Source organism: Sciurus carolinensis, chromosome 12 (genome assembly GCF_902686445.1).
Source record: "Sciurus carolinensis chromosome 12, mSciCar1.2, whole genome shotgun sequence".
Taxonomy (NCBI): domain Eukaryota; kingdom Metazoa; phylum Chordata; class Mammalia; order Rodentia; family Sciuridae; genus Sciurus; species Sciurus carolinensis.
In genome coordinates, this window is record NC_062224.1 from 94,979,191 (window position 1) to 95,051,279 (window position 72,089).

At 33.9% G+C, this 72,089-nt stretch overlaps 1 protein-coding gene across 2 annotated transcripts; it reads right to left on the reverse strand.

Annotated features, from left to right (window-relative positions):
* Nucleotides 1–23,881: 23,881 nt before the first annotated feature.
* Rgs18 (regulator of G protein signaling 18) lies at nt 23,882–57,522 on the reverse strand. Of its 2 annotated transcripts, XM_047521746.1 has the most exons (6): nt 57,190–57,522; nt 56,659–56,760; nt 55,549–55,610; nt 30,842–31,008; nt 28,776–29,060; nt 23,882–25,189 (listed from the first exon to the last, which is right to left on the reverse strand). In XM_047521746.1, exons 1-5 carry the CDS (start codon nt 57,309–57,311, stop codon nt 28,803–28,805), a joined length of 711 nt encoding a protein of 236 aa, XP_047377702.1. In that variant the 5' UTR covers nt 57,312–57,522; the 3' UTR covers nt 23,882–25,189; nt 28,776–28,802. The 2 variants fall into 2 exon arrangements, with proteins under 2 accessions (XP_047377702.1, XP_047377700.1); XM_047521744.1 differs by lacking the exon at nt 23,882–25,189 and having other exon boundaries at nt 28,652–29,060.
* Between the last annotated feature and the right edge of the window lie 14,567 nt (nt 57,523–72,089).

Below are 72,089 nucleotides of genomic sequence, written 5' to 3' on the forward strand. Positions count from 1 at the left end.
GTGTGTGTGTAAAGTTTTTCACTTTCTTGTTAAGTTTGTCCATGCCTCCAGGTAGATATATTTTATACTCTTTTCTAAATATTTCAGATAAAGCTTTCTGTGTTTTGCAGCCCACTATCATTGTTTAATGTCCTTATTTTGATTTCTAAGAATAATTTAAAAATTCTTAGAAGAAGCAAATGAGAAAGCTGTTCAAAAATGTTAACATAAGATTGGTGTCAGATTTCTCTTTTGCACCATTAAAATCTAGCAACAAGCAACATTACCACAGAATTAAATTTAAGATTAAATAATTGTAGGTATGATTATATAATTTTAGGAGATAAAACTTAAAAAAATTCTTGAAACAATAAATATAAATATAAAATATTTTATTTTATTACTTAAAATATAGTAAGATATTAAATGATTTCTACTATACAGATTAGTTTTTCATAGAAAGGTAGAATATTTTAATTTTATGGAAGGACTATGTTACAGATGAAACAAACATGAAAAAAAAGAACTGAAAATGTAACTAATACAAAACTTAGTCAAGATTAAAAGCATGATTTACATACATAATGATGATTATGTCATCATAAGGATGATTCACTATTATAAGGCAAAAATTCTCAAGATTGATTTGAATAGAAAAACATCTTTGCACTTATGCTTATTAAAACATACTCAAAACAAAGTTCAAAGGAATTTTAATAATTAAAGATAGATAAAATATACATACATTAGATGTAATAATTTGTCATTAGATATGATAATAATGAGTACATTAAAATTATCAATATTTAAAACTCCAAAAGATTTTTGAAGGTCAACAGTATATATTTTTAACTTGAGAGTATATTCAATTTTAGACCTATTACTTTGCTGACTACTTTGCATTAAGTAAAAAAGAATCCACTCCAGGGTTTTCTAGTAATATAACCCTAGAAACATTTCATGCTTTGAGGGGGACTTGACCTTCTGAAATTCAGGAAAAAGGGGAGGTAGGTAAATATTGCTAATGTAACCTAATTAATTCTTTTCCTAAATTCCTGATTATTCTACTGTTCTCTAGCTTTGGTTCCTTTGACTGTAAAATGTATACTTCTTTCAGGGTTCTTGAGAGATCAGGTTCTTGAGATATACCTAAGTTACCTGGTTTAAATCCTGGTATATAATGGATGCTAGTTATAGTTTGGAGCTGGAACATCTTCCAAAAGCTCATGTGCTAAAGCTTAGTACCCAGTGGGGTGCTGTTGGGGAGTGATAGAAACTTTAACAGCTTGGGCCTAGTAGGAGATCTTTTGGTAATTGGGGTCAATTGAAGCAGATAGTGGGATCACATCCTCCTCTTCCTCTTTTCTCCCTTTGTTATGTCCCTGTCATGAGCTATGCCACATGCTTCTGGCATGATGTGCTGCCTCCGCATAGTCCCCAGGATAATGAGACCACGGACTGTGGTCTGAAACCTCTGAAACTGTCATCAGGATGAAGCTTTTCTCTTTATCAGCCGATCATCTCAAGCATTTATCTATGGAAAGCTAACAGTGCTCAAATGAGGGTATTACTGTTTTCATTGTCACTATTAATTTATAGTTCTTATTTGGCAATTAATTTATGTTTGCAAATTGTAGGAAATCACTCCTATTCAATACTTACGATTAACCATTTTTTTTGAAAATAGAGTTACTTTATAATTTTATTTACTTTCATTCACTTAATGAGAGATACTCATTTTTAAAATATTTTTTCATTCTTTTCTAAGATACCCTGTTACATAGTGATTATCCATGTTTATTAGGGAAGAGTTATCAATGTTTCTAATACCAAATGCATTGTCTCAGAGGTAAAATAAACCTTGCTGATTTAAATCCAAAGTTAGAAAACATTTTTCACCATTTATCATAAATTTTTATTTTTTAAATTGGCAGAGATCTTAATGTGATAGAATTCTATCATATTAAATAATTTGCATGCTATCTCACCTAAATAAGTGGTAATAATCAAGGTTTTTATATCATTTCAGATAACTAAAAAGTTTGATATATATGTTAGTTTTATAGAAAAAAAGAATAGTATTAAAATGCTTATGAACACTAAATATTGGCTATTGCCTTGATAGTACATGTTGGTGTGTTAACTTGTGATATGAGTATTATACACCCAATAGAATAGAAATTCAAGTTTGCAAAACACTTTCTAACTACAAGAAAAATTTCACTAATATATTAATTTATTTATAATTGTATTTATAAGGAATGATAGAAAATGCTATTGACAAGTGTACAGAACTTAAATGGATGAGAAAGACATACAACCAAGTTTCCATTTCAACTATACTCTGCTTATTTAATGAGTGCTTAATAGTTAACATGTAGATTTATGGATTCCTTTTATTCCATCCTTATAACACCTAATCTCCTCAATTTGATGAAATTATGTCAGTATCTACCAAACAACTAAAATGAAATCTGTAATTTTTTTTTGTGCTTCTCATAGTGCGTTCTCACAAGTCTCACTGTGTCTGTGTCTAATTCTAAGTTCTTCTCCAATTCATTTGTTTGCTCCACCTTCACTTCAGTATGTTAGGATAGTTCACTATCACTTTTTCCTAGATCACCATTCAGCATTCCAATGAGTTTTTTTTTTTTGCTTCCGGTCTCATTTTTGCCCAAGCTATGCTCCTGAATGCATTACCTATTGACCTTTCTGGGAAAAAAAAAAAAAAAAAAAAATCTAATGAACTCATCCTCCTAGTTCACCAAACTTAAATGTTTTCTTTGAATGTTAGAATATAACCCAAGCTTTTGGACATGGTTCATTATTCTAGAAATGCCTGACAATTGCTTGCATTTCTAGTATGTATCACTTAGCATTCTTTTCCATATACTCTTATTTTAACTACCCTGGATTTTTTTGTTCTCAAGGGATTCATGTTTGAAATTTTTCCCAGTATCCTGGACTTTTTAATAGCTTCAATAGCTTTATTGAGATGCAATTCATATATCATATAATTTCCTCAAAGTATATAATCAAGTGACTTTTACTGCATTTATAGAATTGTACAATCTTCAACACAATCAATATAAGAACATTTTATTTATCACCTCAAGAAATCCTATACCCATTAATAGTTTTTTCTCATCTCCCTCTTGTCTTTCTTGCCCCCACAATCCTAGTCAACCACTAATTTGCTTCCTGTGTATATAATTTTCCTATTGTGGACATGTCATATAATGGATTCTTATAGTATGTGATCTTCTTTTACTTAAAATTATCAAGATTCATCCATGTTGTAGCATGCATTAAAACTCCACTCCTTTTTATTGTCTAATAATATTTCTACATACGCATACTACCACTTTTTATTTATCAATTCATACGTTGATGGATTTGGGGGTTGATTCCACCTTTTAACTATCATCAATAGTGCTACTATGAGCGTTTGTGCACTTGTTTTTGTGTAGACATATGTTTTCAATATTTTTGGTACTGGTAGGTCATATGGTAACTCTATATTTTACCTTCTAAGGATCTGCCAGACTATTTTTTCAAAGTGGCTGCACCATTTTACATTTCCATCTGCAGGGTATGGGAGTTCCAATCTCTCCATATCCTCGCCAATACTTATTTTTTCCCCCTTTGCGATAGTTTCTTTTCTTCCTGGAATGCAGTCTCTTTTTATGGTAGCCTGCTCTCTCTTTTTCTGGAGGACTATGATTCATCCTTCAAACATCTCTGTTTCAGTGTTACTTCCTTGGGAATTTGTCCCTGAAATCCTCAAAGGTCTTTATATTACTGGTTGTCATGGTACCATGTATTTATCATAATTTATTGTAACTCTTAGTCTAAAACTTGGTCATCCGAGTCACCGTACAACCTCTCTGAAGCCCTGCAGCCCTCTTGTCTTCACTACTGAACCTGAGTTTCTGGAATAATACCAACTTTTTAATAGGTGCCCAAAATATTTGCTAAGTGACTCAAGGAAAGAAAATCTGAATCAGAAAATTCTTTCCCTTTCTAAAATTCAGCGATGATTAAGTTCCCTTTATCATCTGTCCCCAAGTCTCTTGCTAGCCTTCTGTCCCAACACAGTATCCCACTTACAAATTCCCATCTCTGTCTTCTGTTTTATGTGCCTTTATGCTACAGGATATTAGCCATTCTCAGAACATGACAAGCACTTTCATATGGTGATTTTGTCTTTTTTTCATGTGCCCGAAATGCTCACTTGCTATCTCTTCTGCTTGAGATAATTCTACTCCCTCTAAAAGATCCATCTCCATGTGGTCTTGTTTTTGAAAGAGTCTTGAAAGTAAGTGCCATGTACCTCTAGGATTCGAGTAATGATGACACTGATGTATGTCTGCCTTATAATATCTAGGGGATGTGGAAGACAAGCGTCAAATATTCCTTTGTGTAAGCATCTCTGAGAGGATTTTTCATGTTATTGTGATAGTGGTTTAGTTGTGATTACCTCGGTAAAAACATTCAAAGGGCAGGTGTTATAATCTGGAATAAAGAAGAGACACCTTAACAACAATCTACATCTTTCCATGAGAGCTTGCATCGTTGTTTTTTATAGTCATTTCCAAGCCTTATATCCACAATGACTGTCTAAAAACTGAAGGCACTATCTTGTTTTCATCAGTTTCCCTTGGTGCTTCTGTTATGCAACCTTATTATCTTCTTGGTAGATTTAACTATAATAGGATTTCATCTTCACTTTGGGTTTGAAATATTAAAACATTTACATCAGAAATATAATTTAATTGGTTATGGAAGTACATAGTAAGCACTGAAAACAAAGAATTACACAAAATGGTCCACAGATAAAAGAGAAGGCAAAAACAAAACATGATCTCCTCAATTCTGATGCAGCAACTGCTCCAACCCTTGTTACACAGGAGACTCAGCACACTGAGAGAGCTGACTGAATTTTAGCAATGACAACAAACTCAAGTGCACAGTTCTTATGTTTTATTCATTCTTTGTTTAGTCATTCTTATCATATTTTATGGCTAAAACAACTTGCTCTTAGATTAAAAATAAATCTTTCTTCTTTGATTGAAAGAGAATTAAGTCTTTATTTTTTTTCAGCAATTTGTGCCTATTAGCATATTTGAAATGAAAGAGAGCTGTGCGTTGCTTCCTTTGATATTGTGTAAGGTAATTAGATTATTTGCTAAGAAATTACTTTTCAGAATTAACTCTCTTTGTGGTTATTATTTTTCCCTTCGGCAGGACTTAACTGATTTAATGTGCTTCCAGTACCTTTGGCAACTGGGTAAAAATGTCATGGTGGGATGAGTCAATGTTTGCATAAGTAGAATTTTAGAAATTTTAAGAACAGATATGCGAATTTCTGGAAATTGAAATTCTAGGGAAAACCCTCATTTTAAATTAACATCACTATTTATATTGTTCTGTAATTCTCCTGCAATAAGAAAGCAAGTGGATTTCTGTTAGTTTTCTGAACTGGGAGTAGGATGTTGGGCATTGCTAGAACAATATTGATCGTGTCTGTAGAAAAGTTGAATTAGAGCAGCTACTGTGTGCTTGACCATCTTGTTCTTCCTTCACCTTCACTTTTACCCCTAGGACACTGAGGCTATAAAGTGTATGCCTTTTAAAACTTCAAATTAATGTAGACTTAGAAAAAATTGTTAGAATAAACTGCCACCACTATATCTTCTATACCAAGCCTTCTTGACCTGACTAGATTTGTATACAAAGTCCTTTTAAGAGAAACCAGTGTCACAACTGTGAAAGAAAAAAAAAAAATTAAATCACTTTATGTTCCCAAAAATATATCCTATTTTTTTTGGATGGGGTAGCCACACTGAAACCGGAGCCTGCACAATCCATGCCAACCCTACTCTTGAGATGTCTGTGGAAGCTGCTTGGGTTGTCCCTGAGCAACTGATGTTGCAGAAGTATCCAGATGTTTATATGAATGAGTTACAACTCTGCCTTTAGTAGTAAAAGCATGAAAAAGCTGATGGTAAAGGCTGGGGAGATAGCTCAGTTGGTTGAGTGCCTGACTCGCAAGCACAAGACCCTGGGTTCAATCCCCAGCACCGCAAAACAAAACAAAACAAAAAAACTGTAAAAAACTGATGCCGAGGACACTTGTCTCATAAAGTTATCAATGCAGTCTTAGAATTTAGAGCACTTTCACATGTCAGTTGTTAAAGTGTAGAAAGGGGAAGATTCCTGTACCACATTGTCTCTTCCTCAGTACTCTCATGACCTAAAATTATGGTCTTATCATTGTCATTTGGTATTGTCAACTTGACTTAGTATAGATATTTACCTGTGCCCATTTTGCTCTCTAACTCTTCAGCATATTGCAAAATATATTATGCAAGTTCATAAGTTATTTTCTGGGTTTGGGTGGGAGTAAGAAACAACGCTTAGTATTATTTACCTTCTGACTTTGACACTTTTTTTTAACTGCCAAGCAAAGGTGTGGGTGACATTTGAAGTGTAGTTAACTGATTTAGAAGAAGTTTTTTTTTTTTTACATAATTCTCAAGGCTTTTAAAAGTATGAGTGGGCTTTGCATAGCAGGTGGTGAATGACAGCTGTTTGGGCAGAATATGAATGAGCATATCAGACACCTCCACATTATAAAAGTTTCAAAAACAAAATATGTCGGGTCCGATCTATGACAATACATATGAAATTATCAATTACTTCATTTTCTTTCTTTTTTAAAGTTCTAGTTCTGTTTTTTGTAGTTTTAATCTAATATAAAATGGAAAATTATTTATACTTAATAGTTCAAATTTAAAGCCCTAAATTATGTCTTTCCATCAATGATATAATTTTAGCTTTAAATATTTTAATGCAGTGTATTTTTAAGACAGAAGAGAGGATTTTGAATCTTCTCACCACAAAAAAGAATGTTTAAGGTGACAAATATGCTAATTATCATAACTTGATCATTATACAGCATATACATGCATTGAAACTTCATATTGTGCTCTATAAACATGTACAATTTTAGGTTTCCATCACAATAAAAACAAAGTAACTGCAAAAAGTAACTTAAAATAGAAAAATCTTAAAACATGAAATTCGGTACTTTTTTACTTGTCATTTTGAATGAAAGTAATGGGAAACAGGCATTGTACTTGAAAACCTCTAAATCTGAAATTTGGATCTGACTTCTGATCTCCTTTCAACCACTGTCACTTTTAAGTAGTTAATACAGAGTTCAATATCTTTAAAAAATTTTTAACATAAGTTCTTGAAAGATGGGTATCTGCTTTTCAGCTCAAAACTTCATTCATTCTCTCATTGAACATTTTTTTTTTTTTTTTTTAGTTTTCCATGTGAATTAGATACTCTGATGAATGCAAAGATCAAATAAACCATGTTAAAATCTGCAACGGGTCTTTTACCTGGGGAAGCAATAGGCTGCAATGTAAATAGCTATGAACACATGCCGAGGACACTTGTCTCATAAAGTTATCAATGCAGTCTTAGAATTTAGAGCACTTTCACATGTCAGTTGTTAAAGTGTAGAAAGGGGAAGATTCCTGTACCACAGTTTGAGGAATGACTAATATTTTACAAAAGAAAAATTCTCAAAGCATGATATCCACAGAAATTTGGACAATGAAAAGCACTGAGTATCTGTAGAATAGTGAAAGATACTCAGTTCAGAATCAAGGAGTTTCAACAGAGAATAGCATTGACAGAGGACTTGGAAAGAATATGGGAGTTCCACCTGTACAGAACAAAGAAAAAAAAAACCCAAATTAAAAAAAAAAATTATATATATAAAACTTCTTTTTGTAAGTACTTTTAAAGCTTTGATCATAGTGAATATTGAATAAACATTAATTGGATATATATGTTGTGAATTATCTTATTCCCCAATCAGATGCAGTAGGAATAACTGTTTTTGTTTTACAGATGAGAAAACTATAAAGAGAAGGACAGTGGAATGAATCTGACCTAACTTTCCTAGGTGCGTATATGAATATACCACAGTGACCCTCACCTGTATGCATACCTACACTAATTTAACACAACCTAGTTGAGAGTAGTGGTGCATGCCTGTAATCACAGAAGGTTGGGCGCCTGAGGCAGGAGGGTCCCAAATTCTAAGCCAGCCTAAGCAACTTAGCAAGGCCCTAAGCAATTTAGCAAGGCTCTGTCTTAAAATAAAACATAAAAAGGGCTGGGGTGTGACTCAGTCCTGGAGCGCCCCTGGGATCAATCCCTGGTACAAAGAAAACAAACAAACAACAACAACTTAAAAACCCTATAAGTAAAGAGCAGAAAGATCAGTAGAGTAGAGGGTAGGGAACAGGGGAAGAAGGAGGGGAGGGGAAGAAGAACAAAGGGCAATTAGCAACCTGAGCAAATCCATGTAACTACTATAGCTTCTAAGTTTTGGAAGTGAGATTTGAAATCAGCTTCATTTGAGTTTCTATGCTTGTAACCACTATACATTGTACCGGCTCCAAGAAGGGAAGTCAAATATACTCTACTGCTTATAGGCTAAAAGCTGCACATGTTATTAAAGAACTAGAATCCAGAGAAGAGAAACCATTTGAGAGAAATGATGTACCAAAGTCAGTATCAGACCTGACACAAGAAGGACTTGATGTGGAGGCGAAAATTCACCCACCTGAGGTTGTCATTCTACCTGTTAGTTATAGCCAAATTCTGGAGATGGGACAATAATCTAGACTGGCAATCAGAACAATCATCATCTCTACACAAATATTCCAGACTGTATCCACTAAAGAGTTAATATACATAGATATAAATCTTGAGTCACTATTCCTGTTCCTAATGGGTTCTTCTTCTCCAGCCTGTTCAATCTACCTTTAATCTGTTAGAATCCATCTAGTCTACATATAAATTCATTCATTTGTTGTTCAGCAAAACTTGAGCTGAACAGAATCCACATTTGATTCAAAAACTAGATACTGCTTCATTAATAAATACCTATAAGCTAATATGTATACTCATGTAATTATTATTATTTTTTTTCTTTTTTTTATTGTAAACAAATGGGATACATGTTGTTTCTCTGTTTGTACATGGAGTCAAGGCATACCATTTGTGTAATCATAAATTTACATAGGGTAATGTTGGTTGATTCGTTCTGTTATTTTTTCCCTTCCCCCCACCCCTCCCACCCCTCTTTTCCCTCCATACAGTCCTTCCTTCCCCCAATCTTGTCCCCCTCCCTAACCCTAACTCCAACCCTAAAACTAACCCCTCCCACTCCCCATTATGTGTCATCATCCACTTATCAGTGAGATCATTCTTCCTTTGGTTTTTTGAGATTGGCTTATCTCACTTAGCATGATATTCTCCAATTTCATCCATTTGCCTGCAAATGCCATAAATTTATCATTTTTTATGGCTGAGTAATATTCCATTGTATATATATGCCACAGTTTCTTTATCCATTCATCAACTGAAGGGCATCTAGGTTGGTTCCACAATCTGGCTATGGTGAATTGAGCAGCAATGAACATTGATGTGGCTGTATCTCTATAGTATGCTGATTGTAAGTCCTTTGGGTATAGGCCAAGGAGTGGGATAGCTGGGTCAAATGGTGGTTCCATTCCAAGTTTTCTAAGGAATCTCCACACTGCTTTCCAGAGTGGCTGCACTAATTTGCAACCCCCATACATATATATGCAAGTATCTCAATATGTACCTCTTAAGACACCACCCTCACCATCCAGATGTGCTCAATTTTCTCTGTTACCAGTAATGTACAACATGTACAGAGCTCTATTGACTGGCTCAAACATATATGTTCAATAGAAATGTGTGTTTTGTTTTAGATAGGCTATTCAATGAATTATATGATCAGGAAATTCTTTTTAGTTCTACATGGCACAAATGGACAATATTTCAACAGATGTTTCTAAGAATAATCTTTGTTTTCATTCATACAACCAATATTCTAGTGTGAGTCAGGCGTTATAGTAAGCTTTTCATAACACAATCAAGAGCCTTGTAACAACGGTTTGCTTAAGAATGAACTGCACAGAAGATGATGAACCGATAAGATTATATGGCCCATTGACATGTTAACCATCCTAGATTAAGTGTACTCTGTGATCTCATGACAAACCTAACAACGCAGTTATTAGAATGTATTCCCATAGTTACAAGTTGCATAGCTTTATGTTAAGTTATTTAATTATCATTTATTTTTAAAATGTAAAATTGAAATTTCAGTACCAAACTAAGCTACCAGAGTCCACATAACAGCTCTGGTCAACGTGGTGGTTAGTCAGAAGTCCCGTGGGAAGAGGAGGTCTATCCAAAACGGAGGGCAGTGTGCTTCATTAGGACCCTTTGCAACGTTTGCAATCACACTTTCCTTCTCTCCGTTGCACAAGCCCATAGTTACTGCAGCATATTGTGATCATGAGGACAAATGATGGACAAGAGGAAAAATAAAACAAAAGAATAAAAGGAACCTAGACCCCAGACATCAGATTGAGCTACCAGACCTGCCCAGGCCTGTTTATTCTTTAAGAAAAATGATGCTGGAATTTTCTTAATCCAATGTTTTTTTTATGATTATTTTTATTTTTACAGACTGCATTTTGATTCATTGTACACAAATGGGGTACATCTTTTTGTTTCTAGGGTTGTGCATGATGTAAATTCATACCTTTCATGTAATCATACATGTACACAGGGTAATGTCTGTCTTATTACACCATCTTTCATACCTCCACCCTCTCCTCCCTCTCATTTCCCTCTGCATCATCTAAAGTTCCTCCATTCTTCTCTCATCACCCAACCCCCACCCCCATTATATATCATTCTCCACTTATCAGGTAAAACATTCGGCCTTTGGTTTATTGGGAAGGCTTATTTCACTTAGCATGATATTCTCCAACTCCATCCATTTATCTGCAAATGCCATAATATTATTATTCTTTATGGCCGAATATTATTCCATTGTGTATATATACCAGAGTTTCTTTATCCATTCATCTGTTGAAGGGCATCTAGGTGGGTTTCACAATCTAGCTATTGTGAATTGAGCTGCTATAAACATTGATGTGGCTGCATCACTGTAGTATGCTAATTACATAGGAAGTGCTGGGGTAAAACAGGGCTGTGGGTGACTACAAAGCCAGGATGTTTTCAGTTTTGCCAAGCTGTGTACATGTTCTTAAGGAACACAAAAATTTCACGGAAAGACAGAAAAGTAACGGCTGGAGTAATAAAGCTAGGATAGTATTACTGTGTTTATTATTAGTGCGGTTTCATAGGCATGGTTTTAAAAATATATTGTTTAGTTGTAGATGGATACAATAACTTTATTTTATTTATTTTTTTATGTAGTGCTGAGGATCTAACCCAGTGCCTCAGACATGCTAGGCAAGTGCTCTGCCAGTGAGCCACAACTCCTGTCCCACACATGTTTTTTCTATGTGATTCTTTTCACAACTTTCTGGATTTCAGAGCGTCAGCTTGGAAGAATTCATTTGCCCTTCTATTGCCTTTCAGTTTTTCTTCACTCATCCTTCTATAATGTGTGGCCTAGTAGGTGGGAGAAAATTTAGGTCACAGGATGAAGAAGAAAAGCATACAACAATTTGGAGAGAATGGACTTTTACATGGAAGATAATTGCTCCCTAAATCAGTATCTGTTTATATTTGTTCTCAGAAGTCAAAGAATTATATAACATACTTTTAATATACATTAAAGAATTGCTTAAAAGTTCAAATACTTAATTTCATGCATGCTGCTTATATAATAGCTTTTAGTATGCATCAATCTACGAATCACAGTGGCAGGAGATGTTTCTAGAAATGTCAAATGCTTTCTGGTTTAGATTCACTCTGTAACACCAATAGCTGCTTCTAATTGACATTTTACCATTTTGCTTCAAGCTAAAGACAGATGGCTGTATATATATATGTGTGATATGAGAGCAAGTGTTTTGCCAATGTCCTTTTTGAAATCGAATCATAGTAAGGTTACACTGGACTTTTTGAAAAGGTGTATGTCTGTTCTTCAGTCGTAGCATTTTCTTTTTCCTGTGACAATTGCAACTCAAGGATCTTAATTTTTAGAGTCTTAAAGTATAGTAAAAAGCAATTAGAAATAAGAATGCTAGTATAACAATCATCTCTTTGGAGAGTTTGTGGGAATTGGTGGTAGAGCAATAATAAAGTGATGTAGTTAGACCATATTCTAGTCTGGCCTCTGTCTCTGGAAACTCTAAATCTGAATATTTTAGCTGGGATCAAATATAAGCTTGTATTTCAATTTGTAATACCACTTCAAATTATGAGACCATAATCATCTGTGAGCCTAACAATTGTCCAAATTAAGGTCAAAATAATACTTATAAAATATGCCATCTTTTTCATTTTTAAGCACTATTTGTCTAGTATGTTTGAAAAGATGGAGACATTTGGACTGATGAAGTAACTAAATATAATTTTAATAAATAGGACACTACGGCAATATATTAAGAAGAAGGAGATTCTGTCAGGAAGATCATTAAAATGCCTCTGTTAATACCAGTCCTCTTTTACATTTTCAAAGTGAACCTCCTTCAAGAGGCTTAATATCTTTGTACTGATTCATAGTAACTCTATGAAAACTGAAACAAATCCCTCCTCTAAAAATGTCAGTGCAAAAGGAATTTTCTCTATGGGAATAAATGCCCTAATGTTGAATAAATAACCAAAAAAGAAAATCCATTGCTACCTTTCTCTATCTCAGAGTCAGATCAATGGTCTCATTGAACTTTGCACTAGTCCGAAATTATTTGAGGTGTTTGATCAATTGTGGGTATAACATTTTATAAGAGAGTTGTCAATGGTTGGGCATGGTGGTGCATGCCTGCAATCCTATCTAGGCAGAAGGCTGAGACAGGAAGATCACAAGTTTGAGGCCAAGCCTGGGAAATGTAGCAAGACCCTGTCTCAAGATTTAAAAAAAAAAAAAGAGCTTCCCAAGTACTTTCTTAGAAGTGAAAGACCCTGAGTCTGATCTCCAGCACTGGGGGGAAAAAAAAAGTTTCTATCATCTCTAACTTATTGGTTCATTTATTCTCAGTCCTTCTTATGTATACATGATCATATAATACTTGTTGAATAATCTTAAATACTTAAATTACTGTCAGATGATAACTATACAAAGGTCTTAAAAGAGGTACACATAGGGTGTTGGAATTTTAAAGAAATTCTTTTTGGTTGTTGCTGTTTTACAATAAATTACCACAAGTTTAGTCGGGTCTTTGGATTCTGGGCAAGGTTTAAATGGGTTTTCTGATCAGGATCTCACCAGACTGGAATGATGGTATTGGCTGGGGTTGTGTAACTCTGGAAGTGACAAGGCCACCTCAGTTGGCTACATGATAACCTAACCAAGGGAGAAACTACCCATGATGTGCATAGGTTATACCCATGTTCAAAGGTAAATGGTTAAACAAGTCCTGAGTACCAGGGGGAAAGAATCTTGAGACACTGGAGGCCCTCTTAGAATTCTGTATAGCATGAGAAATAGGGACACGCACAGAAAGGCAGCATTGAGCAACTCCTTCGAATATTGCTACTGTTTCTTTCTGTTATCTCCTATTAGGAAGAGGGATGAGGAGAAGGATTAAAAAATTACATTTGACCTACATGTAGTTCAGCTACTTGGAAATTGACCTGTTTCATGGAATAGTAGTTAACACGTATTGAGTGACTATTGCAGGTATCCTTAATTTATTTTTAGGTGTTGTAATTAGAGTTTGCAAGACAAGTAATATTTTTCTAGACTGTCTTCATAGTTGAAAAAAGTGAGCTACAAAAATATGAAGTTGCTTATCAGGGTCAAAATGAGTGGAGATGGTAGGACAAAAGACAACATGTTACACACTCAATAAATGTTATTAATTTGATTATTGTTTAGAATTATTAGAAAAGGAAATAGTATAGAAAATCCTAGAGGACATGAGTACATACATATACTCAGGTAGTACTGTTGTTTTATGTTAGAACTTAACTAGGTTTATATCTATCCCAGAGGAACAGTGTGGAGAATCCACAGAAAACTTGAAATGGACCCACCTTTTGACCCAGTTATCCCACTCCTCGGTTTATACCCAAAGGACTTAAAATTAGCATACTACAGTGACACAGCCACATCAATGTTCATAGCAGCTCAATTCACAATATCTAGATTGTGGAACCAACCTAGATGCCCTTCAACAGTTGAATGGATAAAGAAACAGTGGCATATACACACAATGGAATATTATTCAGTCATAAAAAAAGAATAATATTATGGCATTTGCAGATAAATGGATGGAATTGGAGAATATCATGCTAAGTGAAATAAGCCATTCCCCAAAACCCAAAGACCCAATGGATAATAATACATATTGGGGGTGGGTAGTTGGGGTGAGAGGATGGAGAAACTTTAGATGACACAGAGGGAAATTAGAGGGAGAGGATTTTGAAAGATGGTGGAATGAGACAGACATCATTACCCTATGTACATGTATGATTACACAAATGGTATGAATCTACATTGTGCACACCATAGAAAAAAAATGATGTACCAATTTGTGTTCAATGAATCAAAATGCAGTCTATAAAAATTTTTTAAAAAATTTTAAAAATTTAAAAAATCTAAAAAGAAAAATCGAGAAAGAACTAATGCAAAGTAACTTCTGTTTAGCAATGCAGTCTCCTTCTGCCCAACTTCTCAGTACACTGAGTAGGGAAACACAGAAGACAAAAAATAGACAAAATATTGTAATGATCCTGAAAACTAAATCAGAATAGTCATTCAACACTCCTGGAATCTCCATTATCTTTTAAAAAGATTTCAGATGAAAAACATTCAACTTTGGTTTCATTTAGTGGCAAAACCAAACTTTGACCTAATGGAGAAGACACTTAACAAAATCATACAAATAGATTCTGTTGGTCTCAAAACCTGATTTCAAATTTTCATCAGGAATGTGGGCTGTGTCCTCTCCTTTCTTTAAGGGTCCATGGTGAGGTAGTCACAGTATCTTTTTCCTGATTCCCATCACCCTGTTCTCTGCCTCCAAGAATTGTCATCTAAATACTCTTTTATCACCTGGCAGAAACTACAAAGTCTAACAAAGAGCTAGGTAAGAATCAGACTCCAAGTCAGGGTTACTGTAGGGGGTGGAAGTGGTTATGCAAAGAGGGGAGCTGCAGCAGGCAGAGAGGTTGCAAAAAATGTAACAAGCAAGATGCAAATCCTACCAGAAAAAACATGGGAGCAGAGCAGAGCTTACCACATGCTTTTTTGGGGTTGGGAGGTGGGCGGGGTACTAGGGATTAAATCCGGGCACTCAGCCACTGAGCCATATCCCCAGCCCTATTTTATTTAGAGGCAGGGTCTCACTGAGTTGCTTAGTGCCTCCCTTTTTGCTGAGGCTGGCTTTGAACTCACAGTCCTCCGGCCTCAGCCTCCTGAGCCTCTGGGATTATAGGCATGCACCACCGCACCGGACTCCCACGTGCTTTTTCTTCTGTTACAAAAATTCGGACAAATGTAGAAACAGGATCATGCCCCTGAATTCATATCCTGTAGAACCCATCATTAAATTTTAAGAAATTTTGTATGTTCCATAGGATTTGAGAAAATATGATTTCTTGATCAAGAAATAGAATTCTTGGTTATTTTGATTTGAAAGGAACAGGATAGGTACCAGTGGAGCAATCCTGACGATGATTCTAATTCTATGACACTTTGATTAAAATAAATTGATTTTAAGTTAAAGAAGCAATACATCAACCGATATCATCTACAGTATTCTGAATAAGAATACAAGTTCAATATGGTTCAAATAAGTACATGTTTGACATTGGGATGGAGCCAACAAAAAATTCTGTTGGCTACCAGAGTTAAAAAACACTAGGATAAGGTTGATGAGATGCAGAGATAATCAGCATATATACATATACCTGATTAGTAAAACTGTATACAGAGCTATATTAAGTAGTAGATAAACTTGGCACTGGTAAACGATTGTGAAACCAATGACTATATTAATGAGGCAATACAAAGTATTGCTAATTATTAGAATTTGTTAATATCCTACAGAACTCCTTCTTCATGTCTCTCAGGAGAGTATATTAGTTGACATCATCAAAGAAAAACTTTGTTGTAATTGTTGAGACATTTCCTATAATAATTGCTTTTTTTTTAAGCAATGAGGTTGAATATAAAAGCTTAAATTATGAATATTTCATGTTATATTATTTTAATATTCCATGTGCATACCTTATGGAAATTAACTTTCTTATAGCCTCATACTGACCTTTACTTAATTGAAGGAAATTAAATTGTACAATGAATCTGCTTAGGCTTTTTCAGAATGTATTTTCCCCTGTACATTGTTGAGGCTTAAGAGAAGGCTTTAGTATTTTAAGTTATCAATTTTACTATACAATGAAATAAAGATCTAGATCATTGGTAAAAATGTTAACATACTAAATATTTTGTTTACTTAGGATGGAAATGAAATGCTAATATTTAGAATATTACACTATGGCAGAAATTTAAGTGTCTTTGTTACAATTAACTCTTGATATCTTCAGGATATAAGGGTTATTTTTCATACCATACCTTGACATAGTTCATATTTTTCTCAGGCTGCTTAACATTGGTAAAACGAATATTATGACACTGATAGTTTGATTCTGTAAATATCTGAAAATCCTAAATTTTTACTTCCAATATATATTCACACATTCAGAAATAAAAATGCCTTATGTACCTAAAAATGAAATAAATGCATTTTTTTGCATGTAGTTACAAAAAGTGAACAGTATTTTGAGGATGCTTTTAGTTTTTAAGTCTTTGATGATCTCTGAGGGAATTAAGACTGCAGGTTGTGTATTTTCTGATCAGAATCCTGCTGAAATTCCCAAATATGACCTATGATGATCAGAAGCACGAGTCTCATATACTAAAGAGTAAGGAAAATAACTTTGGTTTTCTGATGCATCATTTATTTTAAATTCACATTGCGTCTTATTTTCAAAACTCTGCAATCATATTACATGGACTGTACTTCTTTTATCTAAACATCCTGATTCAATTTTCATATTAAAATGTTTTTGAATGTAGCATCATGCATGGAATCAAAAATAGAAGTTTGATGCTTAGTTTTGTACCCAGGAATAGTTTTGTTTGTAAGATAGGCTTAAAAGGAAACCCATTTATATTAAGAGAGTTTAGGAAGAAAGATTTAAGAATAATGTCAATAAACTATACTTAGTTTTGAAAGATAAAGTCTGAGATAAATAAACCAAGTCCATGGAATCACATGAATATGAACAGAGACTTCTTCATTGAATCCAAAATAAAAAAGACCCAAATAATTCTTTCAGAAGTTTTAGTTTTAAAATATCTAAGACAAGGAATAATAACACATGAAGTACCAAGCTCTTTGGATTGAGGTATTGTAAAACAAAAAGATCTAGTTGTTGTTCAATAACATCTACAATATCATTTATATACAACATATTAAGATATGCAGAAATTTATTTTTATTTGAATAACATTTTATTGGAATAAATTTTCTACTTCCCCTGAATCCTCTATATTCCAGTACTTTTTGTCATTCTGCATTTCCTTTAGTATGAATCATTGTTATGATTTTTTGATAATCCTTTAATTTTATGTAGTATAATTAGAGTTTTAATAAGGAGGACTTTCAGTAAAAGCTTGGAAATGTATGACCATGATTTTATCTTTTATCTGACAATTTTTGTTGTTGATCTCATCTGGTCAAAATCTTCTAAATCATCACTTGTCATCTGGAGAGATTTCACCAAACAACCCATTTTGGGTCTCAGCCATATAATATTTAAAGAAAAATTAACCTCTTTGATCAAACATTATTTACATTTTCATTAGTATTGGTCATTCCAGTATTCATCTGATGGCTGAATTAGAATATTGCAAATGAGAAAATACTAGGTACTTTTTAATATATGGAGATATGTAGCATATATAAAACATTAACAAGAAGTGATGAGACATTTTATTAAACAAAAGAATAAGCAGATCAATAAGTTTTATAAAAATCATTTAACCAAATATATAAAAATTAAGGTATCTTATATTCAAAAATGAATTTAAGAGGATAATTTATTGTAATATATTGAATATATCTTTGGCATATAAGCCAAAGAGAGAGCACCTTAAGATTTTAAAATTGAATATTTATTAAAGTGAATATTTATTAAATTAAATATGTGATTTTAATATGGAACCATAGTATTGAGTAAGTTCTTTCAAAAATCTGGAAGTCTGGATTCTGTGTACATAATTCCAGATTTCCAGATTTTTTGAGGAACTTAGATAATTTTTGTAGTCATATATACACACACACACACACACACACACACACACACACATGCACACACACATATATGTGTGTGTGTGTTTATGACTAAAATTTTAATACTGTTATATATTACACATTATTATTCACTTTCAAAAATGATGCTAATAAATATAATTAACTTCCCCTTTTTCAGAAAGTAAAATTCTCTGATTTCTCATTGTTCTACAAAGATTACCATTCAGTTAAATAATGATTTATTGTTTTCTAAATAAAACTATTCAACACAATTAACTTTAATATAGTTTGCATGTCTTTTAACAACTGTATATATTTGTTGACTTGCATAAACATCCTTTTTAAGGAGAAACAGGCTGGCTGACTATTTGGTAGAGTCACCTAACTCAGATTTTTAAGAAGGAAGTCTTGGTACTTCTTAAGTGTTGATGAAAAGAATACAGAAATGATATTGACAGATATCTGAGTCACATTTCACTCAAAATTCTTTCTTTACTGATGTTCTAAATTATTCTGGAGCTACCTTCCTTATTTAGACCTACAAAGTGTGAAGTGTTGATAAAAAATCTTCTAGTACTTGGTTAAAGAGAGGAATAATATTAAAGAAATCTGGAGATTTTCTAACACATGTTTCTAGCAATAAAGAAAATTTCCTGTATTAGAAGAGTGCCATGCTTTGAATATGAAATTTCAAATCTTGTAAGACTTTTCTTACTCAAGTATATGCGAAAATATACTTTGTTTAAAAAAAAAAAGAAAAAGAAAAATCTTTTTAGTTTGAATCTATCCCATTTATTGATTCCTGCTTTTATTTCTTGTGCTTTCGGAGTATTGTTAAGGAAGCCTGGTCCTAAGCCAACATGATGAAGATTTGGCCTTACTTTTTCTTCTATTTGATGCAGGGTCTCTGGTCGAATTCCTAGGTTCCTGATCCATTTTGAGTTGAGTTTTGTACAGGGTGAGAGATAGGGATTTTATTTCATTTTGTAGCATATGGATTTCCAGTTTTCCCAGCACCATTGGTTGAAGAGGATGTCTTTCCTCCATTGTATATTTTTGGCACCTTTGTCTAGTATGAGATAACTGTATTTATGTGGGTTTGTCACTGTGTCCTCTATTCTGTACCATTGGTCTGTCTATTTTGGTGCCAATACCATGCCATTTTTGTTACTATTGCTCTGTAGTATAGTTGAAGATCTGGTATTGTGATACCTCCTGCTTAGCTCTTCCTGCTAAGGATTGCTTTCACTATTCTGGGTCTCTTATTCTTCCAAATGAATTTCATGATTGCTTTCTCTATTTCTATGAGGTATGTCATTGGGATTTTAATTGGAATTGCATTGAATGTGTATAGCACTTTTGGTAGTATGGCCATTTTGACACTATTAATTCTGCCTATCCAAGAACATGGGAGATCTTTCCATCTTCTAAGCTTTTTATTAATTTCTTTCTTTAGTGTTCTGTAATTTTCATTGTAGAGGTCCTTCACCTCTTTTGTTAGATTGATTCCCAAGTATTTTATTTTTTGAGGCTATTATGAATGGGATAGTTTTTATATTTCTCTTTCAGAGAATTTATCACTTATGGATAGAAATGCATTTGATTTATGAGGGTCGATTTTATATCCTGCTATTTTGCTGAATTCATTTATGAGTTCTAGAAATTTTCTGGTGGAATCTTTTGGATCTTCTAAATATGGAATCATGTCATGGAAAATAGTGATAATTTGAATTCTTTTCCTATTTGAATCCCTTTAATTTCTTTGTATCCTTTTAATTTAATTTCTAATTGCTCTGGCTAGAGTTTCAAGGATGATGTTGAATAGAAGTAGTGAAAGTGGGCATCCCTGTTTTGTTTGTTTTTAGATGGAATGCTTTTAATTTTTCTCCATTTAGAATGATGTTGGTCATGAACATAGCATAGATAGCCTTTACAATGTTGAGTTGTGTTCCTACTATCCCTATTTTTTCTAGTGTTTTGAGCATGAAGGGGTGCTATATTTTGTCAAACACTTTTTCTGCATCTATTGAAATAATCATATGATTCTTAACTATAAGTCTGTTGATGTGTTGAATTACATTTATTGAGTTCCAGATGTTGAACCAATCTTGCATCCCTGGGATGAAACACACTTGATCTTGGTGCACTATCTTTTTAATATGTTTTTGCATGCAATTTGCCAGAATTTTGTTAATAATTTTTGTATGTCCATCAGGGATATTGGTCTGAAGTTTTCTTTCCTTGATATGTCTTTTTCTGCTATTGGTATCAGGGTGGTACTAACTTCATAGAATGAGTTTGGAAGGTTTTCTCCTTTACTATTTCATGGAATATTTTGAGGAGTGTTGGTAGGAATTCTTCTTTGAAGGTCTTGTAAAACTTGGCTGAGAATTCATCTGGTCCCAGGTTTTCTTGGTTGTAGGCTTTTATAGCTTCTTCTATTTCATTGCTTGAAATTGATCTGTTTAAATTGTGTATGTCCCCGAGATTCATTTTTGGTGGATCATATGTCTCTAGAAATCTGCCGATGTCTTCGATATTTTCTATTTTGTTGGAGTATAAATTTTCAAAATAACAAACTAAAAATCTTTTGCTCAGCAAAGGAAACAATCAACAATGTAAAGAGAGATCCTCAGAGCGGGAGAAAATCTTTGCCACTTACAATTCAGATAGAGCACTAATCTCTAGAATTTATAAAGAACTCAAAAAACTTTACACCAAGAATACAAGTAACCCAATCAAAAAGAGCTAAGAAAATGAGCAAACACTTCACAGAAGAAGATCTACAAGCAATCAACAGATACATGAAAATTGTTCAACAACTCTAGTAATAAGAGAAATGCAAATAACAACTACCCTAATATTCCATCTCACCCCAATTAGAATGGCTATTATCAAAAATACAAGCAACAATAGGTGTTGGCAAGGATATGGGGAAAAAGGTACACTCATACATTGCTGGTGGGGTTGCAGATTGGTGCAGCCACTCTGGAAAGCAGTATGGAGATTACTTTAAAAACTTGGAATGGAACCAACGTTTGACCCAGCTATCCTACTCCTTGGTCTACACCCAAAGGACTTAAAATCAGCATACTACAGTGACACAGCCACATAAATGTTTATAGCTGCTCAATTCACAATAGCTAGATTGTGAAACCAACCTAGATGCTCTTCAGTAGATAAATGGGTAAAGAAATTGTGATGTATATACACAATGGAATATTATTCAGCTATAAAGAAGCATAAAATTGTGGCATTTGCAGGTAAATGGATGGAGTTGGAGAATATCATGCTAAGTGAGCTAAGCCAATCCCAAAAAAACCAAAGGCCAAATGTTGTCTCTGATATGTGAATGATGATACATAATGGGCGGGTGGTCAGGGAGAGGGTAAGGGAAGAATGAAGGAAAGATGGATTGTGTAGAGGGATGAAGGATAGGGAAGGTTTGGGGGAAGGAAAGGTGATAGAATGTGACAAACATCATTATCCCATGTATATGTATGATTACACAAATGGCATGACTATACTTTGTGTACAACCAGAGAAATGAAAGTTGTACCCCATTTGTGTACAATGAATAAAAAATAATAATAATAATGATAAAAAAGAGCAAAACAATGTCATTCAGAAACTATTCCTATATCTGTCCCATCCTTTTGCTTTTGGCCTTCCTTAATTCTTCCTTATTTTCACACCTGTTGTAAACCAATATTTATGTTTTCTGTATACTTTGTCTAGGATTAACCTCAAAGTTACTATCATTTGTCACTTTTGAAATTTGACTATATTTTATTTGTGACTCCATGAATAGTTTACAGTGATGCCATATATTTTAGAAATTAATGTGATTTATTTTTTCTAATATACAATTTTTAAAATTTATTTTTTATAATTAATAGAATTGTCCGACAATATTCATAATTATAATTCATTATTTGAATGATGAAAATTTTAAGCAGGTTTTTAAAAGAGAATATAAGCATGTGTTTAAAATGTTTATTTCTGGGGGTTGGAGTTGTAGTGGTAGAGTGCTTGCCAAGTATGTGTGAGGCACTGGGTTCCATCCTCAACACCACATAAAAATAAATAAAATAAAATAAAAGGTATTGTGTCCTTCTACAACTAAAACAAAAATTTTAAAAATATTTATTTCTGGTATGAAAGAGTGAAGTCTTTTTGTTTTGTTTTGTTTTTGAATTTGTGCTCATCACAAGATGTTTTTTCTTGTCCTTAAGTGATATGTAGAATTAAACATGGTTTTCTTCAATGTATCATCTTTATAGTATTTTGTAAAAATCCATATTGTAATATTAACATAGAGACTGTGGTTCAGGTTACCATAAGTTTCATTTTTCTGCATTATATGCTTTTTACTTAGAATCTATACATTGTTTTTATTGTCAATGTATATAACTTTGGAATTAAGGAAGCCCTCCATGTAATACTTACTGGTACCTGAAAGATGACTTAGATGTCTCAATTACTTGATAAAAATTCTTTTTTAAATACTATATGTGCTATAATAATTAGCTAATTTTGTCTTCAGAGATGCCTCTTCTGACTACAGTTTAAGAAAATGGGCTGGGCATGGTGGTGTAAACCTGTAATCCCAGCAACTCAGGAGAACCAGGCAGAAGGATTGAAAGTTCAACCTAGCAAGGCCCTAATCATTTTAGGGGATCTCTGTCTCAAAATAAAAAATAAAAAGGGCTGGGGATATGGCTCAGTGGTTCAACCCTGGGTTCAGTTCTGGTACAGAAAAAAAGTGAAAGAAAGGAAGGAAAGGAAAGAAAAAGAAAGTAAGAAAAGATGGAAGGAAAGAAGAAAGAAAGAAGGAGGGAAGGAGAGATAAAGAAAGAAAATGGAAGTCTCTCTCTTAGTTACTCCTAAATTTCTAGATATTTTAGGGATTCTGTATAAGAAATGAAAAACTAAATATTAAATTATCTTTATTCCTTCTGGAAGATACTGACAGTTTTTGGAATAAACATAATCAATAATATTTATTTACAATATTAGGTATTAAAATAATGCTTTTTAAAAAATTATTATTTTATAGTTCTGCAATTATTATTTACCAGTTATTTACAATTTTAATTTTCTAATTAAAATTTTATGGAAACTATAACTTTTGTCTTATTGTGTCACCCCAAACATTTACCTAATGAATTTTTTAATTAGAAATAGTGATACTATGTGACAGAGAAAATGCACTCTATCCCTAGATAGAATAATCATAATGATTATCAATCATTATCTTTGAAAATCAAATTATTTGTGTTTGGTGGGTTTCTGTATGTGTGGGGGTGTATAATACTCTGAAAATTTCTTTAATTTGTGAAATCTTAGCAAAATAGCCACCTGGAGTAACTGATATAAAGCAGAATAGAAGAAAATAAGCTGAGGTAATTACTAAAAAGAAATTTATGGGACCAAACTGAAAGACCACCATTTCCTTCATGATCATGTGGCTTAGTGGAGAATATGTTTATTAGTGTATATATCATAATATACAGATTTATATTATAATAATATAGATGAATAGAATTTTATGTGTTGAATCATTTCAATGATCACATATTCGATTTTATAGTTGATATTCATTTATCACCATCTCTTAACATTCTGATTTTCAATTTTACATAAAAAATTTACTTCCCAAATCTCCATGTTAACTAATTTTCTCTGAATAAAACCTAAACACATTTCTGGGAGTTCCTACTGTAAGGGAGCTTTAAATGAGGGTGATAAAATTGTTCATAAAATATTTGTCCATTCATTAAATATGTTACAAAAAATTCATAGAATTTTTTATTCTATGGAATCAGTGCAAATTTCCAAAGATTGACCTTTTGAATCAGGTTTCAGTGGAAACACAGTGAATCCATACTTGACCCCTTAATTTAGAACACATTGAGACAAACTTTGAAGACAGGATAGCAGATGCTTGACTGCATTGTGTGAAACTGCCTTGCCATTTTTAAGACCCAGGTAAGGCAAGATGCACCTGAATGTTTAGCTTGTGATACTGAAATGACACTTTTGTGAATTTACTCATATAGGAATTCCATTAGGTTTCCTCAATGATAAACTGCACTATTTTATTCATCTTTGAATTTCTGCTATTCTGTAGAATGAAACAGAGGGTGAAGCATGACAAACGCTTTTGAAATATGGGAGGTTTGTATGATTCATTAAGAATAAATTAGGTATAAGGTATGCTGAGCTACCTTGTACCTAATAAAAAGTTTGTTCCTGATTCCATTTATATTGCTTTGATCTCATTTGAGTTCATGTGTCGGATTCCAGTTTCTTCACATGCAACCAAAATTCAGTGTTGAGAAAATAATTAATTGTTGGATTTCACAGATTGATGACAATTTTTCCATCTACTTCCTTGCTCTTGTTAAAAATACAGAGTCTAAAAGCAGAATTGTGACTTTTTTGTTTAGGTCAGACTTTCACAATGATTCAGTCTTTATTTTTTCCACAATTATTGATTATTTGTTACATTTAAGAAATCAGAGATGAAAGTATAAGCAGACTATCTAAAAATTAGTAGGTATTTTTTTTCTTAAAGTTTCATTTCTGCTGTAGAAAATTTCATTATTAAATAAAGCACCATATAACCATGTGTATTTACTGTGAAATGATTTTATCCTTTAAAATCACAGCTCATAGTTTTAAATTTTTCACATGCAATATTTTACTACTAACACCGTTACTTCTTTTCAGCTGTTTATAAAGTGACTTGATTTTTTAAGTTTTTTCTTTAAAAAGTTATGATTTTTGTTTTCCATCTTCAAAGAAACTTTCTGTGAGTTGGTTGATTTGTAAGGCAAAACCTGTAAAATGAACCAAAAAATATTTAATATATTTACTTAAATATATTTAAGTAAAATATATTGATACACATGCATGTGCTTTGCATTCTGTTTTCGTTTTATGAAAGGAGCCCAAAGATTTTGCAACTTAATGAGTCTCTTGTGTCTTTTTCAAACAAGTAAAATTAGCTACCTAATTCCTAGTATCAAAAGGTGAGTGATGGTCCACATCATCAGTCATAGGTGACTTTGCTTTCTGAGGTGATGAAGGATGACTTGTTTAAAGGGTGGCTTTCAGCTGCATATTGTGGAGTTCAAACTTTATAAAAACTGTAGTCTTTCTAAAAAAAAAAAAGTTTTTCTCTTTTCATTTTTCTCTCTCACTCCTGTTTGATTCACTTCTGAGTTTCCAGTGATAATCAGTACCAGTCAAATGAAATTGTTCATTAAATATTTGTCCATTCATTAAATATGTTACAGAAAATTTGTTTCAGTGTATTACCTTTTATTTTTATGGTTGAAAAGACTTCAGTTAACATAGTTGAACAATCTTGTGGATAAATTTGTGAGATCATATATTTTTTCTTAAGACAGATGATAATTAAAATTAAGGACACTAACTATAAGACCAGTTAATATAGCACAACGAAAATGAAATTGATGTGTTTAAATTTAGTTAGCAGCACAGCTAAGTGTGAGCATTTTGGAGATACATATCTTCAATAGGCTTTTTTTTTTTCTCCTAAGGAAGGGCCACTTGGCAAAAATTAAATAGTTAAGAATTTTCTTTTTGAAAGAAAATTTTAGGAAAATGTTTAAAGTTATAATGTTTTCATAGTTTTTCATTTAGCTAAAATATCATTATTTACTTTTCTGTGCACTGCAAAATTATAAAAGATTTGTTAAAAGTAATTGTTATCCTCATACTTTATTCAAGGAAATCTTATTCTCAAAGTACATTTGTTTGATATGTAACCAAGGCATTATAAGAAAAAAATTATATTATAATTAAAATGTGACACTTAAATAAAGGAAATGATTTCCATAATCCCATCCACACACTGAAGTCAAGTAATCTATACTTGGCACTTGACAAATATTTTAAAATTTAATCATCATAAGAACATTGTAAAAGTTTTATTCCAATATTACAAGTGAAATTTGAAGTTTAGAATGTTTAAGTAACTTTCCCAACATATATTTGATAAGGAAGCAGAGCTAGAATTAAAATAAAACTTTGCCACATGTGAAAACTTCTACTCATGCAATGGACTTCTTCCTCTTAATGCTTTGTTTTGTGTATTTATTGTGAAAGACACTCATTGAGTTTCTATTATGTACAAAACTTGGCAGCCTTGTAGGCAAAACTTGAAATCCATAAGCAAGGTAGTAGAATCATCTAATTCAATGCACCTGTCTTCTATTGTCTTTAAAGACATTGTGTTACATTGATTTGACTACTCAAAAATATCAAGTTATATTCTCTATGGCTTCTTTCCTGTTATGTATTTGTATGTTTTCTATAAAAAGTGTTCCTTATTTCTTAGACCAGCATCCATTCCAATTTTTATTCTGAAGTTTTCTTTTATCAATAGTAGGGTTTTTTTTTTTCCCTCTTTTCTCGACTTGTGCACTAATCAGAAAGTGCTTTGAAGAATATTTATTACAATAATTAAAATCAGTGAATGTGGGGACCATACAGAGCACAAGAAATGAGAAACTCTGAGTCCTTCTATAAAAGATTGTAGAGGGCAAAGGTCCGGACTGTTAAATGAATTTCTGAGGATCAGACATCTAGTTAGAAGTTCAGCCTTGAGTTTCTAGAGTCTCAGTTTATACAGCTTTGTCATTTTTTTGGCCAGAGTTCAGTGCTATCTATATGTTTTTACTTGGCTTTTTTTCACTAGTTCCATTATTGGCTCTTTTTTCCTGTATTTGTCCATGTTATCTCTTTCAGAGATCAAAACTCTTTGAAGTCAGGCATTACTTAATCAAGGAGTTATGGTACATGTTTGAAGCATCTCATTGAATATTTCATAATTTAATCAAAATGAATAATTTTGAAATAGATTACAAATGTAAAAGCTAATAATAAAAGTTCATGATTCCAGGACAATGCTAATAAAAATCAATCCATAATTTTGTGATTAAATCAGAAAGTTTGTATGAAATCTTAATTCAGTACATGAAACTATCAAATTTCATGAATAGAGACTGCCACAGAAAATAAAAATACAAATCAGTCAAAGAAAAATTAAAAATCACTTTGCTAGTTCATCCTTGAAATGTGTGATTTGTTTTCATATGAACAACAGTATAAAGAATTAAGTTGACATTAAGATCAGTGACAATATCTCAATTAATATTTTCTATATTAATATCATTCTAAAATAAAAAGATGTGGTTATTTCTTTTTTGATAACAGGAAAGATAATTAAAAGTGGGAGATTTTAGTGTCTAAACTTTATGAAGATATTAAAAATGTTTATTATTTTAGATAGTCCAAAGTTTTTATATTGTACATTTCAATTAAAATATTTACCAAAGTCAAATGTATGACATCTTTAAATACAGACATTTACAGACCATGTAAGACACATTTAAAATTAAATATTTCTGTAGTATACATATATTTATTAGCATAATATTATTTGAATAATATAGTTTTAAGCGAGAGTCTTAATAAGAATATACTTAAAGGGAGAACATGCTTTAAAGATGAGCCTTCAACTCCTTGCTTCTTTCCCTCCTCTAAAAGGACCCAACTCTGAAAGTCCAAACACAAGACCTATTTACTTATAGAAAAAATGTCCCCCGCTCATCATTTGAACCACTGATTGCCTCCTGTTTCAGAAGCAAGTTCATTTAGCAGGCAAGGATGTAGTCCACTCAGTCCCAATCTGGACATGATTAATTTTTTTATTTCTTTTTCTGTTTTTTCCCCATCATCTGATTATATTTCTGTGGCCAGAAAAAAAAAAAAAAATGCGCCATCTAATTGGGAAAGTCTAGTTTCACTTAGGAATGAGCCCAACTGTGGATCTCGTTCTCACTTACCAACCCAGCTTATATTTAACCTGGAAATCTATGCAGATCTATATGTCTTCCCAGAAGTCCCTGTTGCAAGCTTAATACTAGAAATAATCTGTGGTTATTCTTGAGCTGCTCATCATCTCACAATACAAGAACAGGATTAGTTCATTCTCTGTTACCCAAAGAGAATATTCTTTATTATGGAAAATGCTGTCCAAATAGATGAATATGTAAGGATTATGTTGCATGCAACTTGAAAAAAATTCAGGTTAGATATTTAGTGAAACTGTTGACAGTTATACTAAAGATTAGCCTTTACTTAACTTCACAGTCTTGTAAAATATTGCTCTTATGTCTTTGTTGCCTTTTAGTTAAAATTTTTTTTTCTGGTTATAAATGGAATAATATAAAATGGAAGGTTTTACACAATATATTGGAAGATACATCATGCATTGTTTTAGTATAAAAACTTTAATTTACATTTTTAAAATTCTTTCAGGTGGTGTACTTTAAAAGGTATAATAATTTCTTAATGGAAACATAACATATCTTAGAAGCTGAGATACGAGTTTACCTTCAAAATGAGACAAACCTATTTTCCTTATAACCAAATGGCAACATCTGATTTCACATCTTGGAATTCATTATAGGTAAATGAGCGTGACCGTCTCCTAAGATTTGTTGGTCTCCGAGATCTTCCTTCTATCAATTCTAAGTAGATGTCAGATTTCAGAAAACGTGTGTAGCTGTCTTGTTCCATGAGCTGATACACTCTGCTTTGTGCAGCATCAAAACTGTGGAGGGTAGGTTGGGTGATGCTCTTAGCAATGACTTCTTTGGTGTGAAAATCAAGGTTAACCTGGATAAAAGGGAAAAAAGTGTAATTACAGTCAGTTTACTTAAGCAAACGCCGAGGACTGAGACAATTGGAGTGAGCCTGGCAAGCTTGGAACATGGGCGAGTTTCCTCACAGGGCCTAGAGTGGTTTATTTTGGGCTGGCATGTCATTTGGCTCTTCTCTCTTTATGCTCCTCGCCCTTCTCACTTTAGAAAAAAAATGAAATATTGCAATGGAAGTAGCATACAGAGTATCAGGCTGACTCACTAATTTTCAAGGTGAAGAACTAAACTACATGGACATCATCGAGTGGAAACCAGTGAGGTTGGGGAATATTTGGGATTGCAATATGAGACTTCTTTTTATCCTGTTGCTCATTTCATTATGTTATCATACTTTCCTATGAACAAACGTGTGCTGAAGTATGGATGTTTCTTAGAGACAAAAATCCTTTAAAGTCTTTTGCTAAAGAACCATTGCTATACCTGGTCCAGTGTTGGTGGGTTTTCAGGTAGGGAACCTGTGTTTTTTCCTCTTGGGTAACATAACACAATTAGCTCCCCCCTTCCCCTGCTCTGAGGTAGGTATGAGTTTGACCTCAGGGAAGACAGAATAATATATTGAAACAGAAAAAAGATTGAAACATACCAAAACAAGGAAAATAGCCCTCATTTCTTATGGTGTAACATCCATGTAGAAAATGCAACTCCCTGGGAAGCCTTATGATTTGGATCTTAAACATTCCCCCACAGCCCAGGTGATAAAAGCTGTGGTGTTATTGGGAAGTGCTGGAACTTTAAAAGTGAGGCCTAGTGGGAGAAAGTTACATCATTGGGTGTGCCCTTGAAGTAGATATAGGAACCTGGCCCCTTCTCTTTCTCTTTTTGCTTCCTGGCTGCAACCCTTGAGCAGTTTCCTCTGCCATCCACCTCCACCATGATGTTCTGCCTTGCCACAGACCAAAAGCAACAGGGTCAAGCAATCACAGGCAGAGATCTCTGAAATGATACTCCAAAATAGATTTTCTTCCCTTACAGCTGATTTCTCTCAACTAGTTGTCACAGCAACTTCTAGGAAGCTGACTAATAAAGACAGTATTAATTTACAAACAAAACTTTTGACAGTGAGAGACCAACAGTTCCACCATCAAAATAAAGAACCACCATTTATTGAACACAATAGAAATTTATAAACTCTAATGTCTGATGACAACATTTGCTGTTCATATAGCCATTTTAACAATTGCATCACACAGTTACCTATCGAGTTTACAGTCAGAGAAAACCATGAATTTTTTTTTGCCACTTGAACCCTTGCCAAATGAGTTTTACATCATCAATTAGGATATTTTCTTTTAGCTTATTTTAAAGTAGAATTATAGTTGTTTGGGCAAAACTTTATATACATAGATAACATTAAAGTGGTACATGTTAAGTACCATTTTTGGTTTATTTTGCTTTTGTTACTTTTAGAAACCTTTAGTTTCTATGAAGGGCTGCTTCTGTTAAAGTGATTAACATGAATGTGTGAAGAAATCATTTTGTTGTAGTTAATTGTACTCAGTCTACATGCAAATAACTGAGGAGGGACTTCACTTGTATCCTCTCTTCCATGATAATATCTTAAAATGTATTCTATTTACACACAGGAGCTTTATAGACTATTTACATTAATAATCACGGTTGCTTCAACAAAATCTTGAACTTTCCAATAAAATGTATGGGGAAATCAATTTGATAAAGGCAGATTCTCTCAAAAAATTTTCAAGCAGTTATAAAGTTTTCTGATCATCTTTACTATACCTCTTGTGGAGCATCACTCTGTATAAATTTCTCATATATGGCTTTTGCTTTAAGGGTAATTTGTTGAGGTTCCTTGTTTTTCTTGAAATCTTCACAGGCTATCCAAAATTCGATGTTTTCCTCACTGAATTCAGTCTTAAGAAATCTGGTAAAAGCATCCAGTCCATCTACCAAAAATACATATAAATATATATATATATATATTATGACTCCAAAACATCAATACTGGGAATACATGCTACTTGACATTAAAACATAACTACAAACACTAATAAAAATCTAGACCTTCCCTGTGATGCCACATGACAGCAGACATCCAGCACAGTTTTCAAGAAAATTAAACTAACTTCACAAGGGAAATTTCATTCCTGTTGAAATAAAGCTATATCATACTTAGATCTAAGTCCTTAGACCTAAGAGTGAGAGGGACCTCTACTGTGACCTCAGTTTATGTTTGTTTTTATTCATGCCCCTCCCAGAGTGTGAGACCAAGAAGCTTTCATTCAGAACCCATCCTGCATACCTTTAGACAGTGCTTTCTGGTACTCAGGACCTTAGAATTCCCTGTAATATGCTATGTTTCCAGAATTTGCATGGTCCCCACTTGCCAAGCCCATCCACCAAAATCACACTTGACACATTATTATGTAAATCCTTTGTCTTTAGTGTGAACAGGGCTCAAAATAGCAGGTGGAAGCATCTGCTCAAAAGTGCAGGGAGGCCTATTCCAGTGTGAAACTAAAACCACCCTGGATGGAAACAGAGTTGATCATGCTTAACCTTTACCAGTGTGAAGGGGCTAAAGTCTTCAAATTCCCATGCAATCCTTCAAGTGGTTTACAAAGTATCTTTGCCCAAGTAAAGGGATAAAATATATCTTTAAGCAGTTTTGGGTTTGATCTCTAACTCTTAAGCATTTAGACACAGTATGAGGTTTTTTTGTTTTCTTTTTGCCTGAGCCCCATAAATACTGGGGGAGTGGTATCAAGTCTTATGGAAGACTCCCAGGGCTCAAGTTCATGTTTAGCAATTTACCATGTGACCCTGAGTGAATTACATTTTCTTGTTGTTCTTTAATTTCTCAATATTTAAAATTAAGACAACAATAATACCTACCTGATAGAACTGTTGAGAGAATTAAATGGTAAAATATGCCAAGTTCTTAGAATATAGACTGGCACATAGTAAAGACTTGATAAAGGTTTCATTGGTGGGGATGGTGATAATATTCTTGGTGATCAATTATTTCAGGCTGGGCCAGATAAAATTATATTACATATATTGAAAATAAGAAAGTGGCAGACTTTGGATTCAGCCATAAGAGAATCTGACTTCAAACTAGTGTTCTTTTATCTATTTTTGAAATTCCACTTTTTTTGGCCTATTGTCATTTTAAAAAGTAAACTTTTTAATTAAAAGGATAGATTTACATGTACTTGTAGGAAATAGAACTCATGTACCTTTTATTTAGTTTCTATCAATGTAAGAATGTGCAAAACCATAGTAAAAATCACAACTTGGATATTGACATTAATTGATAAAATGAAAGTACGGAACTTTATAAGAATATTTCATGTTGCTCTTTTAAGTACTACTTCTATCTCTCCTACACCCAGTTCCTTTTTAATCCCTGGGAAATCTATATAGACTACTTATATTAATAATCACTTTTGCTTTAACAAAATCTAGAATTTTTCAATAACATGTATGGGGAAATCAATTCCATAAAGGCAGATTCTCTCAAAAAATACACAATAGAATATTATTCATCCATAAAGAAGAATAAAATTATAGCATTTGCAGGTAAATGGATGGAACTGGAGAATATCATGCTAAGTGAAATAAGCCAGTCTCAAAAAAACCAAAGGCCAAATGTTTTCCCTGATAAGTGGATGATGATACATAATGGGGGTGGAGGATGGGAATTAAGAGAAGAATGGAGGAACTTTAGATTATGTAGAGGGAAATGACAGGAGGGACAGGGCAGGGGTATGAAAGATGGTTGAATTAGACATCATTACCCTGTGTACATGCATGATTACATGAATGGTATGAATCTACATTGTGTACAACTACAGAAACAAAAAGTTGTACCCCATTTGTGTGCAGTGAATCAAATGTGGTCTGTAAAAATAAATTTTAAAAAAGTTTAAAAGATGATTATTATAAGAAGAAAATTTTTTTCAAGCAGTTATAAAGGACATCTGTGTTATTTGGAATTTGTTTTTGCTCCTGATGCTGTTGTTTATATATATATATATATAAATGCTATATAAATTTATGTACAGGTTTTTAAGTGTAAACATAAATCATCATTTCTCTTGGATAAGTTCCAAGAAATGAAATTGGTTGATAATATGGTAGAAACATTGTAGAAGAAGCATTGAAGGAGGGAAAACATGATTGTGTGGACTTTCAATTAAACTGCTTCTGAGAAAATCACACTTGAGTTGGGTTTAAATGATTTTTAGAAATCTTTAAATTTATTCTCAGTAGTGTGACTCTCTAGTTGTGGACTATTTCCGTTCCTACTACCACAGGTAAGTTTTTGTACAGGAAAACCTCATGAATTCCACTTGGACTTCTAACTTGTCGGAAGCATCTGATTGTACTGACCCTCTTTTTTAAAATTAATTTCCTGTTGGTGCATTATAATTACACATAACATTAGAACTCATTGTGATGTATTCATACATGCACATAACACAAATTGGTTGATCTCATTCCCCAGCACTTTCCTTTCACTCCCCCATCCCTGCCTCTGGTTTCCATCCTCTGCTCCTCTACTCTACTTTGACTGCTTCTTTTTGAAATACTTCTCTTTGCATGATTCTAGGATTCCATATCTCCAAGTTCACACTGTTCACTTCTCTGTGCATTTATCTGTGTAGGTTTAATTCGCTGCATTTCCCATCAAATTCGAGGTTCTCCTTTCCTCTACTCTTCCATTCTCCCCTTCTCTACTCTTCCATTCTCCCCTTCTCTCTGTCATTCTCCTGTGCTCTTTCAGCATTTCTTTTCTTTACTCCCTACTGTACTTTAAACACATTGTCGACACCTGCAGGCCAAATGAGGCATTACAAACAACTTTGGAAGACAAAGTTTCTCTGAGTTAGATTCTGATACCTTTCAAAGATCTCTCATTACAAGAAATCATCAAAGGAAAAATCTCTTCACTTCATATATTCTTCCAGCTACTGAAACATTGTTTCTCCTTAAAATGTCTTTAAGTTTCCTATGCTTGGTCTTTTAATCTTCTAGGCCTCATTTACTTCCTAACACATTGAAATGTGGTTTTAATTCAACACTCCACTTTAATTATTTTTGCCAAATTTCCTGAACATTATATTCATTAAACATTTTTTTTCCAGTCCATATGTTATTCCTTCTCTCTACAACAGCATCTGTGGTGGAGATTAGTCTGTAATTCTCTTCAATGGCACCTACACTCCTGAGTTTAGTCTTACACCTCTGTCTGTTATTTGTCTGAATCCTTCTCAGTTTATCCTTCTTCATCCTTCCCTTAAATTCATTTTTTCTGGGAAATCACTTCAACACTCAAATATAATCAACATTCTGACAATTCTTAGCACCCACTTCCAGGCTCTTTCCTGAACTAGAAGCTTACAAGTACCAAGATGTGATAAATATCTCCACTAAATTTCATGCAAAAAAATAGTCCTGTTATAGTTGAATTCATCATCTTCACTCAGAATTTTTTGTACATATCTTTTGAACATATCTTTCCCATTCAATGACACCATCTACTTAAGAATTGCAACCAGATAGAACCCTGGCACTTATTATCAAGGCTAACAATTTTTTCCTCATCTCATACCCAGTTAATAATCAAACTTTGTCAGTTTTCCTCTTTCTTATATCCTCCTTATATCTTTTTATTTATATGATATTTTATATCTTTTTATTTATATGATATCTCTAACTACTTCATGCAGACCAGAGTTATCTCTCATGTTGATTGTTATAAGAGCCTCCTGATTGATAGCTCTCCCCCAACCTCTTGGTTTATTATCCAGATTCTAGTCAATAATCTCTTTCCATCCTACAAATTCCTTGATGATTCATCACTATTTAAAATCTTCATCTCTTTCCACTCTTTTCTCCCACACACTAAGCTCCAGTCACAGAGAAAGGCTCAGTTCAATGTGTGTGCCATGTCCCTGCATCTCTTGGCTTTAACCCTTCTGCAAACTCTTTGTCACTTCCTGCTCCAATTTCATCAATCTGTCTTTCTCAGTCTAGTCCTCACTCTCCTTTCAGGTTTAAATCAGAGTTTATCATGTCTGGAAAAGTTTCATCAACCCCTCAAGAATAAGTTGGGTATCCTTCAACATGACTTCCTGGTATGTTGGACAATACTTAAAATATCATACTGCACTTGCTTATTGTTCCTCGGCTACCTTGTGAAATTCATGAGCTGAAGACCACTGTCTAATTTTCCACAAAATCTCTAGTCCCCAACATGAAGAAATCACTCAATAATTGTTTGCTAAAAGATGTAATGTATAATTGAATTGATAATAAAATAATAACATTTCATTTAAAATAAAGTTAATTAAAAAGTTTCAGGATATGTTTCACATTTTAAATGAAAATGTCAGACCTATAAAATTTATAAGAAAAACTGACAATAGGATCCAGTTATTGTAAGAAAGCAAAAAGCAATGTGAAATAAAAGAATTTTATCCTATTGTAAGTATGGAAAAATATATGTAATTAAACAATATACCAGTCCATTTAAGATGTGAACCCTATTCTTTATCTGATGTCACTAAACATTTAATTAATATTCTAATTTTGTGCTTGACAAGCAAGGTTTTTGTTATGATTTGGCTCCTACTATATGTAAAGATAGAAAAATAGCTATTACTGACAGTTTATTTCTGAATCTATTTTACTAAATTGGAACTCAGCCTCATGAGTTTTGCCAATGTGAACTTTCTACTAAGAGTTGGGTCCTTTTTGGCATGCTCTCAAGATGACACCATCAATTTTGGGAGCCTGCAAAGTTTGATGTCAGTCCCTGTGGCTTCAGACAAGCTGGCAAATTTTTGTGGAGGTGCACAGCTTCCCCCTGGGGTATCCCTGTGGATTATGTCCCTACTGCTATAGTATGTTCCTTACTAGGTCAACTAGCTTATAAATAAGTTTTCATCTTGAGCTCTCTATGTAATCACTCGTTCGTGTATTAAAAACCAAACTTATTGCACATTGTATTCCAGACCCTGTCCTAGGTACTAGATATCAGCAGTTTTAAAAAAGCTGACGAACGCTTTGATGTTTAATCTATAGAGCGTTATCTTAAATAGAAGGAAATATTACTATTAAATTATACAGGAGGGCCACTACAGGGTAACAAAAACAGTACTTTCCCTTTGATCATAAATAGCTACAAAACTGGACCAAAATAAACAGTAAGATGTTAGATGCAACTCCATCTACTTCAATGATGACGCTACATTTAAACAAATTAGACATGCCAATTACAAGTCAGAAATTAAAAGACTGAGTTGAAAACTAAAACCAGACTGTATATTGGCTGCAGAAAACATTAAATATAGATTAGGAAGATGAATAAAAAGGATTAAAATGATGCAAATGATGCACAGTTCAGAGATTAAGCCTAAGAATACAAAATCTGAATAAAAAACTTATATGGTCTGAGAAGATGACTTTAAAATAAAAGAATATTTCCATTTCATAATTATAAAATGGTCAATCATTTCTAGCATATAACAATCATATATGAACTTAATTCAGAGCTTCAAAATTTATGAAGAAAACTGATATTTCTTAAAGAAATAGAAAAATGTAGATTTTAATTATGCACACTAATTCATTGAATTAGTCTACAGAATATGAATCATAATATATAAATCTTAACATTATTAACTAAAACAACCTAATTAACAATTATAAAACACTCTACCCAACACATCTTTTCAAGTGCTCAGGAAGATTATCCAAGATACTCTACATTCTAGGATGTAAAATGAATCTAAATAAATTTCAAAAGTTTGATATCTTAAAGGCTTTCTTTTTCCTGTTAGGCGGTTTGAATTAAAATTTGACAGTAGTAATACAGCAAAAAGAGCCCCCATATACTTAGTAATCAAATAACACACTTAGAAATAATTCACAGATTAAGAAGAAATTCTGAGGGAAATTAGAAAATATTTACAATTAGAGCGGAAGTACAACGTATAAAAGTTTGTCAGCTACAACTTAATCAATAATTAGATGAAAATCATGTACTAATACAAGAAACTGGGTATCAAAATCAAGATCTAAGATTCTACTTTAAGAAACTTGGCAAACACAGAAAATGAAGCCCACCTTGAGGAGAAAGGAAAAATAAACACTATTAAAAACAAGATCAAAGGTCTATAGTATAGAAAGAAAATGACTAAAGCCCAAAATGTTTCTTTGGAAACAAGAATAGACCCCTGGAAAGACTGTTTTATACTAGGAAGCAATCATGAATATTACCACAGATCTTACAGGTATTACAAAGATAACAAGCAAATATCATGAATGACTTTATGCTAATAAATTTAATTTATATGACAGAAAATTATTTTTAAAATGATAAAACCTGCCCCAAATGACACTGAAAATGTGGAAAATCTGAAAGTTTTAATGAAATTACTAAGTAGATTTTATAATCAAATATCATCCCCTGAAAAAAATGTTGAACCCAGATTAAGTGAATTTTATAAAACTATTGAAAAAAATTATTCTAATTTTAACATAATCATATGGAAAACAGAAAGATTGATACTTCTGTCTCATTTTATGAGACTAGGATACATAACTCTTAGACCTAAACCTGACAAATGTATTATACCTGTTTCCCCCAAAATAAAATAAAAACTAAGAGTAAAGAAAAAGAAAAAATGTGATGATAGATGCAAAATTTCTGAAAAATATTTTAAAATTAATCCAACAATTCATAAAATAGGAAACAAACATTCTGGAATTATGGTTGAAAAAATTGTAAAATGCAGTCTAGCTTTCTATGCCTCCATTGCTCATTTTCACTTCTGTTTCCATCTCTTATAGTTACTGCTCTCAAGAACTATTCCTCATGATCCATGACAAGCATGATCCATGATTATTTCTAACATAAGACGTTCCATGAAGAATTAAGAAGAAGGAATCTCTGTTGGGGGCAAGTTGGCAGTAACTAAGAGGTTTTGTGTTTTTAACATGTTTAAAGATTTCGAGGGCTAAGTGCTGTCTACGTGTATCACCTTATTTAATTTTCAATAGGTGTTTAGAATATATCCTGTATGCACGTAGACAGATGAGGAAACTGAGCTTCTGTTGCTTCAAATCTCACTTTTTAAAAAATTATAGAAGTCCTACTTAGGAAGACATTATTTCTTATGGAAGACAGAAAAGTTGCCCTAAAACCCACAATCTGTGAAAATATTACCTTACACAGACAAAAGAACTTTGCAAATGAGACTATGGTTAAGGACCTTGAATGAGATTATTCAGGAAGATCCAATCTAGTCATGAGTTCTTAAAAGTAGAAGTCAGATCAGTGGGTCAGAGAGATGTCACATGAGAAGAACTTGGCTGGCTATTTAGTCCTGGCTTTTGAGATACAAGAAGAAGGTCAGGAAATAAAGGACATGTAGAAATCTGGCAGGTGGGATTGGCCTTAAATTCAGAGCTGCAAGAGAATGGAGATCTTGGTCTAAAACTATAAAGACCTGGATTCTGCCAATGACCTACACAAGCACAAAATAAACAGTCCCTTAGGTCCTCCAGAGAGGAGGGAAACCTGTGGACACCCCAAGTTCATTCTGACAACACCTGTACTGGACTTCTGTTCTACAGAAATGTAAGGTAATAAATTTGTGACTTAATCACTGAAGCTGTGGTGAATTGTTATTGCAGCAACAGGAAACTAAGGGGATCCTCAATTTATGTTTTAAATATTACTTATAGATAGAATTGTCCTCTTCATCATAAATCATTGTTTTTGTTTTTATTTTTAATGCTGTAAGCGATCTTTTCAATAATTGGAGTTCCAGGAATGTAATGTGTAAGACAGGGGTAGTCGGAAAGAGGTAGGAAGACATACAGATATCCTGAAGCGTCAGGGGCGGGCTCTGAGGGTCCCAGAGCCGCACCGTGGCCTGATCTCTAAGATGGCGCCTGGCAGCTTGCCAAACATTGCTGCACTCATATACAAGTTTTAGGAAGTAACTCTGGTTGGCTGTTGTACATGAGGCGATCCTGGTATCTGCCTGGAGACTGTTCCTTGATAGGCTGACTTTCCTGGTAGTCTACTCTCTGATAGGCTGATGTTCTCAATATAAGTCGGAGACTTGTGGAATAAAGCCCTTTTGGTTCCTGTGATCAAGAAAAGCTCACGTGTTGTGATTGCCCACCGCCTGTGGGCGGTGGGCGGTCATAAGTGGTGCCGAAACCCGGGACCTCGAGTTATAAAGAAGAAACTGATCAGGTAAATACAGGGAAAGTAAAGTACAGTCTGGCCAGGTTAAAGTTCGCTGGATAAGCGATGAGTTAAAGTTCGCAGGGTAAGCGACGAGTTAAAGTTTGCTCGATAAGCCACAAGTTAAAGTTTGCTGGATAAGTGACGAGTTAAAGTTCGCTGGATGAGCGACAGAGTTAAAGTTCACGGGAAGCGACAAGTTAAAGTTCGCGGGGAGCAACGGAGTTAAAGTTTGCAGGAAGCAACGGAGTTAAAGTTGGCAGGAAGCAACGGAGTTAAAGTTTGTGGGAAAAGTGACGAGTTAAAGTTCGCAGGAAAAGCGACAAATTAAAGTTCACAGGTAAAGTTCACGGGAAAAGTGAGGAGTTAAAGTTCGTGGGAAGCGACGAGTTAAAGTTCGCAGGATAAGTGACGGAGATTGAGTGTTTGTAAGTGCTTTTGCTTTTGTTTTGCTAGTTAAAGTGCTTTGCATTGTTAGTTTAATAGAGAAATATGGGCACTGAAATGTCACGAATGCGCATGTAAGGTCCCTTAAAGGATTTGCTCCGGGCCAATGGAATTCCTCTTGAAACTAAAACAGCCCGAAACTTTTTACGCACAGTGGAAGATATTGCGCCATGGTTCTTGGACGAGGGATTACTGAATATCCCTCAATGGGAGCTTCTAGGGGAGGATTTGAGAGCGACAGAGAGAGTAAAACCATTACCCCTGGGAACCATGGCCATATGGATGTTAGTTAGAGGGCGTTTAGATACTCCTAATACCAAATGCAGAGAGGCAATAAAACAAGGGGAAGAGGTTTTGGAGGAAATAAAAGAGGAAAGGTCTAAAGCATCAGAAAGGGCGTCAATAAGATCAGAGACAGACAAGGAAAATGAAACTGGGTGTGAGGATAGTTCAGATGAAGAGGAGGATTTACTATATAGAACAAAAAATCTTGCTATTACAGGATCTACTAAATCAAATGTAGCAGTTAAAAGGAGAACTCACAGACTTACGCCGTCTGCTCCCCCACCATATAATTATGAGCATTTAGGGGGACAAAAATGTTATTGTAGCCATCCTAATTCCAATTCAACAGGATGGGACTTCCTACAACAAGATGCAACAGCATTCCCAGTGTTTGAGGATCAAAATAATCAGAGATATCATCAACCTTTAGATTTTAAATTAGTAAAACAATTAAAAGAGGCTGTAATGACCTATGACCCTCACGCAGCCTTTACTTTATCACTTGTAGAATCCATAGGGGGAATGAATCTTACTCCTGATGATTGGGGTAACATGGCACGAGCCATGTTGTCAGGGGGGCAATATCTGGTTTGGAAAACGGCGTGGCAGGAGCATTCCAACGATACTGCACGCCGCAATGCTGCAACAGGAAATCCTCAGTGGAATTTAGAGATGCTTATGGGAATGGGAGTATTCACAGGACAACAGGCTCAAATTGGCTATAATCCTGCAGTGTACATTCAGGTTTCTGCAGCCGCTGTAAAAGCATGGAAAAGTATACAAGGGAGTGGGGACTTGCAAGGTCAACTGTCAAAAGTTATTCAGGGATCAAACGAGCCATACGCTGATTTCGTAGCGAGGTTGATGCAAACAGCAGGCCGCATCTTTGGGGATGTGGATCAAGCTATGCCCTTGGTAAAACAGTTAGCTTATGAACAGGCTAATAAATGGTGTATGGACGCCATTTGTTCCTGGAAAAATAAGGATTTAAGTACATATATCAAAGTGTGTAGAGATATCAATGAGATTGTGATTCAAGGAGAAGTTATGGCAGCAGCCATTGCACAAGGATTACAAGGTCCTATAGGAGGGCCTCCAGGAACTTGTTTTTATTGTAAACAACCTGGACATTTCAAAAAGGACTGTCCACAATTAAGGGACCCTAATCGACCCCCTAGAAGACCTAAGCCTCAACGTTGTCCTAGATGTAGAAAAGGTAATCATTGGGCATCTGAATGTAGATCTATGATAGATATAGATGGAGTTCCTCTGCCCCCTCATGGACAGACAAAAAATGGGAGTTGGGGCCCAGCTCCCCGGGGCCCCTCAAAAGTATATGGGGTGATTCAACAGGTACACAGGACTCACCAACCGTTGACAAGCCAAGGAGAGCCACCACAGGGAGCGCAGGATTGGACCTCTGTGCCACCGCCAGAGCAATACTAACTCCAGAAATGGGAGTCCAACCTATCCCTACAGACCTAAAAGGTCCCTTACCTCCTGATACTGTTGGAATTTTATTAGGTAGGAGCTCTAGTGCACTCAGGGGACTTATAGTTATCCCTGGAGTTATTGACTCTGATTTTACAGGAGAAATTAAGGTTCTTGCACATTCTCCTCAAGGAATTATCTCCATATCACCTGGGGAGCGCATAGCTCAGCTTTTGATTATTCCCAGCCTTCATAATAATTTTCCATCAACCACAGCAACCAGGGGAACTGCAGGTTTGGGATCTTCTGGAGTTGATTTTGCCTGTCTTACCATGGACTTAAAAAATAGGCCAATGCTTAAAATAAAGATTAAAAATAGAGAATTTTCGGGACTCCTAGATACAGGAGCTGATACTAGCATTATTACCCTAAAAGATTGGCCAAAAGAATGGCCTCTACAAGTAACCGAACAAACCCTGAGGGGATTGGGTGTAGCTACTAGCCCACAAAGGAGTAGTTCTGTATTGACATGGGAAAACGATGAGGGCCAACAGGGAACATTTCAACCTTATGTCTTAGACCATTTACCTGTTAATTTATGGGGCAGAGATATTATCATGCAAATGGATTTAGTACTCACTACAGAAGGCCATTATAGCCAAGAGGCTCAAAATCTAATGGTAAAACAAGGTCATAAATGGGACAAGGGGCTTGGCCGCTATGGCCAGGGAAATACCCAGCCAATTAGTGTTAAGGGCAATCAAGGTCGCCAAGGCTTGGGTTTTTCCTTGGGGCCACTGAACAAAAGTATGTAAAAATAACTTGGAAATCCAATGCACCAGTGTGGGTCTCTCAGTGGCCCCTGACATTAGAAAAACTTAAAGCGGCCCAAGAACTGGTACGACAACAATTAGAAGCAAATCATATTAGACCTTCAACTTCTCCTTGGAATACCCCTATTTTTGTCATAAAAAAGAAATCAGGAAAATGGAGGCTCCTTCATGACTTAAGAGCTATTAATGCTACTATGCAGTCTATGGGGCCAACTCAGTTAGGGCTTCCAGTCCTTACTGCTTTACCAAAAGATTGGCCTACAATAATTATAGACATAAAAGACTGTTTTTTCTCTATTCCATTACATCCTTGTGATTGTGAGAGATTTGCTTTCACTCTCCCATCTCTAAATCATCAACAACCTAATCAACGATATGAATGGGTTGTTTTGCCACAAGGTATGACCAATAGCCCCACTATGTGTCAAATTTATGTTGATCAGGCGTTAAAGCCCATTCAACAAAAATACTCCAAACTTATTATCTATCATTTTATGGATGATATATTATTATGCCACTCTGAGGAAGATATTTTAAAGGATATTTATTCTGAATTAATAGAACAACTCAAATTATGGGGACTCATTATAGCCCCTGAAAAGGTTCAAGTTGGTACTACACAAGAATTCTTAGGAGCCCAATTAAACAGGGCTGTAGTAAAGCCACTAAAAACTGTCATCAGGGTAGATCATCTAAAAACATTAAATGATTTTCAAAAGCTACTAGGGGATATAAATTGGATTTGTCCATATTTGAGGCTTTCCACAGGAGAACTACTTCCTCTTTTTAATATCTTACAAGGGGATCCCCATCCCACATCACCCAGATAGCTCACTCCTGAAGCACGTCTGGTTTTGAATATTATACAAAAAAGATTAGATGAGGCTCAAGTAGATCGTATTGATCTCTCTCAGCCATTACAATTCATTGTTATTCCTAACAAGAAACTACCCACTGGAGTCTTTTGGCAAGAGGGTCCCTTGTTTTGGGTCCATCTAGCCTGTTCACCCAATAAAACTCTCTTACCCTACCCTGAAGCAGTAGCTCAAGTAATCCTAAAGGCACTTAAATCATCTATCACAGTGTTTGGAATTCATCCAACTACTATCATTATTCCCTATGATAAGCATCAACTTTCTTGGTTATGTAATTTCATGGATTCTTGGACTGTTGTTAGATGCTCCACTCAAGCTAACTTTGATATTCACTATCCTAAACATCCTTATATACAATTTTGTAGTAATAATTCTGTAATATTCCCAAGAGTTACCAGACAACAACCTATTCCTAAGGCTCCTGTGATTTTCACTGATGGATCCAAAGCAGGGACTGGAGTTATTTGTTATCAAGATAAAGTCCAAACATTCCTTTTCCCTAATTCTTCTGCTCAACAAACAGAACTCTTAACAGTTCTTGAAGTTTTTAAAATGTTCCCTAATATTCCATTCAATGTTTACTCAGATAGTTTATATGTAGTTCAAGCTCTCAGTAACTTAGAATGTGCAGGGCTCATTGCCTCAAACTCTACTATTTTTCATCCTTTACGGACTTTACAACAAATGATTTGGGATCGTTATAATCCTTTCTTTATTGGACATATCAGAGCTCATACCAATTTACCTGGACCTTTAGCCCTAGGGAATAATGTAGCAGACATAGCAACTAAGGATCCCCACATTTTTTCTGCATTTGAGGCAGCAAAAAATTATCATCAACAATTCCATGTTAATTCTACAACATTGAAACTGAAGTTTCCCATTACTAAAGAAACTGCACGTGCTATTGTTAAATCTTGTGGCCAGTGTACAGTCCTCCATCATCCACCTTCTATAGGAGTTAATCCTAAAGGACTGTTACCTAATCATCTATGGCAAATGGATGTTACTCACATTCCTGAATTTGGTAACCTTAAATATGTACATGTATCTGTAGACACATGTTCAGGTATCATCTTTGCGTCGCTACACAGTGGAGAAAAAGTCAAAGATGTCATTTCCCACTGTCTCCAGGCTTTCGCAGCCTGGGGACTTCTAAACAACTTAAAACGGACAATGGCCCTGCTTATACTTCAACCTCTTTTAACCAATTTCTTACTAAATTTGAAATAACTCTAACCACAGGTATACCTTATAACCCACAAGGACAAGGTATTGTTGAACGTGCACATCTCACCCTCAAAAATACTCTTTATAAATAAAAAGGGGGAATAGGGGAGACCTTCAGGTCCCCTAAAGATAAACTTTCTCTTTGCCTCTTTATTTTAAAAAAATTTTAACTCTGGATAATGAGGGTCGCTGTGCCGCTGAGAGACATGGCAATCATAAACAACATGATAGAGCGACGGTAAAATGGAAGGATGTTCTTACAGGACAATGGAACGGCCCAGACCCGGTGCTTTACTGGAGCCGCGGCTCGGTTTGTGTGTTTCCACAGGATAAAACATCGCCTATTTGGGTTCCTGAGCGACTAACTCGACCAGTGCCAACGCTAGCAACAAGTAACTCAGACTCCTGATGACCATGATGCTTGTAGCCTTTCCCCCCTTGAACTAACTTACAACCTCTTTTCAGTCTCTTAGGAGGAACAGTTCAATTATGTACCTTTCCACCTACCCCAGTTTGTGTGTTTCCCCCTTTTATGTTTCTGAACTAACGAAACAACCGCTTCTCTCAATTGTACTTCAGATTTATGCTATCTCTCTCAATGTTGGAATGCTTCTAGGTTCCCGCTGGCAGTCTTAATGTGTGTTCCTACCTTCCTACCAGTCCCAGTCTCTGTTACAGATGCGGAATTGCCAGTGTTACTGTCAAGAAACAGGAGAGAATTTGGCATCACAGCGGCTATGGTCACTGCAATAGTGGTTTCTGCAACAGCAGCACTAGCAACTGCCATACCTACAGCAACAGCAGTCAATCACTTGGCCAAAAATACAGCTGCAGCCTTACAGACTAAAGAGACCCTAAACCAACATCTAACAGCAGGCTTACTCCTTGTAAATCAAAGAATGGACTTACTACAAGAACAAGTGGATATCTTGCAAGAACTTTTGGGACTGGGATGTGTTTATCCTTTAAGAGCAGTGTGTGTCACCCCTATTGCTTATAATAACCTTAGCTCTGTGATTATGTTATCTAAAAATTGGTCATCTACGTTTGATACTCAGAGTCAATGCCACCAGGGTTCAATTACATCGGTATCTGAGATGTTCTCTTTGTTATCTAAAGCCCTGGGATTGACAAAACAGTGGGCTGGAACAGTAGCTGTTCTGATTATTATCTGCTTAGGGATAGCCTATGTTATACACAGCCAAATCAGAGCTCGCCAAGATGCCCGATGTCATCAACGGGCTATAGTACAGACTTTGACAGCCATTGAGACAGGCACATCCCCCCAAGTATGGCTAAGCATGCTGGACCAGTAGTCAAAGACGGGTAAGATCCGTGGAAATGCATACCAACCTAAGACAGGGTTCTGACGCTGGAGGTCAGAATTCCAATGACGGGTAAGGATGTAATTTGCCATGGAAAACCTAAGACAGGCATGGTCCCAAGTCATCTTTTCTTTATTTAAAGAATAAGGGGGAGATGTCAGGGGCGGGCTCTGAGGGTCCCAGAGCCGCACCGTGGCCTGATCTCTAAGATGGCGCCTGGCAGCTTGCCAGACATAGCTGCACTCATATTCAAGTTTTAGGAAGTAACTCTGGTTGGCTGTTGTACATGAGGCGATCCTGGTATCTGCCTGGAGACTGTTCCTTGATAGGCTGACTTTCCTGGTAGTCTACTCTCTGATAGGCTGATGTTCTCAATATAAGTCGGAGACTTGTGGAATAAAGCCCTTTTGGTTCCTGTGATCAAGAAAAGCGCACGTGTTGTGATTGCCCACCGCCTGCAGGCGGTGGGCGGTCATACTGAAGCATTAGAGTGTGGGGTGACTGACCACTCCCACCACAAGAGAGTGGCATTGGGCTTTTCTATCATTCATCTCTTCCACCAGTGTTTTCACTGGGTTAAGTGTGGTTCTGCTATTTCTTTTCCTCAGTAAATTGACCCTGATTATCAGATGTTAGTAATTAGATGTTAGTGAAGAAATTATAGAGATCAGGCTCAGAAAGAATTTGAGAAGGTATCTTAAGATGACAAACAACTGGAAGAACTTGTCTATAGTCGTTAGATACAGGTAAGATGATTTCTACTCAAACACAGCCGTGTTGAGGTGACCTTGTGTTAAGGGGTCGCTGAGTGAGTCAGCAAACCCTGACCACCAAGAATTGAGAGTGTGATCGATGTTAGAGATATTTAACTGCTCTGCTTATTTCTTGGAGCTCAGTTAGTGTATTATTTTCAAGACTTATTTCTCACCCCTAGCAGTGTGCTTTTCTCCCAATATAATAGGGAAATATAAATGGACGACGGAGCATTGTGATACATAGCAGATTTTCTCCAAAGGTTTTCACAGTAAAGTAAATTATCTGTCTCTGGTTTTAACATTTTTAGTCCAAAATAGCTGTCAAAGAGAACAACAGGGAGTCAGACGTGCTGGTTGTTTTGTGGCTTACTAGCACTTAATCATTCACAGAGATTGTTGTTTCTTTAGTGTGTTCTCCTTTGATTTTCCTCCCATAATTCCTTTCACCGCCTGCATCTCGGGGCCTGAACTTATAAAAATGCAGTTTCTATCATTACTATGGTTGAAGAATACGCTCCTTTAATTTTTGAAGACCAAACTGCAATGTCTTCTCAAGACTTCAGGTGAAATTGGAGCGTTGGATTGATGACTTGAAGAAATAGGCTGAATGAGCATTGTTTGGCTATTGATTGGGAACAGCTTGAGGATTCCTTCCTTTTCTATTTATGTAACTTAAAAAAAATTTTTTTTGATGGTCCAGCCTCTGGATTTATTTATTTATTTTTTTGTCTTTGTTTTTTCTGTAATGATCCTGGAAGGAAACAAAGGAGACTGAGGCCAAACATGCTTTTCAACCTCTAAGTTGAAATTGAAGTAGAATTTGAAATGTGGGGCACTTTTAGGTCTGTTAAAGCCAAACCACAACAAAAACAACAATCTACACACCAACTGACTTGAACCAACTTCAGGCAGTTAGCTCCAGTCTCTGGCTAAAACTTAAAAAAAATCTTCCTGAGGAATTTCCCCTTGATGAATATTTGGTGAGAGAAAATAACTGCTCAGCACTCTATTTCCTTCCTCTTTCAGATTTCTAAAGTGAGTTTTCTTTTTCCCCCAAATTGGTATCCATTCTTTATTGGATTGTATTCTAAAAAATGATATTTTCTCAATTTGTGTCTAATAACTATTTTCAGAACTGACTGTTTCTTTATATTTTCTAGAAGAATTCTGAAATGTCTTAGTTGTTATTACAGGGTCAGCATCTTGGCATTCTTTGCTTGGTAGTTGCTATAAAGTAGATTCCGATATAGAATTTCTTGACTCAGTATTAGGAAACACTTGGAGACAAGACCACAAAAGATTATGAGAACATTTTCAGATAACACTAAAAAAACCACAAAGTATTCATATGGAAATGTGTCCCCTGCTGATTTTAAAAAAGCATAACACTGGGGGTTTATAGTTTAACATCTAGCTGCAACTAGATCTGTTGATCAGTTCTTGTCTGGAAAAAAGGAAACTACATATCTTTTTATTTGATTTATGAAAAAAGTACACTGACTTCAGTGTAGGATAAACTTAAAATTTCAATTAATTTTATCCATATGTTATATATAACCATAGATGGAATAGTTTTTCAAGATATTATTTATAAAGTAAGTTAATAAAGAATTGTCCAGATTTCAGAAGAATACAACCATTATTTTTCCTATTAAAAGATCTAAAGTATAATAAAATGACTCCTAATGACATTTAAAAGGAATTCTCCTTATGCCAAACAACTGAAATTGTGACTTACTTATTAAAAATAACTTCCTTTATGCTTTTATTTATGAATAATTTTATAAAATCATTTATGAATCACCTAATGTGAACCTGAGGACTGTGCCATATGTGTGAATAGCATTATATTAATTAAAATTATGATGCCAAGGAACTCATCATTTGCTGAGTTCTTAGTACATTACTGTAGGACTTTTACTGGCACAATTCTATTAACTTTTCACATCAGCCATATGAAGAAGCACTACTATACTCGTTTTTACAAATGTTTAGAGACTTAAGTGTTTTAAATATTCCAGCTCAAGAAAGATAGCAGAGAGGATTGAACCCAAGGTTCTTGCTTAAAATAGTAAGACCCTAACCTCTAAAGTGCAATGCAGACAACAAAGCCTCTACTGTTGAGGAATTAAACAAAACAAAACAAAACAAAACAAAAACCAAAAAACTTAAGGGATAAGATGATCATGTATGAAATAAGGACTGAGGGTATTTGCAAGTGTGACTTATTCTGTTTGGAGCAGCAGAATAAAATCACCTTACATGGAATTCAAGTAGAAGTCTTCCAGAAAACAACATAAACATTATTTTAAATATAGTCCTTCACTAGTTCACAAAGCTGGAGTGTTGACTCTATACCAGCTGCTACTCTCTGGAATATTATGCAAAAGCCCTTTGTTACCATGGTTAGTTTTGCACTTCATACAGACATTCAAAATGAAGTCAAAGTGCTCAAATCAAGAAAAGTGCTGTGTGTGCTATGAAGCCTCTTGATGCATTAACCAACATGAATGGATTTTGTTGGCATAATATGAATATAATGGTGAGGAATAAATACTCATTCAAGAAATGAGTGCATGATGAATGAGAAAGGAGTTAATTTATTTAAAATTTTAAGCAAATTACTTTTTGAAACAGAATATGCAATGTTGTACACAATGATTCTAGCACATTAGTTACTTCCTGTTTCTCTTACTTTGGACAGCTGCACTAAGTCAGGTCACAATGGAACCATTTCTCACGCAGAGGCAGTAACTTACTAAACAGTCCTTCAGAAGGCAGCAGTGGGGAATGCAGCTGCCAAGAGGGCTTGATCGAACCTGGGATTAGAATTCACACTGGAAGAAGCTGGCTCAATGTGTTATACAAATATGAAATGCTTGTAATTGCATGCTTCTAAATTGAAACTCTGGCATCTGTTGGAATATTTTTATGATGCCAAGAAACCAACTGAAAGAAAAAGTCAAGAGACTCTGAAGTTGAAAACCCAAGAGCAGTATAATATCCTAAGCACTAGCCTGCATTGTTTCTCCTTTAACCTTTGACTTCTTAGCTCCAAACTGCCATAGAGTGTGTGGTTTATGTTGTAATAATGATTTGTTTATATGATCCATTTGTAATTTAGGCTGGATTTGATTAGTTTTTATTCTTTAGGTAGATGAACAAACTGCTGTGGGTCAGCTCGAGTGAGAAATTTAGCTTTGTAGAACACTGAACCCCTTATCTTACAGAAAATTGTTAACCAAAAATTGGTAAGAGTAACTTGAAAAGCCACAGGGTAGAAACTTATAAAGAGAAGTACCCATTTCCTTCCTCAGAAGTGAAGTATTGCATTTCCTTACAGGCCTTACTCAAAGCAATAATAAGTTGTTGTTTTTTTTTTTTTTTTTTTTTTTTTTTTTTAGTATAATCAGTTCATATATTTAAATATATATATTTAAATATATCAATATAACGACTTAACTATTCTATTACTATACTTACATATTATGAATTGCCTCAGAAATATAATTGGTAGGTCCAAATATCCAAATAGTCATTAATAAAAAGGAAAAAAAAATGATTGGGGAAAAAAAAAAAAAACAGGCACATAGGGAAAATAAATAGTTATATACTAGTGCAAAGATTTCTTGTTGACAGACTCCTCTCCTGCGTAACAACGCTCTCTCAAATCCTAGATTACCAGCAAGTGAGACAGTTAGAACATTTGTATGTGTACATCAGTCACACTTCCCTATTCTAGGCATGTCCCTACCCAATCCTGCAGAACTTCTTATAAGACTTCCATCAACTAAAATTCAAACTGTGACCCAGTGCCTTCTCCTATGTCCTGTTCTCTGCTTCAATTTCTAATCTGCAATAGGAAGCATAATCTTCCTACTAATATGGAAATAAAACCCAGGGATCTTGGGCTCATCCTATTTCTTTTCTTCCTGTACCTTCATTTTTTCACCCTAAAACATATGTATGTATTCAAACAGTCAGCAAGTTCATCTCTTTTCCTTCTGAAAAGGTCCTTACCTGAGGATAGATTATATATATTTTTAGAGCTTTGTAGGCAGTTCATAGTAATCTATCTTTCTATCCATCAGATTTAATTTTGTAACACAGTCTCCTGAAGTTTGACCCCCAACTTGATTTTCCAATGTTTTTGTTCACTATGCTCTGCGTTAGTGCAAATGAACTTCTTGCTTTTCCAGAATATATCAAGATCTCTTATTTTTCTTACCCTTTTCAGGCTTCCTTCTCTGCTTAGGAATGACCTTTACTTCTGCCTGTTGAATTCTTGAATACATTGATTTAATTCCACTTAATGATTTTTCTAAAGCCTACCAGATAAATTGAAAATTCTACAGCATTTTAAAAACTGTCTCGCCAATTATTCTTCAAGTTATATTTTATTCAGCTGCATCATGTGTTTTTAAAGATGTTTTACATGGAACCATATAAATACATTTATGCAAACAAACATATATGCATAAAATATACATATATAGTATTTCTCTCATTAATTTATTTCATATGTTCACAGTGATAATTTTTATTTTTATAAAGTCAATCAATAAGAAAACCAATGAAGACTAAATTTGAAATTAATGATTAAGAATGGCAGAAAAAGTGATTTGATACTGGTTTTTGATATATTAATACATCTTTATTAAATAACATTTAGAAACTACTGACTTATGCATACATTTTTAAATTATAGGTTTTTATGACTCCTTTTTCAGTTTCAGACAGATTTGCCAGTAAATAAGGATGTGGAAACAACTTATCCTAATAGCTATGTAGAAATGAATGAGGAGCAGAAGTTATTCATGGACTTTATTGTGTTAAAAATTTTTATATAACAAATTTCAGTTCAATTTTAATTTTATTTTGTGTGGTGCTGGAATTGAACCCAGGGGCTAACACATGTCAGGCAAGTGCTCTATCTCCAAGTCACATACCCTGTCCCTTGAGTCCATTTTTTAAAGTAATACAATTATTTTAATATAGATTTAGACTTACAGAAAGTTATAAAGGTAGTACAGTGTTGCCATGTACCCTAAAATTTTCCCATTATTAATCTCTTACATTGAGTTGCAATTAATGATGGTACATGAGTTACAATTAGTGAGTCAATTTTGATATATTAACATTAGCTGAAGTTCATATTGCATTCATATTTCCTTGGGTTTTACTTTTCTCTCTCTCTCTCTCTCTCTCTCTCTCTCTCTCTCTCTCTCTCTCTCTCTCTCTCTCTCTCTGTTTAAATTAAAAGAATACTAAAACTGTGTGAATGACATTTGAAGAGAATAGTAGAATTTTCAAGTCACCTCTATGGATACCTAGATGTCTGTGAAATGCAATAAAGATCAGTGATTTTTCTGTTTTGGTCTCATGGGTCTTGTCTGTCACCCTAAGTAGCGCTTCCTTTTTCAAATTACATTTCTTAATAAAGAATTATTTTGTTTTTAATTCCCTAAATAAATTACACTGTTTAATGCCTCCTGCCTATATTAGCTTTCTGCTTGGATGGTCTCTTTCTCTCTTTGTCCAGCTTGTGAATTTTGATGAATCCTCCAAATCCTAGGCTACGAGTCATCTGTTCTGTGGTTCTGTTCCTAAAGCTGCTGATAATCAGTCTATAAGGTTTTAATTTCAACTGTTTTTATCCAACTAAATACTCAAATTTCCATAGTATTTTGTTTGATGTATAACTTAATTTCCTATTTGACTAAGTTTAATACAAGTTCTGTTTTCTGTAGATATGACATACAGAATTTGAGAAACATATTAAATGGAGGGATAGAATATAAAATTTAATACAGCAAAGTTGTGAAATGTGTATGTGCACACGTATGTACATAAAGAACCTCTCTTTTTTTGTAAAAAAAAATGCATATATATTTCTTCCTATAAAGTCAATAGAAATGAACTAAATTTAACTATTGTTAACAAGAGAATTTTAGGTGATTATTTTAATTTTTATAATTTAATATTATAATTAACATTATAATGAGAAATAGTGATTCAATAAAATAATACTAGTAACAATATTTTGTGAATTCCATATAATTTCTTTAGCACTTTGATCAATGCAGATGTTATTAATGTCTAAATTCTTCAGTGCTGTTTTTTATTCACATCTCCTCCTTTTGGTTTAAACTGGTTATAGGTTATAATTCTTTAATATTTCTATCAGTAGAGAGAAAAAGAATTTCAGGTTTAATTTTATCCATTTGATCTTGACTTCTTGTAAAGAAGAATAATTACAGAATGTCAGGCAAGGATTTTTTTTTTTTTTTTGGTAAGACTAATTACCTTGCTGAATCTTTCTTCACTTTGGATAATAAGAATATGATAGAATTGTTATATAATAATTAAGTTAAAATAATAAATCCAGTTTATATATTACTTCCAATTGAAATTTTAACACTCTAACTTGTGACTATACAGGTGAGAAAATACTGAAAATGGAACAAACTTTTGAAATGTGTTTGTAATTATTATTTTTCATTATAGCAGGGATCATTGACATTTATGTAATGTCTAACATTTATTGGTTTCCTATTCATCATCTCATTTAATCCTGACAGAAATCCATTTCTATTGAAACTAAAAACATTATCTCTATTTACAGTTGGGGAAGCTGAAAGAGTGATTAGGGAGCTTAAATAAGATTATACAATCATTTATGTCACAGAAGAGACCACAAACTCAAATCTCAAAGGAACTCTGAAATAGACTTTTCTTAGAAACGAGTTCAGTTTTATTATGTGAGCATTTAATATTTTTCAGGTTACATGCTGTGTTTGGGAGTCCAATGATGTAAAAAAAATGTTCCTTTTAATAAATAGTCAAATTTAAAAAAATATATTTAACCATTTCACTCCTTTATCTTTTTTCCCTTTCTCTCAGTGGTAAAGAGATGAAAGAGCAGTGATGTACCAAAATATTGGTAGAAAAGAAGATTTAAAAAAATGATTTTGGAAGCATGGTTTATAGAGGAAAGTTTGATACAGGTTGCTATAAGGAACAGATTGAATCTGATGGCAACAGTGGTAGCAAGACAGAGAGGAAGGCACCATTCTTAATAGCCAAGGTATGGAATCAGTGTAGATTTCCATCAAGGGAATAATGCAGAAAGAAACTGTGATACACTAACAAGGTGGAATATTATGCATCAAATAAAACAGAATGTTATTTGCAGCAATATGAATAGAACTGGGAAACATTTGTTAAATAAGTCAGGTACGAAGGCAAGTACTACATGATATAAAAGTTACATAAATTTATTTCATAGATAGAATAGAATAGTGGTTACCAGAGACTGGGAAGGGTAAGACAAAGAGATGTTGGTAATAACTAGAAGAAAGGAATATATGTTTCCAACAGAAAGCAATGATTAATATTGGATATTGTACGTATGCTAGTTACCCTAATGTGATCATTATACATGTATCAAAATAACATACTGTGCTACATAAAACATGTAGACTTATTATGTATCAATTTAAAATAGTAAAAAGAAAAGACAGTGAAGATGGATCAAGTTTGCCATATATTGGGCAAGAATTTGAATAGCTAAGCAATTATAAGAAATGAGTAAAAGTGAGTAATTGAAGAAAGTTGCTTAAGTTACTCTTCCCCAAGTAGGAACTGATACTAACATTAGAGTGAAATAAGGAGGAAGGAGAACCATGTTATATTCTTATAAAGCACAAACTTCTTTTCTTAAACCAATGCTCTCCATTCTCAGTGGCTACATCTTCCCCAACTTAAAGTCTTGATTTCTTCACCTATGTTTTCTTTCTCCGAGCAAATGTTACAAGGCAGAGGCAGATATCTGTTTCATCAAAAGAGGGAAGGTTTTCAGAAATAGTGTGCAGAAATAGAATTCTGATGTTAGTAAATTCAGGGGAAAATGAACAGATCACCATCAGCTAATGACGAGTTGGACTATGAAGGAGGGGAAAAAATACAGAATATGAATGAGGATGAAGTAGGTGTTTCATTAACTGGTTGAATTACAAGTATGCCACTCCTAGCTTCCCTGGCAACAGGACTCACTTCTTCCAGCAAACACCTTAGAATGTGAAAACCACTTGGCACTGCTCTAAGCACTGTTAAAGAAGCTGGCTGGCAGCACCTTGGGATGGACTGGGGAAGACCTGGGAAGTGACTGTGTTTTAGACACAGAATAAGATAAGGAACAGGAAAAATGTGAGATGCAAACAAATGCTGTGGGTTTGAGGAAGTGTAGATATTTGGTAACGATGAAGGGTTGCAGTTTCAGATGACCAGTTCAGTACCGAGAATAATAATCAACCCTGTGGCTTCCCATTGACTACTCAGTACAAATTTTCAGTTTTGCTATTTGAAAGAAATCATGGACTGAATAAGAACAAGTTCGTTTGCTTGCTACCTTATGGAAACTGATTCTAGTGTATCATTCAGGCAGGCTGCCCTCTAACCCTGGCTGTGCTGTTGAGGAGACAAACAGGGACTCCGTCTGGTCCTCATCCTCCACCTCATACACAGAGCTCTGTCTTAAATACAGACCTGATTCTCAACTTTTCTACAGAATTCTGCTTTAAAAATAGATGATCTGATGTGCAGAGCAAAGAATATACAAAATTGTTTAAAGACTTATATTCTTTCGGGTTTCCTGAACATCTGTCAAAAGAACTACTGTTAAGTTTTTTATCATTTAACAATGAAAATAACATGGATAATTTATTAATGATAGATTAAATGAAATCGAAGATCTCCTTCAAAAATCAGCAAATCAAAAAATTTGAAATTGCAAACAATGAAAAGAAATAATTAACATTTCAATAAGTAATTCTTAATAAAATGAGGAAATTTTAAAAAATGGTTTCCATTAGCTGACTATTCTGTTATTTAGTTACTTCTGCTGATCTGAAAATTAGATTACTGTAAATTACCACTTATATAAAATTTTATGACAGCTTGTTTTGTATAATTACATGCATCCACTGTTTAATTTTCCATTAAGGAATAAAGTGTTTGCTGAAGATATCACTAACCTCTATGGGAAAGCAGTTTGTCAAATGATTCACCCCATTTCACTGCTTCTTCAGGGGAGACTCTGTTCAAGAAACAAAATGTTTTATAATGCAGTATGCACAAAGTCTGTTTACGAATCTGTTTGAACATATGCTATATCTCTGCTCTTTTCAGTTATATTTTCACAGGATTTCTCTTTGATTTTTCATATAATGAAAGTTCCATTTACATTAGAAACTTCAAAAACATTCATCAATTCCCTTTCAGAATTTGCCTATGGAGCAGCGGGGTAAAGTGACATTATAGGTTTTCTTTATTTTTTTAAGGAAAAATAATTTTGCTTTATGTTGAAAAGCACGCACGTGTACACACACATACACACACACACACACACACACACACACGAAGAAATGAAGTCGACTATCTTTTTTATTTTTAAATCCATCAAATGGATAAACCTAAGAATATCTTTCAAACTGTTTTTTTTTCATTTTTAATTTTAAGTGAGATTTCCTTGAAGCTTTAACCACAATATGCTGCAAAACTTTTCTTAACAGATACAGGAAGTTTGACTAATAAACATTCAAAAGGGATAAGAAATAAAAGCCATTTTAATAAAAAAAAATTTTAGAGATGCTGATAATATAAAGGGTAGAATATTTTCTTGCATCTTGATTGATCATATTCAAATTTGGAAGAATTTGTATTAAACTAGTATAAAAGATTATTCCACTTTATTTAAAGACATGATAAAAAATTATAAAACATCCCTATGTGTGTATTGTCTGCTGTTATATGTAGAACTTTTTTTAAACTATTGAAAAAAAGAGATAAATAACTCTTTTCTATGACAATATTACATTGTGAAAACAAGTTAATGATGTCATCAGTTTTTAGCAAGTAAAATGTGTCCTTTAAAAATGACAGGTATATAAATTATAAAATCTATTTAATTCAAGCTATTAAAGTAGCTTAATTTTAGAGATATTTCAAATTTCTTAAAATGGCATCTCTAATTTTCCTTACATTACCATGTAATTTCTAGTAAAATAGAAATCCCTAACTTCCTTTCTTAAATCTTTAATTATGTAATCAACAAAATCTCCCTCTAAATAATGAAAGTTATTCACCTTGATTCTTTGGCCAAGACCCCAAATCTACTGGAGCGGGTCTCTTCATGTGAGTCAAGTTTCTGCACAAGAAGACTCAGCCTATTTCTTTTTTCCTTGGCTCTGTAAAAAAGGCAGTAACTTCAGGACAGTTTAGGTGACAGGCAAAATTTCTTCTGCCTACCAACAAATCTAGAATTAGTAAATACCCTCTCACAGTCCCTCCCCCACTACACACAATCAAATATGTTTTTTGGAGGAATTAGTATAGCAGATATTAAATATGTTTCTCCTTTATCTTCAAGACAGAGATTATACTTGAGATTATATTTTGATACAGATTATTCTATTTCTTCTTTGTGGCTAAAATTTCTACACCTTTTAAAGTGAAAACTGTTCAGGTTTAACGGTTGTTTAGTCCTAATAAGAAAATATTTTTCTCCACTTGTGATTGTATAATCAACATATTTTCAACCAGATATTTTACAAATAAATGCTAACAAATATTCATCAGTCACGAGTTTAAAAGTATAAAATTGAAAACAATATTACCTTGTCTTAGCCTCTTTGCTTGCTTCTTCTTTTCCTGGCCCACTGTGCATTAACTTGAAAAAAGCTTTTTCTTTTGATTCACACATATTTAATTGAGAAAACAAGACAAATGGTGTTTCCATTTTCTCTCTAAAAGGAGGAGCTGTCTAATATCTTACATCCTTCTGTAGTTCACTGGTGAATAATAGTCTGTAGTAATGCATGGTAGAATACAAAACTATCTCAACTCTTTCAGCAGTGTTTCCAAAAAAGAAAAGGAAAACAGAAAAAAGGAAAAAGAAAGAAGTTCAGAGCTGTGTTTCTACCTCTGTAAAAATGTAGAATTGAGGAACTGAAGTATAATTCTGTCCTGAGCTGTTTAGGGAAATGATACCACACATTTGCAAAATGACTCTTGGACTCCAAGATAAAGACGGGTATTACCACAGAGTAACTTCTCTTTTGAGTTTGTGAAACCAGAATGATGTTTTAATAGAAACAAATGGAGCTGTCATCTCCCACAGGAATTTTCTAAAGAGTTCTTTAATATGTATTAAAATGTATTGTGGTAAAGTCTAAGAAAAATTTGAAGATCTTTCCCCTCATCTTAAAAATATAATTTTATTTATTTTTATTTCATTGAGTTAATTAAATTACATTTAATTCACATAATCTGTGTGGTGTTAATTATATTTGCTTAACATAGTGCATCAAAATAATACTGTAGATTAAAGTTTTGTGGTTGAATGGGAGAATAGGAAACACTTCAATAATTTTTCAACATAGGTGCATAGAATGATTTAAGTGTGTTTGAATTTTTTATCACTATATGATAGAATGGAAAAAATATGGCTTTTTTCCCTTAAAACTATTTTTTTAATATAAAGAATTTTCTTTGACCCCTGTCTCATTGTGGTTAAAATATTCTTTTTAATGAAAAATTTTAGCTGAAAATGACAATTTGTGTGTTGGTATGTTTTTAAATGATTTAAAGATAAATGTTGTCAACAGCAAATTGGTTGAGCCCCATTTCTTTCACTGAAATTCAAAAATCTGAAAAATAGTGATCTAACTCATAACAAGAAAAAAAGAAACTAAGGATCACAGACTTTAAATGACTCATTCCTGCAAAGTCCCAGAGAAAGGTCAGTGAAAGCTCTGGAATTATTAAGCCTTTGATCACCAGTAGCATGTGCTTTAGTCTTTAGGGCTTTTGATCTTGAACAGTGAATACTTTAATTTGATCTAAAATTGCATGTTGCATAATATTTAGCAGTTAGCGCATTATAATAAAAAGTTACCAAGTTTAAAAAAAATTAAAATCAATTTACACAAATGCAAAAACAATATTTTATTTTCAGTCTTTTTGATTATTGATTTAACAAGACAATACTTATAGGATATACCAGCTAGGTGTTCAAAACATTTACTGTTTTGAAAATATAGAATACTTTTTATAGAGTCATACATGTAGCTTCCTGACCCACTGATTTACCTTGAACATATTTTAAAATTCTTCACCTTGATTCAAAATGGACTGTTAAAAATATTACATATGACAACATTTTATGGCAACTTACTAGAACTGTATGTTGAAAAGATGCATTCCATTCCATCCTGAAATATTCTTGTATTGATTAGCATTCCCTAGTTCATATGTGAATGACGGCAAGGGAAAACTACGATTATGGCAAGGGGAAACTATGACATCATCAAATATAGTCCCAAAGACTACATTTGAGCTACTATACCCACAGGAGTGAAATACATAAACTTAGTGAATTATTCTTTGTGAGATTCATTGACCAGTGCTAGGGAAATAGCCCAGTGGTGGAGAACTTACCTAATCTGTGTCAGACCCTGGGTTCAATCCCCAGTACCACACAAAAATACAAAAAATGATCTGTTGTGATTGTGTCCAAGATATACTATCTGTTCAATGATAGAACTATGAAGAAAGAAAGTAAACCACTTCAAAGTCCTGTTTAAAGGTCTAAAACAGAATTGGGAAAGATGTGTGTTCTAATCTCTATATGATCAGGTGGAAGCTCAAGCACCATAGGGAGATAAGGGGTGACTTCAGCTAACAACCATTCTTTTAGGAAGAATTATGTCTTGTATATTTATTGAAATTATAAAGCATAGTCTTTTTTTTTTTTTTTTTTTTTTTTTTTTTGCCTAGATATTTCCCTTGCTAGCTCTCTTCTCTCCTCTGCTTATATCTGAGTTTCCATCTGGTTTCACTTTCCTTCAGCCTTTCTTTATCATTTTCTGTTCTGAAGTTCTACTGACAACAAATTTGCTCATCTTTTGATTTTCTGAACGGTGTATGCGTGCACTGTGGAGGGACTAAATCAACTTTTTAACATATGTAGTTTGGATATAAACTTTATTACTTCCTGTCTTCTATTGATTTTGAAGTTAGTTTGTTCTTTCTTTTCTGGGATCTTCAGTTTTAACATAAGATTACTTAGGATCTTTCTTTTTGTTTCAGTGTAGGCACTAAATGATATAACTTTCCTCTGAGAAATTTATAGTACACTGTGACTTGTGCTGTCCCAGAGGTACTGATATGTTTTATCTCTGTACTTATTTGTTTTTAGGCACTTTTATTTATGCCCTGATTTCTTCTGTGATTCATTCCTCATTAAAAAGTATATTATTTAATCCCCAGGTATTAAAATAATTGTTTTAGAATTGTTATTTATTTCTAATTTCATTCTATTATGATCTGATATGATGCTAGGAATTATCTCTTTTTTTCATATTAGTTAAGACTTGGTTTGTTTCCTAAAACATGATCTATTTTAGAAAAGATCCCATGTGCAACTGAGAAGAAAGTGAATTCAGATGTTGATGGATGCAATATTCTATAGATGTCTGTTAGGTCTGATTAATAATTTTTTTTGGCTCTGAAGAGTCTTGACTTATTTCATGTGGATGATCTACCTATCTACTGATGAGAGAGGGTGTATTTAAGTTACCTAGTATTATTGTATGAGGGTCTTTACATTGAGTTAGGGTTTGTTTTATGTCAGTAGGTGCGCTGACATTGAGATCATAAATATTTACCATCATTATATCTTCTTGTTGGATGATTCCCTTAAGTATGAAGTGACCATCTTTCCTCTTCTGGTTAATTTTGGTTTGAAATCTACTTTATCAGATATAAGAGTACCTACTTCTGCATTCTTTTGATCTCCATTAGCATGGTATACATTTTTCTGTCCTTTCACCTTCATCCTATGAATGTCTTTGCCTGTAAATTGAGTCTCTTATAAACAACATATATGTTGGGTCTTTTTTTAATATTTATTCTGCCAATATATATCTTTTGATTGGTGAGTTTAGATCACCTACATTCAGTATTCTTATAGAAAGTTAATTTTTATTTTCTGCCATTTTAATTGATTTCTGAAATGTAATTTAGACTTGATTTCCCTTTAGTTGATTCTTTTGCCTGTGAGATTCACCCATATACTGCCTCTGATATTTATTTCTCACATCTTTTGTGTGAAATATCTCATAGAGTATGTTTTATAGTTTTGGCTTAGTGCTTAGGAATTATTTTATTTTCTATTTATCATGTAAATTGTTTATTTGACTTCAGTTCTGAAGGATAGGTTTGCTGAACATAGCCTTCTTGGTCAGAACCCATTATATTTCAGGGTTTGGGGTAGATTATTCCAAGGTCTCTTGACTTTTACAGTCTGGGCTAAGAAATCATTTGAAATCCTAATTTGCTTACCTCAAAATGTGACTTGCTGTTTTCTCTTGTGGCTTTTAGTATTCTTTCCTTTCTGTATATTAGGCATTTTAATAATAATGTGTCTGAAGGGGATCTTTTTTGATCTTGTTTATTTGGTATTCTAAATGCATCTTATATTTGGATTTCCATCTCATTCTTAAGATTTTGAAAATTTGGGGATATTACTTTGTTGAAAATATTGTACTTTCCTTTACTTTGTATTTTAGTGCCTTCATGTATACCAGTGATTCTTAGGTTTGGTCTCTTAATGTTATTCCAGTTCTTGAATATTTCTTAACATATTTTCATTGTCAACTTTATTTTCAAGATTATATACTTTGTCTTTGAGGTCTGAGAATTTGTAGTCTAATCTATTGGTGATGCTTTCAACAGATTTATTTATTTTTTGATTTATTAAATCTTTCATTTCCAGAATTTCTGTCCATTTTTAGGATCTCTTTCTCTTTACTGAAATGTTATTTTACTTCCTGTATGTAGTCTCTCTTAGTTCATTCTGTAGATATTTCTCTAATATTTTAATTATCAACTTTCTAAGTTTTTTCTCTGGCATTTTCTCCTCTGTGGTGTCACTGGGGTCAGTTGTTATGTGAACTATTTGGGGTTGCTTGTTCCCTTGATTTTTCATATCACCAATATTTTTACCCAACTTTTGGGACAAGTCTCTCCTTTTGTATAAGGGACTTTTTACTGAGTTATTTTTTCTATACCATGTGTCCTGGGTTGGGTGAATATCTTGGTGTCAATGTTTTCACTTAATTTGTACTTGCTACTATGTCCAGTCTCTAACACCATATTGAAAGGAGACACTAAATCCCAGTTGTTATAGCTCCTTCGGAACAATACCTTCTACTAATAAATCTTAAAAAAAAATTAATGATGTTTTCCAGCATTTTGAAATAGAGTTAAGTTTGCTTATTCTTAACTCTGACCCAAAGTGGTCAAAATTGCTAGGGGAGTCTGTAGGCAGAATATCACTGCAGGGTTCACTCTTGGCAGGACAACTTGGCTGTACCCTCCTTCTGGGCATGTCAGATCATGTGTTGGGATGAGAAGATGGGAATGTGTTGGCCTATCCTCCAACCCTTTCTAGACTTGGAAGAGATAACTCAGGGCTCACCAGATTTGGTTCGAATTTAACTGTTCTCAATCTCCAACACCCATGTCAGATTGGTTCCTGATACCAGAGTCTGGATTGCCTGTTTCAGTAAAATTATACTTTGCCCTTCTCAGTTTTGTAGACTCAATTTTCAATGAGTACTGAATTGCTGCTCTGATTTACTCTTGGGGAGCTGCTATGATAGTGTGGCCTCCTCTGAACATCTTATTCCATTCACCAAGGGGACAGACTATGTGAATCAAAAGGATTTTAAAAATATAATCCATTAAGGGTAAAGAAGTTGGGATATGAAGGCAAAAGGAGGGTTGGAATATTCAAAAAATAAAAGGAGAGAAAGCAGAGGCAAGATCATGCATGGAGGCCCCAAAGAGGGAGAAAGTAAAAAAGTAGAAGAGAGAGAAGTTTTTTTTTTTAATTAGAGGGAGAGATGGAGAAGAGTAATAAAACAAGCAAATAAGTAGAGTAGAATAATATCACCACCCATATCAAACAATAAAACTAAAAAGTAAAAAATAAGAAAAGCAGAAATCCCAAAAAAGAAAAATCACAAAAAGCAAACAAAAGTGTCTCTATTTCTTAGAAAAACAGAACAAAATAGTAAAAAGTTAATAAGAGGAAAAAAAATGCTAAAATAGTGGAAGAAAACAACCTAGAAACGTGTATATGTTTATACATGAATTAATCTGCAAATATAACCCAAATGACTAAAAAATTAATAGTAGAAAAGAAAAACTCTTAGTTAAAAATGCTTAAAATTTTCCACAGAGGCAAAAAGTTGAATGTTTACATCCTATTGCAGACTGTTTTGTCGTTTGCTTCTAAGGCTATGACCCTCTTAGAGGGAGCCAGGGTTGGGTGACATTAAACCCAATCTCCCTTTGTGATTTTTGCCATTCCACTTGCTGGAATATATTGAAGGTATAGCAGATTGAGCAGCTTCTCTGTTCATGGGAGATGAGACTCAAAGTACCTTCTATTGGAATTTTGTCTGAATATCTCAGATTATTGCTCTTCCTGACTGGAAATAGTACAGAGATCTATTTGGGAAGTTCTAGCTGCTGTGGATGAGTTCTAAGCAAAAGTTTGGGCCTTTGTTTGGGGCATCTGCTCTGGAGCATGTAAATCCCTGCAACCTTTGTGGGTGGATGGGCATATGGATTACTAGCATCTCCCCAGAATTCTACTCCTAGGGCAGGGTGACAAACCTCTCTGGGTGGATGGTACATGGAAGGTTTCCTGTAGCCCACCTAACCACCCAAATGTAAATTTTCGAGTCTGTGCCCCCAAATATAACACGCTTACCCGATCAACCTCCCCTGATTCCTCTCAGCTGGTCATTCTTACCACAGAGCTCAAAAGAACATTGTGTTGCCCTCTCCTGTTCCCAGGTAATCACATGTGCCTGGACAATTTCCCTGATCTTTTTCCACTGGGTGTTTGAGTGTTGCAGGGCTCAAAGGAAAAGAGATTATATTCTCCTCTGTACCTCTGCCTTGAATCCCCCTAGATCCACTATTCTTCATAAATATTTTGTGATCCTGATTTTCAAAGTGTGCTTTGGCTCACACAGTAAGCATTCATTGTGACATAGTGAAAATATTTAAGGCTTCTTGGGTTCCCATAGGAATGAGATTTGGCATGAACTCCTTGAGTATTTAAGCACTTCACTTAGAAGTTGAAAAACATGGAGCAAATACTGTGAACTAAATTTATGCACTGTATTTCTGTTTCCCTTTGTGTTGCCTCTTGCTTCATGATGACACAGCATGTGGTCCCTGCTAGGCTCAGGTGTATTTCTTTATATACTCCATTCACTGCACTAGTGTCTCTGGGTTTCTTCGAAATTTCTTACAGACAAATAGTGATATATAATGGTTTCCTTCAGACACCCACCTCTTTATTAAGCCATATTCCTGTTGTTCAAAGACCAAACAGAGCAAGTGAGAAGTGCCTCCTTTCTCCGCTCTGCCATCTTGTGATCCCTGAGAAAGAGAATTTCTAATGTGGAAGAAAGGATATTTAGATGCAGTGAAGTTTTATTTAATTGGAAGGTCTTTAGTCTTAAAGTTTAATCACAAGTACAGATAAACTTAGGAAGTTGCTCCTGAATTGGTCATTGCTTCTAGTCTTTTATGGTGAATAAAGCTCAGATATAAATTTTTCCTACATATAAATATTGCCTATCTTCTTCCAGTAGAAAGACCTAGAGCAGTAGCAATGACACCAAGATTGTCATCTTGAAATGTCACTCCACCTAGTTTCAGTGGAGACATCATTGCTTCCAGGTTTCAGACACATGCAAGCAGAGCCTGGGAAATCCTTCCTGTTAGTTAGCAAAAAAGCTATCAAAGACTAATGGAGTCACTTTGAAATTATTCAACAGCCAAATTTGTGAATCTTTTATTAACCAAAATGAGTCTATTTAAGCATCAATAATTTTTATGATTATGATGGATTGGGCAGATTAAACATATCCATGGGTACATTATGATATTAAAAAACTGTCCATTTCCAGAGGATTATAGAAATTAATTCATTGTTATGAAAATTGGTTAATAAAGGGGAAAATTGAGCAAGTATTCTGAATTTCCTATTAATTTTACCATGGATAACAAAACAGGAGATGAGAGGAAATGTTTCTTTACAAAAGTATTCTGGCAATCAAATAAAAATGAAATTAAAACATTAGAATCTTACTGTTTTGTAACCCCCCAAAAAATGATTAGGCACAGGGATTAAGCTTCAATATTTGCTACACTTACTGAGAAACAGAGCAACATTGTGTTGTTCCTATAACCTTGGTTTACCTTACTTATATTTTTCCAGAGAGAACAATTTTGATTATAATCCATTTTTATTATAATCCATATAATTTTGATTATAATCCAGCCACCAATTATCAGGACAACAGAGGACAGAGGAACATGTTGAATTGTACCATGAACATTCAGAGATCCAGACTGTGGGGACAACTATAGATCATTTCTTTAGCAAATGAATTTTTAAGGAAAAGAAAGTGATTGAAATAAGGATAACCTACAACTCTTTTTGTAGATTTAATGAAAGAAAAAAGTCCATAAACCACTTTTGTCTTCACAAGTGAAGAACTAATTGTCTATTGAGTTCTACCTGAAAGTCCAAATTTTTCTTTTTAAATTTTTTTAGCAAGCGCATCTTCTGTTATGTATTTAGTAGTCAAAATAAACATCATGTTGTACTAGTCATTTTGAGAGTTAATCATATAAACAACATAATACAACTGGGATTTTAAAAATTGAACTATTACTCCTATTATTAATAATACTTATAGCAATAATATTTAGTAATAATAATAACAATAATAAATCAAACAAAAAATCAATTTTATTGACTAATGCAGTGGTGAAAAAATCAAGCAAATTTCTAACATGACACAGTGAAACTGTTAAATATGTTTTATGGAGGAAATTCACAGAGAATCAGCAAAGCACGTCTTGCTTCAACACTTACATTGTTCAATATAAAAGCATGCCTGTCATGGCACAGGTGCACTTGACACATTGTCAGACTCCAAGACTCCAAGAGACTTCCCTGGAGCCACTCCCAAGTATTTCTAAGGAAAAGCTGAACAGGTTCTTCCAAACAGTGAAGTCTCCTGGTTGAGAAAAATGCCCTTATTGGAAAGGGTGAAACTGATTATCTTATTTTACAGATCTAACTTAAAATATTACATAATAAAAAAAATATATCTATTACATAATATTCTTCTTAAGCTCCCGAAGTAGAGGAGGAAATGATTACTAGGGCCCCTCAGATTTGTCTCTGCTCATTCTCTAATAAAATAAAAGGCTTCACTTAACTTCTGTGGCCCCAACCCATCTTTTCTATTCTTTTAACTCCGACTACACATTATTCTTGCTATTCTTAAAGAGGGTCATGTTTTTCAACCCCAGGTCTTTATGATACCAAGAAAAGTATCCAGACTTTGAAAAGGGGGAGAAGATGACCAAATGTTCTGCCCAGTGAATCTTTGGAGTCATTTTCCCTTCGTAATCTTTGGGGTATATCACAACTCCATAAATTTCTGAACACTGAGAGTAATTCATATAAATGTTGTCCATTCTTCATTAGAATGAAGAACCAGATGTGGAATCAAACAAGGATGTTTTAGCTTATTGTCTTGTGGATATTGATCAATTTTGTATCTATTTATAAATTCATTTCTGTATTCCCAATGACCAATATGTGTGTGTGTGTGTGTGTTTAGAGTCTCTCAAATCACAATATAGCATCTTACTGATTCCTTCCTTTTATAAATATTAATTTTACATTTTCAGGAAAGTTATGATTTTACCTTTTAAAAATATCCTGAAAACATTTTGCCCCTTCATTCTAGATGATCCCATCATCTTGTCCAGTTATTAATCACTTTAGCAGTGATTAATCCTTAATCCTTAATATTTAGCACAAGCAATGAGTTATCTCTGCAAAGTCACCAACTGGCATAGCGAGGCAAAACTGACAACTGCACTCATTGCGTTCCATTGTTCGAATATGTTTTTGATCATAACAATTGCCAGATTCTGTTACAGTAATTTTATCACCTGTAGTGCTTCGCTTTGTCTTATTTTGATTCTAACTTCAGACTAATTGGAGCACACAGCACTTGGCAGCAACACATGAAGATTTTATTACACATTGTAATGCAAATAAAATGTTGAGAATCACAGATCGAACATAAGATGTGAAGAATTACTATAAAGTTGACACTTTGTAACCATTATTCATGTCAAAGGAATGGTATTTTGCCAGCCACTCATGTGTCTAACTACAATGAGAAATCCTCCATTTCCCCATAGGTAACTATTATCCTGAATTTCATAACCATCAATTCAATTTATTAGTTTTAGAACCCAGATATACATCCTTTGTTATTATAGTTATCCTTCCCCCTATTTAACTTCATAAGACTTTTGTGTCTCTTTAAGTAGGTCCCCCATTCATTTCCTTCTTTTTCTTACAATTTAACTGTTGTAGAACTGAGCTGTAGTTTTGCCTATAGTCTGGATCTGGCTGGTTCATGGTTCAGTTGAACATGTTTCACCACTTTTGATTGATATTTGTAGGTAATTGTATATCAACTATGATAAATATTTCAGGAATTAAAGGTATACTAGCTATAGTCATTGTAACTGACCATATATACACACACTATAATTGTACGACAAATTATGTTCCTCCATATCCAATGACTTGTTCAAAAGTATATTCAAAACATATATAACACCCAAAATAATCTTCATTTCCTTTACATATTGCAATATATATTTTAATTTTTTATGTAGTCATTGAATTCAAAACTTCATTCCACATCTGTGGAAAAGAAATGGAAAAATTTACCTTTGTAAAATTCATAACATTAAAGCTGTGAAGGAAACTTCAACTCACAGTTGAAAGAGTTCAGAATGAGAAAAATTAATGACTTGCTCACTGTCAGCATATTACTGACAGAGTTGAAACTAGAATAAGATTTTCATAGCTCCCTGACGTTCCTAAACTCTGCTGTGTGCTCAAAGCTTTTGGCTGAGAAAACACTATGCTTACGTCCTGTGTCCTGAATCCCTCTCTTTGCTTGTGCTTGTGACTTTATTAGACTTTTATAAGCTTCCTTTTCCTCTCTCCCTGGGGCTTTAATACATCGCTGGGTAGAAGATACCAAAAGCTTCTCTCTCTCCTGTCCTCTGGTCCTCTAGCAATTCTCCCACCTTCTATGACTGAATACCTCACAGTTTGATGGCACTCCCCACCAAGTGCAATGTCACCGGGGTCTTCTTTTCAGATACTTAACTGCTGATTTTGTTAGCACACAAATAATATATATTTTAAAATCTAATCCAAAATGTTATTGAGTTTAAATACTATTTTGTATTCACTCTTGGCACTTCTGTAACTGATTATCATCAACTGTGAGACTTATAAGCCATAAGCATTTGTTCTTAATACTTATGGAGTCATCGAAGTCTAAGATCAAGACACCAACAGACTCAGTGTCTGGTGAGGGCCCACTTCTCAAATGTTGGTCTTTCCATTATCCTCACATAGCAGAGGGAATGAGGGAAATCCCTGAGGCTCCTTTCATAAGGGTACTAATCTCACTCCTGAGGGTTGTATCCTCATGACCTAATCACTTATCAAAGATCCCACTTGAAACTCTCATCACATTGGAGATTTGATTTCAACATATGACTCAGGAAATACGACCTTTCAGTTTATTACATCTTTTTATTTTGTGACAAATATGGATTAATAAAAAATGTTGCAAAGATAGTCCAGAGTTCCCCTTTATACTTAGACACCACGATTACTATCATTTTATCTAATCATGGCACATTTGTCAAAACTAAGAAAATAACATGGGTGGATTACTAAGAACAACTTCCTTTGTATTTCACTACTTTTTCCATTCCTATCATCTTTTTTGGTTCCAGGATCCAATCCAGAATTCCACTTTGCATTTAGTAATGTCTTTGTTACTTGTTTCGTTCATCTGTGACAGGGTTTTAGTATGTCCTTGTGTTTTATGACCTTGGTCATGTTGAGGAGTACTAGTCTGGTACTTTGTAGAATATCTCTCAACTTGAATTTGTCCAAAATATTTATTACAACTAGACTGATATTACAGGCACGTGGGAAGACTACCACAGGAGTGAAATACCCATAGCATTATACTGAAGGGTTTCTACTAGCAACCTGATTAATCAATGATGATGCCAACTTGGGTCATCCTGCTGAGGTGGTGTTTGACACCTCTACATGTTATATCTTGGGAAGCAAATCATTAAGTTTAGCCCGCACTCAGAAGGGAGGACGACAGAATTAAGCTTCCCTCTGAAGGAGGGAGAATCTACACAGATTACTTCACTTCTTTTCTATGGAAAATTTCTCTCTTCTATTTGTTTGATTATCAATACAGAGACTTGTATGTTTATATTTTGAGATAAAATGCAGTACCACGTTACTTATTTTAGTGTTGAATAGTTCATTTTGGTCAGTGATAGCTCATTAAATTTGTCTTCTTGGTGAAGTTTTTAAGAAGTGAAGTGCACTTAATTTCTCACCTATCAAACTGTGGAGAAGCACTCTCGCTAGATATCAAAAAAATCCTGCAGAAAATGTGACAAATTATTGTGGTGGATTGTTGCTAATAAAAAAATCTTCAGGAAAAAAATGATAAAATTATTGCATTTTAAAAAGTAGGTAGAGTAGTATAAAGTCCCTATGTACTTAATATCCAATCTTGAAATCAGTAATGTTTTCTTCAAACTTTTTAAATCATATATTTCATTCTTATTTTATTTGATGAAATATATGAACTAAAGCCCCAGATATTAATATTACCCTCTTAAATATTTCAGTATGTCTTTGTGAAAGACATTTCTTAGGCAATGACCCTGCCATTCTCATACCAAAATTTACCTTAACATTTCTATACCTGGTCTATATTTAATTTTCTTTGATTGCTCAAAAATGAATTTATGTAGTTTGTTTGAAACAACGTCCAAAAAATGTGTTTATATTTTACAATTGTTATTCATACTTCCTATACCACTTTTAATATAGCACATGTCTTGTGTCAGGTATAGTGGCACATGCCTCTAATCCCATTGACTTGAGAGGCTGAGACAGGAGGATCAAAAGTTTGAGTCTTGCCCAGGCAACTTAGTGAGGCCTTGTTTCAAAATAAAATGCAAAAGGAGCTAGGATGTTGTTATTGCTTCTAGAATATAATATGTAATTTGAAAAAATTAGAAAATAAATCCAAACTTTAACTTTACGATTTTTTCTTCCAATGTTCCAATGAAAACTATTTCCTAAAAATTTGTCATTTGATATATCCTACAGCATACGTAAAATAATTTCAAAGTCTCAGCAAAAATATCACCACTAACAGAAGGTTAGGAATGACATTTAAACTTTGTTATTTTGCCTATAAAATATAAGATTCTTAATTTTTTCCCCTTCATATTCTTATGTGACTCGATAGTATTTGAAATTATACAGCAAAATCAAGAAATTATTGCTCTGTCCCTGCCATCCTTTCCTTTGTTTATATATAGAAATATTTTTATTGTTATTTGGTATTTTTATGTATATAAGCACATATGTATATAAAGTTTCAGTCTTAGAGTATAAAATGCAACATACTGTCTTCCCTACCTTACCATTCAAAATATTCTATATAGAAAATATACTACAAACATCATTCTTCATGTTAGTTTTACTTAACAGATATGTAGCATATCTTTGTATATCAGAAAATACAGATGTCCATCATTTTCTTTTCTATTATATTATTTGGGCATTTCACAGATAATGATTATTTGAGATGTTTCCAATCACTTGCTTACATGTAGAGGGCTATAATGAAATCCCTGTGCTAATGACATCGAATATTTTGTGCCAGAGTATTTAGGGGTAGACCTAAGTTTGCTGAATTTAATGATAAGTACTGTGTTGTCAATTTTCCTGTCTAATTATAAACCATTTTGTGCTTTTATCAACAATGAAGGAGAGTGCCTGTTGTCTCCAAGCATTACCAACAAATTGTGTTGTTAAACTTTTGGGTTTTTGCCATGTAATAAGTCTGAAGTAGATTCTCATTATTTTGTTTTGTTTTAGTGTTCATAGCTTGATTTTCAAATTAGCTTTTAATTGTTAAATAATTATAGACATACAGAAAATTTGCAAACATAATAAAGTGAGTTTATATAAATTCTTCACCTAGCTATCCCTAAAGTTAATGTTTTAAATATTCATTTTGCAATCATTCTTTTTTTTAGAGTTTCAAAGTTTCAGCTTAATTATTAAAAGTCAAAATATCACCCATACCAAGAAAAGCAATGAATTAATCATGGAAATTACCCAGTTTTGAATTGTATCTCAAATATTTTGGTTTCTTTCATTTTAGGAGATTATCTCAGTAGTTCATGATAGGTATTTCTATCAGTATTGTGCAATTATTAATGTGAGGAAATTAACATTGGATAATACTATTAACTGAACTGTAAAACATATTCAGATTTCAACACTATTTCAGTGAATGTCCTAATTGCTTATTTAATTTGCCCATCTCTCATCTCTTATGACTGAGGGCGATTAGTTTCATATATTTAAATCTTCATTGCCTTTGTATCCCTGAAATCTCTTTTGTATAGCTTTCGCCCATTTTCCCCTCAGGTTTTGATCTTTCTCTGTTTGATTTGTAGTAATTCTTTAAATTTTAGGGATGTTAGTATTTTTTCTGTGCTCTGTTTTATTTGTTTCATGATTTATCTTTTGGTTTTTGCTTTGGTTTTCTGGTTTAAGTTTCACTAAAATTCTGTTTTTATTTCAATATAGTTAATTTATCAAATATTTGAGTTCTTTGCTTTTGGACTTTGAGGTATATTTAGAAAGTCTTCTATGTTCTCTAGTGTTTTATGAAATACACCCATGGACCCTGTTAACACTTGTATAATTTCAGTTTTAGTACTTAATTCTTTGGAATATTTTGGATTTATTACCTTTTATAATGGCAGGACCTAGATTTATACTTTTTTGAAAGTTTATTAATTTGTCCCACTACAATTAATTTTAAAATTCCATCTTGTCCCACTGATTTGAGTTGCAACTTTTCTTTTTTTAAATTAATTTTTTGTACTCCTTTTTAAATTATTTTGTTTGTTCTAATCAATTATAAATGACAGTAGCATGCATTTTGACACATTGTACACAAATGGAGCACAAATTCTTAATCCTCTGGCTATACATGGTGCTGAGTCACACCAGTAGTGTAATTATATATGTATATTTGTTAATAATGTCTGTCTCATTCTACCCTGCTCCCATCCCCACCACCCCACCTTCTGCACAATCCAAAGTTCCTTCATTCCCCTCCCCACCTGGGTCACTATGGATTAACATCCACTTAACAGAGAATACATTTGGCCTTTGGTTTTTTGGGATTTACTTATTTCACTTAGCATGATATTCTCTAGTTCCATCCATTTACCTGCA

Coding starts and splice junctions, on each gene's coding strand:
- Rgs18 (XM_047521746.1), bottom strand. CDS start 57,311: ATGGAAACACCATTTGTCTTGTTTTCTCAATTAAATATGTGTGAATCA. Junction 55,611..56,658: donor GTCTTGGCCAAAGAATCAAG/GTGAATAACTTT, acceptor TTTCTTGAACAG/AGTCTCCCCTGAAGAAGCAG. Junction 31,009..55,548: donor CAAACTGCTTTCCCATAGAG/GTTAGTGATATC, acceptor TATTTTTGGTAG/ATGGACTGGATGCTTTTACC.